The sequence below is a fragment of the Arachis stenosperma genome, chromosome 3, assembly GCF_014773155.1.
Source record: "Arachis stenosperma cultivar V10309 chromosome 3, arast.V10309.gnm1.PFL2, whole genome shotgun sequence".
Classification (NCBI taxonomy): Eukaryota; Viridiplantae; Streptophyta; class Magnoliopsida; order Fabales; family Fabaceae; genus Arachis; species Arachis stenosperma.
The window spans coordinates 134,545,210-134,617,298 of NC_080379.1; the positions used below are offsets into that span (position 1 = coordinate 134,545,210).

Sequence of the window (72,089 nt, forward strand, 5' to 3'; positions counted from 1 at the left end):
CAGTGCCCCTGCCCGAGTTCGTCCTTTTTGGGAGGTCGTGCTCGGGCATAGTAGTCTGTTTTTCAAAATTCAAAATGGTCGTTCCTGCATTTATTGCATTTTACCGTTTTTCCTCGATTTCCGTTCGGGCTCTGTGAAGGCTTTATTTATTGCTCCTTTCCTCCTTTCTGCGTTTTTGTTTTTCTTATGCTTTACAAGCGCCGCTTCTTCTTTCCCTTTGTTTTGCTTTCCGGAATCTTTCTTTGTGTGTCTTTCCGGGGTTTCCTCTGTGCCGTCGTTTCGTTCTCCTTGCTTCGGAGCTCTTCGTCTTCGCTTCTTCTTCCAGGTTTGTTTCCGTGTTTCTCTTTTCTTGTGATCGTATGCTTCTGTCCTTTGTGTGGCTCTTGCTTATTTCTTTTTCTTTATGCCTGGGTTGCCCCAAAAGAGGTGCCGCCATTGCTGTTGTTTTTATATGGGGGGGGCTCTTTTTTTTTTTTTTTTTTTTTGTTCCCTGGCGTTTTTGTTCTATGTTGCCCCACTTTTTTCGTGGGGTCTTTGCTTCTTGCCTTGCTGAATGGTTTTTCGTTGTCTTCTTTATGTGATTTTTTGCCTGCTGCTGTATTTCTTCTTTGTAGGTAAGAATTTTTATGTCTCGAAAGGTTCTTCAAGCGATGTCGACTAAAATTCCGTGTGGTCTTGATTGGGTAGACCTTCTTCCTCTAAGAGTTCCTACCGTGGTAGATTCTGAGTACTTAGTTAGGTTCCGTAGGCATTGTAGCATATGTGAAAATAGAGAGTCTGAGAGGGATTATGAACTAGTCGCCCCGGATTCCGAGGAGAGAGTGTGTTTCCCGCCCCTAGATAGTTCCGAGAAGCTTTTCTTTTACGCTTATGATTGTTTTTTCTCTAAGCTGGGCGTCCGACTTCCCTTTACTGATCTGGAGTCTGAGGTGTTATGGTCTTGTAATCTTGCTCCTACGCAGCTCCATCCAAATTCTTGGGCGTTTTTAAAGCTGTTTCAACTTTTGTGTCAGTTCTTGGGCGTTGCTCCCTCTATTTCTCTTTTTTCCTACTTGTTTGTGTTGACAAAGCCAGGGTCGGGTGGAGGGAAGGTATCTTGGGTTTCTTTTAGGGCTAACCAGGGAAGGAAGTTTTGCACCCTGTATGATGAGTCCTTTCATGATTTTAAGAACTTCTATTTCAAGGTCCGGGCTACTGGAGACGTCCGACCTTTCTTTTTAGATGAGAGTGGGGAGCCTTCTTTTCCTCTTTGTTGGCAGGAGAAAGTAGTGTCTACTAAGTATACCCTTGAGAGTCTAGATGAGGTGGAGCAGGCTTTTGTGGGTGTGGTAAGCAGTTTATGGGGTCGGGCACCTCACTTGGACACGAAGAAAATGTTGGGGGATCCAAGCCTTCTCCGTTCCGAGTTAGGTAGTTCCCGACCCTCCGAGATTATCTTTTTAGTATTTTTGCTTGTTTTTGTTTTGGTGGAATTTCTGTTTTGGTGATTCTTTTCTTTTATTTTTGCAGAGATGTCTTCTCAGGCGGATTCTATGAAGTACCTTCGTCGGACGAAGAAGTCCGTGGCTGCTCGAAATATTGAGGCTGGGGAGCCTTCTGCCCGATCTTCTCCGAAGAAGACTACTGTGGGTGTCACTACTCGGTCGAAGACTATTCCGACTCCCCAGTTTCGACCTATAAATCAGGATCCTCCAACCTCTGGACCCGGTAACTCATCTCCTCCTTCGTCCTCGGGTCCTCCTCCCAAGAAGCAGAAGACCTCTCAAGAGTTTGCGGGTTTTAATGATAAGGATTTTGATGCTCTCGGTTGGGTTGAACAGCATATTCTCCCTCAGACTTTTATTTCTACTGATGATGTGTCTATGGAGCACCATTTTCAGTATATGGCGCGGAGCTGTGTCCGGATGGCTAGTCTTCATGCCGCTATTGCCCGAGAGTTCAAGAAATCTCCCATTGGTGTGACCAGTTCCCGACTTGAGAAGGCTCAGTCTGAGTTCGAGAGGATTAGTGAACTGAAGGCTGCTAGGATTGCTGAGCTGGAGGCATCTTTGGAGAAGGAGAAAGCTAAAGCTACTGCGGCTGTGGCGGCGGCGAGTTCATCCGAGGAGATGGTGAAGGCGAGTTATACTCGGACATATGCTGAGCTTGTGGAGACAAAGGAGAGGTTGCAATCCGCTCAGGATGATTTTTTCGAGCTAGAAGGACATGTGGCTAAGGGTATGGATGCTATGTTTGAAAATTTGAAGGCTCAGGTCCGGGTTCTTGCTCCTGACCTGGATCTGAGTTTATTCAGTACGGATAATGTTGTCGTGGAAGGAAAGATTGTTCCTGCTCCCAACGAGGACGAGGTTCCGGTGTCTGACCCCAAAGTTCCGGTTGCGAACCCGACTTCACCTTTGGCCGGGGAGGAATCTGGTGTGGAGGTTTCAAACCGAGATGACGGTGCTGTCAAGGCTGTCCCGATTTCTATGGTTCTTCCTCCGCAGCCTTCTACCGATGTGGAGTCCGGAAAGGATCTTGATTCCCTGTAATCCTTTGTCTTTGGTTTTTTGCCCGGCCTGTGGGCTCTTTTTTGGATGGTTTTTTACTACCTGTTTAATGCTTTGAACACCTTTTTGCTATTAGCTACTTGTAGTAACTTTTTAGCTTATTATGTGGTGTTTGTTCGCGTTTTGACTTTTAGTTCCGCTTTATGCTTTTTAGTTGTTTTTGTATAACAACTTTTTAGCTAGCGCTTTTTGAAACTTTGTTTTATCCTTTCCCTTCGATTTTGTTTCTTCGCTTGTACTTTTTAGTTGTTTTTGTATAGCAACTTTTTAGTAAGCGTTTTTTGAAACTTTGCTTTATCCTTTCCCTTCGATTTCGTTTCTTCGCTTGTACTTTTTAGTTGTTTTTGTATAGCAACTTTTTAGTAAGCGTTTTCGAAATCTTTGTTTTCGCCGTTTTAAGGCTTTTTTTCTCGGATCCGGGCTGGACCTCGGGGGGGCGGTTGAGTACTTCCCTTCGTTGGGTCCGGCCTTATTGTTGGTCGGCCTTTTAAGTTATTTTTGTAACCTCTTTTATTTGGCTTTTTGAGCCTTTTCAGAGTTGCTTTATAACTTCTCACATTAATCTGAACCTCGTCGCTTTATCTTTGCCGACCTTGTGTGGTCTCTTGGCAATGATTTTTTGCGTTTTGCCGAGCATAAATTAATGCGCCTTGGCGGGGTACTTTTCAGGATTTGTTTCATCATGAAGAAGAAGGAGAAGGAAAAGAGAAAAATTCGATTAGTATTTAAAAAAGAAAGAATATTTACAGAGTGTTTACCCTTGGCTAGGTCGGGTGCTTTTCTTGTCCGGGTGTCTCATTAAAAAACCCTTGTAGGGAAAAAGAGTACACCTCGGGTTAGGTTTTTCTAGCTGTAGTATCGTTTTAGATTACAGGCGTGCCAGGCCCTGGGCAACTCATTGCCTTCTAGGTCGGATATTTTGTAATAGCCTGTTCCTAAGACTTCTGTTACCTTGTAAGGTCCTTTCCAATTTGCAGCTAGCTTCCCTTCTCCCGACTTTTGTGTTCCGATGTCGTTTCGGATCAGAATCAGGTCGTGAATTGAGAAGCTTCGTATTATTACTTTCTGATTGTATCTGAGGGCCGTTCGCCGTTTTAAGGCTTCCTCTCGGATCCGGGCTTTTTCTCGGACCTCGGGGAGGAGGTCGAGTTCTTCCCTTTGTGCCTGTGGGTTACCTTCTTCGTTGTAGAAGATGACTCGGGGTGACCCTTCATCTATTTCGATAGGAATCATTGCCTCCATCCCGTAAGCTAGTCGGAATGGTGATTCTCCCGTTGTAGAGTGTGGGGTTGTCCGATATGCCCATAGCACCTGGGGGAGCTCCTCGGCCCATGCCCCTTTGGCTTCTTGGAGTCTTCATTTTAACCCGGCCAAGATGACTTTATTTGCGGCCTCCGCTTGTCCATTGGCTTGTGGGTGCTCGACTGAGGTGAATTGCTGTTTGATTTTTAGCTCGGCCGCCAAGTTCTGAAAACTTGTGTCTGTGAACTGTGTTCCATTGTCTGTGGTGATGGAGTAGGGGACTCCGAACCTTGTGACGATGTTTTTGTATAGGAATTTGCGGCTTTTCTGAGCCGTGATGGTGGCTAAGGGTTCAGCTTTGATCCACTTTGTGAAGTAGTCGACCCCTACTATGAGGTATTTGACTTGCCCCGGTCCTTGGGGAAACGGGCCGAGTAGGTCAAGTCCCCACTTTGCGAAGGGCCATGGTGCGGTGATGCTGATGAGGTCTTCAGGTGGTGCTTTGTGAAAATTGGCGTGCTTTTGGCAGGGGGGCATATTTTCACAAATTCCGTTGCGTCTCTTTGCAAGGTCGGCCAGTAGAATCCGGCTCGGACTACTTTCTTGGATAATGTTCGAGCTCCGAGGTGGTTCCCACACATGCCTCCGTGGACTTCTTCGAGGACGCTCTTTGTTTCTGAGGTCGGGACACACCTAAGGAGGGGGTTTGAGAATCCTCTTCTGTATAATATGTCGTGAATTAGTGTATAATTCTGGGCGTCTTTCGTGAGTCTTCTAGCTTCCTTTCTTTCGGCGGGGAGAGTTCCCGACTTCAGGTAGTTGAGTATGGGGGTCATCCATCCTTGCTGTTGGTTGGATATATTTAGCGCTTCTTCCTCTCTTAGCACGGAGGGAGATTGTAAGGTTTCCTGGAGGAGACTTCTGTTGTTGCCTCCGGGCTTGGTGCTGGCAAGCTTTGAGAGGGCGTCTGCCCGGGCGTTTTGTTCCCGAGGTATGTGCTGAATCTGTATCTCTGAAAAGTGGCGTAGTTGTGCCTGTGTTTGGTCCAGGTATTTTTTCATAGTGGGGTCTTTGGCCTGGTAGCTTCCATTTACTTGTGATGTGACGACCTGGGAGTCGCTGAAGATCGTGATTTTTTGGGCTCCGACCTCTCCGGCTAGCTTTAGACCTGCTAGTAGGGCCTCGTATTCGGCTTGGTTGTTCGAAGCCTGGAACTCGAATTTTAGGGATAGTTCTATCCGCGTTCCTTGGTCGCTTTCGAGTATAACCCCTGCTCCGCTTCCTGTTTTGTTTGAGGACCCGTCGACATACAGGTTCCACGAGAGTGGGGCTCCAGGGGTCTCAGTGTATTCTGCGATGAAGTCGGCTAGATACTGGGATTTTATGGCAGTCCGGGTTTCATAGTGGAGGTCGAACTCGGACAGTTCCACCGCCCATTGCAGTATTCGTCCTGCCAGATCTGTTTTTTGGAGGATGTGTCTCATTGGTTGGTTTGTCCGGACTTTGATGGTGTGGGCTTGAAAGTAGGGACGGAGCCTCCGAGCTGTGAACACTAGGGCGTAGGCGAATTTTTCTATTTTCTGATAGTTTAATTCGGCCCCTTGTAGTGCCTTGCTTACAAAGTATATGGGGTGTTGTCCTTGGTCATTTTCTCGTATTAACGCTGAAGCGACTGCTCGATTTCCAACCGAGAGGTATAGTACGAGTTCTTCTCCCTTTAGAGGTCGGGTTAGGATTGGTGGCTGCCCGAGGAATTCCTTGAAGTCTTGAAAGGCTTTTTCGCACTCCGGGGTCCATGAGAAGGGTTTCCCTTTCTTTAGGAGTGAGTAGAGAGGTAGTGACTTTATCGCTGATCCCGCCAAGAATCTTGATAGGGCGGCTAGCCTTCCATTTAGTTGTTGTACTTCTTTGACACACGTTGGGCTCTTCATATTGAGTATCGCTTGGCATTTGTCCGGGTTTGCTTCGATGCCCCTTTGAGTCAGCATGAAGCCTAAGAACTTTCCGGCTTCTGCGGCGAAGGTGCACTTTGTCGGGTTAAGTCTCATGTTGTGTTTTCTGAGGGTGCCGAAAACACTGGCGAGGTCGGTCAGCAAGTTTCTGTCTTCTTGTGTCTTTACCAGCATGTCATCGACGTACACCTCCAGCTGTAGTCCGATGTGCTATGAGAACACTTTTTTCATTAGCCTCTGGTAGGTTGCCCCTGCGTTCTTTAGCCCGAAGGGCATTACTACGTAGCAGTAGTTTGCCCTTGGGGTTATGAACGAGGTCTTTTCTTGGTCGGGTCCGTACATTGGGATTTGATTGTATCCCGAGTATGCGTCCATGAAGGAGAGATATCTATAGCCTGAGGCTGCGTCTACTAATGCGTCGATGTTTGGTAGTGGATATGGGTCTTTGGGGCAGGCTTTGTTGAGATCTGTGTAATCGACGCACATCCTCCATTTTCCGTTGGGCTTTTTTACCAGGACCATGTTTGCGAGCCATAGGGGGTATTTTACTTCCCTAATGAACCCTGCATCTAGCAGTGCTTGTACTTGTTCTTCAATTGCTTGCATGCGCTCGGGTCCGAGCTTCCGGCGTCTTTGTTGGACAGGCCGGGATCCCGGGTAAACCGATAGCTTATGGCACATCAGGTCGGGACTTATGCCCGGCATGTCGGAGGCTTTCCAGGCGAAGAGGTCGGAATTCTCCCTTAAGAGGGTTATGAGTTCCTCTTTTAGGCCTGTGTCGAGGTTTACTCCTATGCTTGTTATTTTTTCAGGTGTGTTCCCAATCTGGACTTTTTCGGTTTCTCCCTCTGGCTGTGGCCGGAGATCTTCTCGGGATTGAACTCGTCCGAGTTCTATCGTGTTGACCTCTTTCCCTTATAGGCTCAGGCTTTCGTTGTAGCATCGCCGTGCTAGTTTTTGGTCGCCTTTTAGGGTAGCGATTCCCTTTGCGGTAGGGAACTTCATACAGAGGTGTGGGGTCGAGACTATAGCTGCCAGTCTGTTTAGGGTTGGTCGCCCAATGAGGGCATTGTATGCTGAAGTGATGTCGACTATAATGTAGTCGATGCTTAATGTTTTAGATTGCTCGCCTCTTCCAAAGGTAGTGTGTAGCGAGATGTATCCTAAGGGATGGATCGGAGTATCCCCTAGTCCAAATAGGTCGGTGGGGTAGGCCTTTAGTTCTTTTTCTTCAAGCCCGAGTTTGTCGAAGGCCGTTTTGAACAGGATATCTGCTGAGCTTCCCTGGTCAATCAGGGTTCGATGTAAGTTGGCGTTTGCTAGGATAATGGTGATTACCATTGGATCGTCGTGTCCGGGAATTATCCCTTGAGCATCTTCTCGGGTGAATGAAATAGTAGGTAATTCGGGCAGGGGACTGTCTTCTCGGATGTGATAGACTTCTTTGAGGTGTCTTTTTCGTGAGGATTTGGATGTTCCTCCACCTGCAAAACCTCCATTTATCATGTGAACATGTCTTTCAGGTGTTCGTGGGGTTTGTTCGGCCCGATCTTCATTGTCCCCCCGCCTTCTCTTCCTGGTCTCTTCTCCTTTCTCTGCTATGTATCTGTCGAGTTTTCCTTCTCTGGCTAGCTTTTCTATAACATTTTTTAGGTCGTAGCAGTCGTTAGTAGAATGACCGTAGAGCTTGTGATATTCACAGTATTCGGACCGATCTCTCCCTGCTTTCTTGTGTTTTAGCGGTCGGGGCGGTGGGATCTTTTCGGTGTGGCACACTTCTCTGTAGACGTCTACCAAGGAGACTCGGAGGGGGGTGTAGCTGTGGTACTTCCGTGGTTTGTCCGAGTTGGGTTCTTCTTTCTTTTTCTGTTCCCGATCCCGATCTCGGAGTGGGTAGGTTGATTCCTTCCTAGAAGAGTCTCTTAGCTGGGAGGTTTCCTCCATGTTGATATATTTTTCCGCCCGCTCCTGCACCTCGTATATGGAGGTCGGGTATCGTTTGGATAGGGATTGGCTAAACGGTCCTTCTTTTAGGCCGTTTGCTAGTCCCATGATGGCTGCTTCAGTGGGCAAGTGTTGTATGTCCAGGCAGGCTTTGTTGAATCGTTCCATGTATTTTCGGAGAGTTTCTTGGTCACCTTGTTTGATCCCGAGTAGACTGGGGGCATGTTTTGTCTTGTCCTTTTGAATAGAGAATATTGTTAGGAATTTTTTGGTTAGGTCTTCGAAGCTGGTGATTGATCTTGGTGGCAGGTTGTCGAACCACTTCATGGCTGACTTGGTGAGAGTGGTGGGGAAGGCTTTGCACCGAATCGCGTCGGAGGCGTCGACTAGGTACATTCTGCTTCTGAAGTTGCTGAGGTGATGACTTGGATCGGTGGTGCCGTCGTAGAGGTCCATATCGGGTGGTTTGAAGTTTCGCGGTACCTTCTCCTTCATGATCTCTTGCGTGAAGGGATCGTGGTTGCCCTCGGTGGTGGTGCCGCGTTCTGTTCGGTCTTTCAGGTTGGCCTCTATTTTCCGCAGTTTTTCTTCTAATTCTCTGCGCTTTCAAGTTTCTCTTCTCAGATCTTGTTCAGTTTCTTTCTGCTTCTTTATGTCCTCTTCGAGTTGTTTTAGTCGGTCTTGTTGTGCCCGGACTGCTTCTAGAATTTCCGAGCTCTTCGCTCTTTCGGAATTTTGTGGATCCTTGTTTGGGAGTGACGTTTTGGGCGATTCTGTTTGTTTCCTCCTGGAGTACGTGGTGATAGAGGGCTGTCCGGTCGTTCTCCGGTGTCAATTTCGTCCTCTTGTTCGGATGCAGCGTGCTCATCGTTGAGAGGGTCGTCCGCCATGGTAGAGGGATGACTTCCAGGTCCCCGGCAACGGCGCCAATGTTCCGAGGGTTTGCCTAAAACGTGCAGCTCGGTCGTCTGGAGAGGCCCGTGGTGGGGGTTCGGTGACCCGAGCTTGGTATGCAGAATGGTTGGTGGTTGTACCTGCAATGACACTCCGATGCTTAAGTTAGCATGGGTCCAAGCAGATATGTGTAGATTTGGAATGAATGCCATACCTGGGTGCTCCAGTGTATTTATAGTAGTTGGCAGTGATCTTCCCTGGATAAGATATTCTTATCTTATCTTATCTTTTGGGAGTTTTATCTTTATCTTTGTGGAACGCCTTTTCCAGGCCTTTTCGGCCTTTAGGTTTGGGCTGCGTTCCTTTTGATGGGCCTTCCTTGCTCTTTGTCCGAGGTCCGACCTTTAGGTGTGAGCTTTAGGATAAGGTCGGACCTCTTGCGAATTTGCCGAGTTGGAGGACCCCGGTCAGGGTATGAACAGGGTTGTTGTAATTGAAGTTCCTTGATTCGTGATTTTGGTTTTCAGTCCTTCTCCAGTTGGAGTGAGTCTGGCAGTGTGTGTTTTGTGAGTATTGGCTTTGATTGGCATTGGTGGATAAGTGATGTTGGTTGTTTATGGTCATGGATTTGCCCTGGTTGAAACTTCTTTGTTCTTGGTATCGGGCCTCCCCCATTCTTAGATAAGAATGAGGTCTCCATGGTGGAAATTTGGCATTCACTGCAGTGGACTGCAGGCCATCAATTTTTCCATCCCTTCGCCCCATGTGTTGCTGTGTTTGATTGTTCAGGTTCGTGGATGCCTTCATTCCTTCAAGTTTCATTACTTCTTTTTCCGAAATTGCATTCTGTGGTTTCTCGCATGAGAGTTGGGTGATGACTCCTTTGTCATTGAAATTTGCAATTCCTTGGGCAGTTGTTGTTGCTTTGAGTAAGCCATCTGAGAAGTAATCCACTGTTTTTCTTGTTTCTGGGGTTAGTCCTTCATAAAAAGCTCGGAAGCCCACCTTATCAATTGCTTTCTTGTATCTTTCCCAGGCCTTGAAAAGTGGTTCTTCCTCCCCTTGTGTGAATAGATGTTCTTCCTCTTTCAGCTGGATGATCTGTCTAGATGAGGTGAATTTGGCCAAAAATTTGGTAACCAAATCATCCCAACTAGTAATACTTCCTTGAGGAAAAGTTTCAAACCATTGTGCAGCTTCACCCTTTAATGAGAAGGGGAATAACAGGATCTTATAAGTGTCATGATCTGAACCATCGGTTTTGACCGCATTACAAGTCTTCAGAAAAGTGGATATGTGCTGCTGAGGATCTTCCGATGGATTTCCGTCATAAGAACAATTGTTCTTGATGAGTGTAATAAGTGGTGGCTTCATGTCATGATACCCCTTTGTCTATAGAAACTCGATTTCCTGTGGTACGCAAACAATCAGGATGACCAAACAACAGCGCGCTTGAGAATTGAGTGCAGTTAATTGAGATAAATTGTTAGCGAGTTAATAGAGGCAATTTCTCAAACAGTTAGTATGTTAGTAAAAAAAAATAAAGAAAAAGTGCTTGATCTAGACCTCCACTTCACTTAATCATTGTCAATCTATTTCAATCCCCGGCAACGGCACCAAAAACTTGATGTGCGGAAAACGATTCGACACAAAACTCACCGGCAAGTGTACCGGGTCGCATCAAGTAATAATAACTCACATGAGTGAGGTCAATCCCACAGGGATTGAAGGATTGAGCAATTTTAGTTTAGTGGTTGATTTAGTCAAGCGAATTAAGTTTTAGTTGAGTGGTCTGTGTTTAACAGAAGCTAAATTGCTTGGAATGTAAAGGGAGAGGGGAGAATTGCAGTAAATTAAAGAGCAGGAAAGTAAACTTGTAGAATCTTAAAGAACAAGAAATTAAATGACTGAAACTTAAAGTGCAAGAAATGTAAATTGCAGTAACTTAAAATGCAAGGAATATAAATTGCTTGAATGTAAAAGGGATTTGAGGAATGGGATCTCAGAATCTAAGCAAAGAGGAACTGAATTGCAACAATTAATAAAGCAGAGATTAAATTAAAAGCAATTAGAGCTCAAACAGTAAGAAAATTAATTGCAGCAGAGGTTCTCAGAAGAACCAAAAGGAAATTTGGATCTCAGGACTCCAGAGACTAGGTAGCAAAGCCTAGATCTCAATTGCCTTCCCAGATCCAAGCTCTCAAAGCAATTGACAAGAAATTGAAGAAGAAGCAGTAAAGGGAATGTAAATGGATTCAATTATGCAGAAGAGAAATTAAAGAGCTCTTGAGTGGAGATTGAGACAGAATTTCCTCAATTCTTAACACCCAAGACTCAAACAAGAGAAATAGAGATGCCCAAGCAAGAACGAGGAAGAAGAGAGATCAATTCTCCTCCCCAATTCTCAGAAATCTCCGTGAAGTCTCTCAAAGAAAAGTTGCAAAATTCAAAGCTCTAAACCAAAAGTGCCAAATTCAAAAGTCAAGTTAAAGGTCCTAATTACATCAAACTAGCTCCTATTTATACACTTTCTATTCTTGGATCTTGGGATTTGAATGGGCTTTTGATTTGGTGAATAAATGAATTAAATTGGATTTTTAATTCAATTTTTGGCCCAAGATCAATTGCTTCCAGGAGGCTGCCCTGCCCTTGCGGAGGGCAGGGCAGAAAATTGATGCGGCTAGCCCATGGTGCGTGCGCGTGGTGCGAGCTTGGTGCGCAGGATGCTGCCCTGCCCTCGCGGAGGGCAGGGCAGAAATTTCTGGTGCGTCATTCTTGATGCCTGTGCGCCAGATTGATGCTGCCGAAGCCTCCTTGGTGTGCCAGAATGGTGCCTTGGTGCGCCACAACAAAATGCTGCCCTGCCCTCGCGGAGGGCAGGGCAGTGTTTCCAAATTGAAGCCCCGTGTTCGATCCTTGAGTAAGCAATGGTGGCTTTTTCTTTGAATTTTTCCTTTTGGAGAGCCCGATACTGCCCTTGTGGAGGGCAGGGCAAGGTTTTTCCTTTCTTTGATCCAAGGCACCATTTTGTGCTCTGCCCTTGTCGTGGGCAGGGCAGAGTTGCCTCTTCTTGGCTTGCTCCCTTATGTTGCCCTCCTAGAGGGCAGTGTGCCCTTGTGGAGGGCAATGCTTGCTTCTTCCATTATGCGCCACACTTCTCCTTCCTTTGACCACGTTTTCTTCTCCTTGGGCCACGCTTTCTTAGTCCACGCTTTTCTCTTTTCTTCTTTTCTTCACCTACAATAAACCAAAACAACCACTCCAAGTATCACTAAATTCACAAGGCTTATAAATCAATTAAAAATCAATTAAATTTAGCTTAAACCTCATGAGTTAACATTAATTTCATGGTGGTTGTTTGATTTAAAGAAGTTATGCATTTTCACTCCAAATCAATTACTTAGGATGCAAGAAAGTGCATAAAGACTAACAAAACAAGTAAAATTAGCTTGAAAATGGGTATATGATGACTTGTCATCACCTAACTTGATTGGGAGTTGATTAAGAGGAGAACCTTGAGTTGGAATACTTAAGTGTTAATCCTAATTGGGAGTTGTTGGCTGACTCTCTAGTCTCCGACTCTAATCCTTTCTTAGGAAAGGATTAGGACGGGAGCGATAGGGTTAGTTGGTTAGCTACTTGACTTTCCCTTATTATATAAGGGATAACCTAGTCGAATAATAACCTTTTATTATTACACTTAGGAAAATTCAACAAGGATAGAACTTCCAATTAATCTCCTCCCGGTCAAGACTTTTAATTGAATTATATAAATTCTCTCGCTAATTTCCGATGATTAAATTCACTATTATTTATTTTTCTGTTTCTCAAACTCAAAAATTTCTTGGAAGACCTCTGACCAATAAGCTGCACCCTTTTGTCAACTCGTTGGGAGACGACCTGGGACTCATACTCCCAGTATTTTTATTCTAAAATTGTGACACCCCTTTTCTAAATTGATGCGCGGAATCTTCATTGGTTAAGAGCTATACTTGCAACACTGTTTTCTCTATAAACTCTTAATCGATAATTTTCCACACGTCAGGCAGTAAAGCTAATTTGACGATGTTCTTAAAAGTGATAAGATTCGAACGTAAGAACTCCTAGTGGCTATGGATTTAAGGGATTCAAAAAAAAGAGTTAAAAAACCCAGATTCAAAAATTTGAATGATAGTTTAGTGATAATATATAGTTCTTTCTGAACTAAAGGAGGGCAATGATATCAGATTTTATGAAAATATATCTAAATTCTTCCGCTCTCTTTCCAGACGCCTTTTCTTTTCTTCTCCGTCTTCCTCCTCCACCTCTCCAATCCATTCTTCCTCCAATCCCCTTACTGAGAAAGTTGCTCGTCCTGAAGAACTTTCTCCTAAACACAATATCTTTGAAGAAGAAGTCTACTTCGAAGATATTAATCAAGCCATTGACAATTGGGAAATACCCAAAATCCCTCAAGATGAGTTATATGTCCCTAATGACAACAAAAGAAAATCAGACTATATCATCAAAATAGCTGAAAACAACATTCCTCTAGGACCGGATTCCGGTGAGGAATTCCATCTTTTGACCAAGCAATCTGTCAGAGGACATGCCCGTCACTACAGATATCTTCACATAGGGTGTGTCCAAGTTGCCGTCAAACCTCTCATCCGAGAAGGATTGAATGCCTCCATCCTCATGTGTCTTAGAGATATCAGACACAATGACTTCCAAGACTCCCTAATTGGAATGGTTGAAACAAGTCTAGGACACGGTCCAGCTTACTTCAACTATTTCCCAAACAAAACTGTCAGCTTGTTAGACGTTAACATTCTTGACTCTCTTTTTTTTTGCAGCTTCCAGCATAGCTCAACGAGGTGCCTCATGTCCTACATATGAAAACCACAAAATATGTATGGGGTGAGAACCGGTGGTTTTTAGCATGGTAATGGTACCCACATAACTAACATATAATCTCCCAGGAAAGCCAAAGGCGATCCTAGAACTTCTGGCAATAAATTCAAACTTAAAACTAAAAGTGAAAATCATAAACAGGGTAGGCTATCTAAGGTTTTCATTTCTGATTTCTTTATAACTTAAGCCCTAATTTTCACCTTCCTCCAATCCTCCAAAGCTTCGGTGCACAGAGAAGCAGTACTGACAAAGAAAACACAAGTAAGATACAAATACAGCAAACAAGACATATAGTAGTGAAGCATGAATATTAATTACGCAAACCCAATAATGCAAAACCAAACAAGACACATAAATGCATATAATGCATGCCTTTCCTACTAGCTGTGAGCTCACGTGTCGGTTACTTTGCCAGAATTTGACACTTCCGGTTGCTAATCCAGATATCGTCCTCTTGAAAACCAGTGGACAGTACACCACCATGAACCCCATCATTGTGAGTGGTACACCACCACAAACCTCGCAAGATCCTCAATTGGAAAAACAACATACACGTGGGCGGTAAACAACCACGATCCTCACAAACATTTCGACACTGGACAAGCGGTAAACCACCACGATCCTTGCCAGGTCAAAGCCCAAGACAATTTCATTTTCAAATTCATTATAAATCATTCATAATAATTCATTATGGTCATATTCATCATATACATATCACATTTCTGTTCTTCTCATTCATAAGTCATTATGTCTGAAGCTTTCTTCACTTCCAAGTTACCCCCTTTTTTTTAGGGTCTAAAGGAGTAAAAGTAGAGATTTAGAGGTTTAAAATCATGTTAAAATCATAAAAATACAGTTTTGCTAAAAACAGGGTCGCGTACGCATGTATATGTCCACGTACGTGCCCCGCATTTTTTTCTCAAAAGCTGTTAAATTATAAAAATCAATTTTATACACCTAACTCTCGACGTTCATAACTTTCTCTACAAAACTTTGATTTTCACAATCTTTAAGCCGTTTTGAAGCTTTTGAAATTATCTTTAATTTGAAATAAACTTTATTCAAATCCAATATCTGAAGCTCTAGTTTTGATCCGTCGATGTTGGTCAAAAGTTCACTCTTTAACAAAAAACACCAAACCTCCTTCTTTTCAAAGTCTCACTTCCAAACCAATATTTCACTCTTTTAAACAACTCAAAGGTATTCCAAATAATTTTATAACTATTCTATCTCTTCTACAACATCCCAAGAGTTAATTTTCATCAATTGCAACCACTCAATTCAAAAATAAAACAACATAACTCATATATATACATACATATTCATCAACGTCACAATTCACAATCTTCATCATCCTCTTCACTCATTATCACAAGCTCATATCAAATTCAATATTCCACCAAACTACTCACATTAACAAGTTCACAACATTCAATATAATCATTATTAATCATGGCACAATATTATCATCATTTACCCATCTCATATACAAGATTAAACATCACAATCATAATGGTATCAACCACAACCTCAAAGTTACTAACCCTCATACATATCAACCAATCTTAATCATCAACATTATTAATAATTCAATCTTATACTTATGGTTAACTAACCTAAGTTTTCACGATACGTTATATTTACAAGAAATCGAAAGCATACCTGGGCCAATTTCTCCTAATACTCGGAACACCTTACAATTCAGTGTTTTCCAAGCTTTCAAGACTCCAAAACCTTACTAAACAGCCCTCTAGCCACCAAAGTTCAATCAAAGCTCCATGTTCTCAATCTGATCCCTACCAAATAACCAATTTCAATCTAACATCACAATTATCACTATAATCAATATGGAGTTCACTATTTCAACATTACACAAAGGGTTTGAGGGTGCTTACCTGACCCTCAGCTCAAGTGAGCTAGATCCAACAATACCCGCAAGTTAATTCGAACCTAAACATCAAAATTACACAAAATTTAACATAATTGTTCATTGAATTTCAAAATTTAAGGGATGAGCAGCTGGGAAAGAGAATGAGACTTACCTATGAAATTGTTCTAATGAATTCATAGAGCTCGATGCGATGGCTGTGTGGCCGCAAATGATGCGGCAATCAAAGCTCGAGTTTAAAAGTTATTTGGATTTGATTGAAGGGTTAGGGTTTATGTCTCACATTCTTTTCCTTCTCAAAGTTTCCAGCGAGTTTGTTGTAATGAGGGAAGAAGATGAGCTGATGCTCATATAAGTTAGTGAATCGGTTAGGCCCTTGGGCCCATTTTGGGTCTGGTTCCAGTTTGGTCTGTTCAGTCCAATTTTAGCCCAAATCTTTTAAAATTAGCGTTAAAATTTATATTTTAATTATTTCTTCCATTCTAAATTATAAAATTTAATTTTATAATTTCTTTAAATAATAATCAATTTATTAGTTAATTATTTACTAATTACTCGGGGTTTACATCCTACCCCCTAACAAAATTTTTCGCCCTAAAATGTTTTGGTTACTAAAGAAAACGGGTGGAAGCACTCTCCTTGGCCTTAACTCCTAGTTTGATCCCAAGTTCCTCACTATGCCTGATGTTTCCAATCCTAAACTTTCAAGTATATAATGCAACCTAGATGAATGTGAAGTTCCTGCTTCAAGCAGAACAAATCCAACTTACATGTCCAGTACCTATGGCTCTCCCTCTCGAACAATTCCTGAACATATGCCCCGGTGCCCCACATCAAAAACATAAACCTATTCCGGCCCTGTACGGCTCATCTGGAGTAGTCTCACCACAGCCTTCCAGTTGCAGCGCCCACTTCATGGAGCAATCTTCCGTGAACGGCTCTTGTTAACCAACTCAGTGAAATTCCTTATCATTTGTGGATATATATAATTGAAGACCTCTCTTCTAAGTCATCTCTCATACTGAGCGCAAACCCACTCTTCAAAACAGCTGGATTTCCTTGGCAAGTCTTTGAGAAATAGCACAAGTCGTTGAATTCCTGGGTATACTCAGCAACGGACCTAACATATCCTTCTACTTCAATTGCGTTAGCTCCAACTCCTTTGCAGTATGAATTACGTGCGAGAAATATTTTCTGTAAAACTCTGTCTCGAACCTGATGCGTGAGCATCTTGTACCCTTTTTCTTATTATTTTCCAACTGTTTTTAGTTAGAGTTTATTTAGTTTTACTTAATTTTAGTGTGAAAATCTTCTTTGGATGCTACTTTGAGTTATTTTAGTATTTTTATGATTTCAGGTAAAATTCGGAGCAATTTAACAGAGTTTGGAGCAAAAAAGAACAAAGCTGGCAGCTCCCCCTTGGGCGCTAAACACCCAAATGGTGTTTAGCGCCAACAAGGGACTTAAGGCCAGAATGCATTAATCCCCTTAAGACGTTAAACGCCCAATATGGCGTTTAACGCTAGCAGTAATCTGAATTCACTCTCTTTGGCATCTCAAGTGGATTTAGCATTTATTAGTTTTATTTTATTTTCTTTTTGTAATTTTATTTACAAACAATATCTTTTAGGTTTAGGATTTATTATTTTAATTTTATTTTTGTATCAAATCAGGTTAGTATAAAAGGGAAAGGATATTTTGTATCTAGGATCTTCTTCTTTAGGCACATTTTTTCAGAACCCTAGTTTTTCTCTGTAAGTCATGAGCAACTAAACCACTTGGTTAAGGTTAAGAGCTCTGTTTAATTCTATATATTAAGATTATTATTCTCCTATTTTAATTAATGTATGGATTTAATTTCAAGGATCATTTTCGTTCTTAATTTTATGAATTTGAGTGGAACGAGAGTATGACCCTAATTCTACTTGAGTTTTTGTGATTCTCGAGTGAGTTATCTCGCTTGAACTACAGCTTGAAAACAAATTTCTCCTAAATTGCTAATTACATAAAGTAATTGGGATATGTGGCATGTAATCCTGTTAGCTTTGAGTAATTAGGGTTTTTATGGCCATAAACTAGTTTTTGAACTTAACCCTCTAATCGGAATAAAGTGGCCACGAGAGTGGTGGTTAATGAAGGTTAGAGGAGGCTAAATCACTAAGAGATTAGGGTTTAGACGATTACAGTTTTCCATGGAATGAATCATACATTTTTAAAATAGTTGGTAAGAACTTTTAATCCGGAAAAGTAAACATCTTCGAAGCCCTAACTATTTTCTCTCACTGTTTTACACCAAATTCATTTATTTGCTTTCTTTACTTACTTGTTTACTGTTTTATGCGTTTCAACCATCAAAATCCCCCTTTTGATTCGCCTAACTAAGTTCAACTGTATAACCATTATTGCTCAGTCCGACAATCCTCGTGGGATCGACCCTCGCTCACCTGAGGTATTACCTGGATGACCTGATGCACTTGTCAGTTAAGCTGTGCGAAATCTTAATTCGTGCACCAAGTTTTTGGCACCGTACCGGGGATTATTTGTGATTGACAACTACTAGTTGTCTGGTTGCTTAGATTTGGTATTTCTTTTAGTTTTGTTTAATTACTTTTCGTTTTAATTTTCAACTTTTAGTTTTGTTTACTTTTCTTTAATTTCTCATTTTAAGTTTGGTGTTCCTTTATATGTTTCTTAATTTCATTTATTTATTCAACCTTTAATTTTCGAATTGATTTTTATTTAGTTGTATTAATTTCAGAAATTAAGTTTGGTGTCCTCTTAGTGATTTTTCCTTTAAAATTTTTGAAAACATTAGCCTTAGTCTTTGCTTAATTTGCAAATTAGTAACCTAATTTCTCTTAATTATTTTCAAAAACTTATGGTTCATTTCCCGTTTTTCTTTATTCTAATTCTGTTACACAGGATACTTCACAGGGAATCCTCTACACTCTGACGTAGAGATTCCCATTTCTCTTTGTTCTCTATTTGTGTGTGCAGAAATAGCGAGAGTTCACTATGGATCCAAATGGTAATGTACAACTTAGAAGAACCCTGGTCCCCTACACGGCTCCCACTCCTGATTTCTATGGAAGGAGTATTAGTGTGCCTCCTGTTACAGTAGATGATTTTGAGCTCAACCCATAGCTGATCATTCTAGTGCAACAAATCTGCCAGTTTCATAGACTTTCGCAAGAAGATCCTAACATGTTCATCTCTAACTTTCTGAGGATTTGTGATACTGTAAAGACCAATAGAGAGTAGACCAAAAGGTTTATAAGATAATGCTCTTCCTATTTGCTGTGAGGGATTGAGCAAGGGAGTGGCTTGATGTTCAACCCAAGGAGAGCTTGAACACTTGGAATAAAGTAGTCAACAGGTTCTTTGCCCTGCAGAGATTGACTAAGTTGAGGACAGCTTTTCATACCTTTAGACAAGGAGAGAGCGAATCCCTATATAATGCTTGGGAGAGGTATAAGCCGATGCTCAGGAAGTTCCCTCCTATATGTTCTCAAATTGAATCAGGGTACATATTTTTTATGAAGGACTCTCTGATATGGCCAGAATGTCTCTGGACAATTCTGCGGGTTATTCGTTGCACATGAAGAAGACACCTGAGGAGGCCAATGAGATCATTGAGATTGTTGTTAATAACCAATACTTATACTCATCTGAGAGGACTCCGGTAAGGAAGGGAGCTCTGTAAGTGGATATCGTAAATACAATTCTTGCTCAGAACAAGCTTCTAGTTCAACAGAGGAGTCTTGTCACTCAACACTTGAGTGGCGTGCAGAGTCTAGTTTCAAAGATTCAGAGCGCTGATGAGTGGATATTTTATACGCTTTTTTATATCATTTCATATAGTTTTCATTATATTTTATTTAAGTTTTATTATATTTTCATAGGTTTGAGTGCAAAATTCATATTTTTGGATTCTACTTTGAATTTGTGTGTTTTATGATAATTTCAGGTATTTTCTGGCTGAAATTGAGGACCTTTGGAAAAAGTTTGATTCAAAAACAGAGAAAAGACTGCAGATGTTGTCAGGATCTGACCTCTATGCACTCGAAGGAGCATTTCTGGAGGTAGAGAAGTCCAAATGGCACACTCTTCATGGCATTGGAAAGCTAATATCCATGGCTTTCCAGAAATATATAATAGTTTATACTTTGCTTTGGAAATGAATGCCCAAAACTGGCATTCAACGCCAGCCACCAGCCCCATTCCTAGCATCCAACGTCCAGAAGGGAGTAGCTGGCGTCCAACGCCCATTCAGGAGTCCAAAGCTGGTGTTGGACACCCAAAAGGGAGCATTAGCTCGTGGCTTCACTCAAGATCAGCCCAAACACTCAGTAAGTGGGCACGTAAAATGGATTTTTGCACTACAAGACTAGTTTATCTTATTTCTGTAATTCTTAGTTACCATATTAGTATATATAGACAATAGTCCACCCTTGTTAAGGACTCTTGCCCACTTTTAAATTCGAACATTACCTTTTGTAAGCTATGAGTCACTAACCTCCTAAGGTTAAGGTTAGAAGCTCTACTGATTCTTATGGATTAATAATATCACTATTCTATTTCAATCTATGCTTGATTCTATTCTAATATGTATCTTTGTATTCATCCTAATGGATTGGGAGTATAACTTGACCGTCATCCCTATTCACATGGGTTCTTACGAGTCCTTGACGGGATAGTACTGAACCACAAGCTTGATTATACATCTCTTAGATGGCTAATCCACAGCTTCGTTGGGTACTTGGAGACATAAGTGCAGCCGAGATGTGAGGCGATTAGGGCCTTTGTGGTATAGGCTAGAACTAAAGGAGTAGCATTCTCTTATCTAAAAGATTCAATCTTGTTTGTGGAGTTTTAAGTAGGATCACCAAGGGAATGGACTGCTAGAGCTTCACCCCTGTTCAGATTGGATGATCACTGACCCGGTATTTGATCTGTAGTAGAGGAGATTAATAACTGCTGACCCGACATTAATCATATACAGTGTGCCATGGAATGAATCAATCAGAAGTTGGAGTAAATGGTGAAAAAAGTTCATCCATAAGAAAGAAGCGTCTTCGAAGCCTCAACCATTCTTATACTATTGATTTCACACCTATCTAGTAACGTTTTATTTATTTATCTGTTTTATGCGTTTTCTCGTGACAACTATATTTTCTATCTGCCTGACTAAGATCGGCAAGGTATCTGGTGCACGAAATTGTGATCACACTTTTCACAACTCCGCCCAACTAACCAGCAAGTGCACTGGGTCATCCAAGTAATACCTTACGTGAGTAAGGGTCGATCCCACAGAGATTGTCGGCTTGAAGCAAGCTATGGTCATCTTGTAAATCTCAGTCAAGCAAATTCAAATGGTTATAAGGTATTGATAATTAAAAGATAAATAAAATGTAAAATAAGATAGGGATACTTATGTAATTCATTGGTGGGAATTTTAGATAAGCGTTTGGAGATGCTTTATTGCTCCTGAACCTCTGCTTTCCTATTGTCTTCATCCAATCATGTGTGCTCTCTTCCATGGCAAGTTGTATGATCCTCTCAGTGAAAATGGACCGGCTACAGTCTCTGTACGACTAATCAACTGTCAGATTTTTCGTCTCGGATGAACAATACCAGGCACAGCTACCGCAGGGCTAATCATCTGTCGATTCTCACTAGCGTCGGAATAAGAACCATTGATCCTTTTGCACACTGTCACTGCATCCAACATTTGCAAGTTTGAAGCTCCTCGCTGTCATCCCTTCCCAGATCCTACTCAGAATACCAAAGACAAGGTTTAGACTTTTCGGATCTCAGGAATGCTGTCTAGTGTTCTAGCCTATACCACGAAGATCCTAATCTCAGATTCAGATGCTCTGTTGTCAGGAGAGACAATGTGAATCGTTGATTAGAGACCCAAGTGAATATACTCCGGCTGTCATCCAATGACTACGTTTAACATCATGTAGACCGCTTTATGGTTGTCAAGCACGCAGATCTTGGCTAAGCGAGTACTGAAGATAGTGGGTGATTGTCACAGGTCACCCCTTCAGTCTGACTTAACTAAATTAAGTACAAGAGTATATCTTGGAGAAGAAGTAGGCATGAATTGAATGAAAAACTATAGTACTTGCATTAATTCATGAGGAACAGCAGAGCTCCTCACCTTAATCTGTGAGGTGTAGAAACTCTACAGTTGAAAATACATAAGAACAAAATGGTCTGGGCATGGCCAAATGGCCAGCCTCCAAAAAAAGTTTGAAGAACTCCCAAAAGGTCAAAGACTCAAATACAATAGTAAAAAGTGCTATTTATACTAAACTAGTAAACTAGGTCTACAGAAGATGAGTAGATAGTGCAAAAATCCACTTTCAGGGCCCACTTGGTGTGTGTTTGGGCTGAGCCTTGAAGCTTTCACGTGCATAGACCATCCTTGGAGTTAAACGCCAGCTTGGGTGCCAGTTTGGGCGTTTAACTCCAGCTTTGGTGCCAGTTCTGGCATTTTATGCCAGAAAAGGGTCTCTGGTGGGCGTTTGGACACCAGTTTGGGCCATCAAATCTAGGGCAAAGTAAAGACTATTATACATTGCTGGAAATCCCAAGATGTCTACTTTCCAACACAATTGAGAGCGCGCCAATTGGGTATTTGCTGCTCCAGAAAATCTACTTCGAGTGTAGGAGGGTCAGAATCCAACAGCATCTGCAGTCCTTTCTCAACCTCTGAATCATATTTTTGCTCAGGTCCCTTAATTTCAGCCAGAAAATATCTGAAATCACAGAAAAACACACAAACTCATAGTAAAGTCCAGAAATGTGATTTTTGCATAAAAACTAATAAAAATATACTAAAAAGTAACTAAAACATACTAAAAACTACCTAAAATCAATGCCAAAAAGCGTATAAATTATCCGCTCATCACAACACCAAACTTAAATTGTTGCTTGTCCCCAAGCAACTAGAAACAAAATAGGATAAAAAGAAGAGAATATACAATAATTCCCAAAATATTAATGAAGCTTAGTTCTAATTAGATGAGCGGGACTTGTAGCTTTTTGCTTCTGAACAGTTTTGGCTTCTCACTTTATCCCTTGAAGTTCAAAATGATTGGCATCCATAGGAACTCAGAATTCAGATAGTGTTATTGATTCTCCTAGTTCAGTATGTTGATTCTTGAACATAGCTACTTATGAGTCTTGGCCGTGACCCTAAGCATCTTGTTTTCCAGTATTACCACCGGATACATAAATGCCACAAACACATAACTGGGTGAACCTTTTCAGATTGTGACTCAGCTTTGCTAGAGTCCCCAGTTAGAGGTGTCCAGAGTTCTTAGGCATACTCTTGCTTTGGATCACGACTTTAACCACTCAGTCTCAAGCTTTTCACTTGGACCTTCATGACACAAACACATGGTTAGGGACAGCTTGAATTAGCCGCTTAGGCCAGGATTTTATTACTTTGGGCCCTCCTATCCACTGATGCTCAAAGCCTTGGATTCTTTTCACCCTTGCCTTTTAGTTTAAAGGGTTACTGGCTTTTTTCTCTTGCCTTTTGGTTTAAAGAGCTATTGGCTTTTTCTGCTTGCTTTTTCTTTTTCTTTTTTTTTCTTTATTTTTTTCGCCCTTTTTTTCGCAAGCTTTGTATTTTTCACTGCTTTTTCTTGCTTCAAGAATCAATTTTATGATTTTTTAGATTATCAATAATATTTCTCTTTTTCATTATTCTTTCAAGAGCCAACAATTTTAACATTCATAAACTTCACTATAAAAAATATGCACTGTTCAAGTATTCATTCAGAAAACAAAAAGTATTGCCACCACATCAAAATAATTAAACTAATTTCAAGATAGAATTCAAAATTCATGTATTTCTTGTTCTTTTGCAATTAGAAACATTTTCCATTTAAGAAGGGTGAAGGATTTATGGGATATTCATAACTTCAAGGCATAGACACTAGACACTAATAATCATGTAATAAAGACACAAACATAGACAAAACATAAAGCATAAAAATCGAAAAACAGAAAAATAAGAACAAGGAAATTAAAGAACGGGTCCACCTTAGTGATGGCGACTAGTTCTTCTTCTTGAAGATCCTATGGAGTGCTTGAGCTCCTCAATATCTCTTTCTTGCCTTTGTTGTTCCTCCCTCATGGCTCTTTGGTCCTCTCTAATTTCATGGAGGATAATGGAGTGCTCTTGGTGCTCCATCCTTAGTTGCTCCATAACTCAAATCTCCTAAAGAGGTGTTAAGTTGCTCCCAATAGTTGTGTGGAGAAAAATGCATCCTTTGAGGCATCTCAAGGATTTCTTAGTGAGGAATCTCCTCATGCTTTTGTTGAGGTCCATGAGTGGGCTCTCTTGTTTGCTCTATCCTCTTTTAAGTGATGGGCTTTTGAGATAAATCTCTCCATCTCCCATGACTCAGAGTTGGAAGCAACTGCCTTTCCTTTCCTTTTTCTAGAGGTTTCTCCGGCCTTAGGTTCCATTAATGGTTATGGAAAAACAAAAAGCAACTCTTTTTTCCACATCAAACTTAAAAGGTTTGCTCGTCCTCAAGCAAAAGAAGAAAGAAAAGAGGAGGAGAAGAAGAAATGGAGGAGATGTAGGTGTATTTATAGGGTAATAGAGAGAGAGGGGATCCGTGTGAGAATGGGTGGGTTTGGGAGGGAGATGGTTTGAATTTAAATGGGTGGGGGTAGGTGAGTTGTAAGATGGAAATAGTTGATGGATGTGAGTAGTGAAGAGATTATGGAAAGGTGTGAAGATGAGTGAGAGTGAGTTGGGGTAGGTAGGGATTCTGTGCCATCCACAGATCCGGAGGTGTCAAGGATTTCTCATCCCTGCACCTTTCTGGCATTTAAACACCCTCTGTGTGGCATTTCTGGCATTAAACGCCAGGCTGATGCCCCTTTCTGGCGTTAAACGCCAGTCTAACTGCCAGTTCTGGCGTTTAACGCCCAGAATGCTGCCAAACTAGGCGTTAAACACCCAATCTACTACCTTTACTGGCGTTTAACGCCAGCCAGACACCAGACACCCTTTTTTAGCATTAAACGCCAGTCTGTGTGCCATTTCTAGCGTTTAACGCCCAGAATGGTGCTAGACTGGGCGTTAAACGCCCAATTTGCTATCCTTACTGGCGTTTAAATGCCAGTAAGCTCGTCCTCCAGGGTGTGCTATTTTTTATGCTATTTTTGATTTTGCTTTAATTCTGCAGCTATTTTTGTGACTCTACAAGATCATCAACTTAAAGAAAACATAGACTAATACTAGAAAATAAAAATGAGAAAGTGATTAATACAGATAAATAAGATTGGGTTGCCTCCCAATAAGCGCTTCTTTAATGTCAATAGCTTGACAGAAAACTCTTACAGAGCTTCACAGGTGCTCAAAGTATGATTGTGGCCTCCCAACACCAAACTTAGAAGTTGAGTGTGGGGGCTTTGTCTGAATCTGTATTGAGAGAAGCTTTTCATGCTTCTTCTCCATGTCTACAAAAGAAGATCCTTGAGTCTTGAACACAAGGTAGTCCACATTCAATTGAAGGACTAACTCTCCTCTGTCTACATCAATCACAGCCCTTGTTGTGGCTAGGAAGGGTCTTCCAAGGATGATGGATTCATCCTCATCCTTCTCAGTGTCTAGGATTATAAGTCAGCAGGGACGTAAAGGCCTTCAACTTTTACTAAGACATCCTCTACAAGTTCATATGCCTATTTTATTGATTTGTCTGCCATCTCTAGTGAGATTCTTGCAGCTTGTACCTCAAAGATCCCTAGTTTCTCCTTTACAGAGAGTGGCATGAGGTTGATACTTGACTCCAAGTCACACAGAGCCTTTTCAAAGGTCATAGTGCCTATGGTGCAAGGTATTAAGAACTTTCCGAGATCCAGTTTCTTTTGAGGTAATGTCTGCTGAATCCATATATTCAGTTCATTGATGAGCAATGGAGATTCATCCTCCCAAGTCTCATTACCAAATAACTTGGCATTCAGCTTCATGATTGCTCCTGGATACTGAGCAACTTGCTCTTCAACAATGTCTTCACCCTCTTCAGAGGAAGAATATTTATCAGAGCTCATGAATGGCAACAGTAAGTTCAGTGGAATCTCTATGGTCTCTGTATGAGCCTCAAATTCCTTTGGTTCCTCAATAGGGAACTCCTTATTGATCAGTAGACGTCCCTTGAGGTCTTCCTCACTGGGAATCACTACCTTTTCACTCTCTCCAGGTTCGGCCATTTTGGTTATAGTTATGGCCTTGCACTCTCTTTTGGGATTCTCTTCTGTATTGCTTGGGAGAGTACTAGGAGGAGTTTCAGTAACTCTTTTACTCAGCTGACCCACTTGTGCCTCCAAATTTCTGATGGAAGACCTTGTTTCATTCATGAAACTGAGGGTGGTTTTAAATAGATCAGAGACTATGTTTGCTAAGCCAGAGAGGCTCTACTCAGAATTCTCTGTCTGTTGTTGAAAAGATGATGGAAAAGACTTGCTATTGCCAAACCTATTTCTCCCACCATTATTATTATTGAAGCCTTGTTGAGGCTTCTGTTGATCCTTCCATGAGAAATTTGGATGATTCCTCCATAAAGGATTATAGGTGTTTCTATAGGATTCTTCCATGTAATTCACCTATTCCATTGCAGGATTTTCAAGGTCATAAGTTTCTCCTTCAGATGAGGCTTCTTTAGCACTACTAGATGCAGCTTGCAATCCAATTAGATTCTGACAAATCATATTGACTTGCTGAGTCAATATTTTGTTCTGAGCCAATATGACATTCAGAGTATCAATCTCAAAAACTCATTTCTTATGAGTCATCCCATTATTCACAGGATTTCTTTTAGAAGTGTTCATGAACTAGTTATTTGTAACCATCTCAATGAGTTCTTGGGCTTCTACAGGGGTTTTCAAATGATGGGATCCACCAGCGGAATGGTCCAATGACATCTTAGACAACTCAGACAGACCATCATAGAATATGCATACGATGATCCATTCTGGAAGCATGTCAGAAGGACACCTTTTGGTTAATTGCTTGTATCTTTCCCAAGCTTCATAGAGGGATTCACCTTCCTTCTGTTTGAAGGTTTGGACTTCCACTCTAAGCTTGCTCATATTTTGAGGTGGAAAGAATTTGGTCAAGAAAGCATTGACTAACTTGTCCCAAGAGTTCAGGCTTTCTCTAGGTTGTGAGTCCAACCATGTTCTAGCTCTGTCTCTTACAACAAAGGGGAAAAGCATAAGTCTATAGACCTTAGGATCAACCCCATTGGTCTTAACAGTATCACAGATTTGCAAGAATTCAGCTAAGAACTAATGAGGATCTTCTGATGGAAGTCCATGAAACTTGCAATTCTGCTGCATTAGAGAAACTAATTGAGGCTTAAGCTCAAAGTTGTTTGCTCCAATGGCAGGAATTGAGATGCTTCTTCCATAAAAGTTGGAAGTTGGTGCAGTATAGTCACCAAGCATCTTCCTTGCATCTCTAGCATTGTTGTTGGGTTTGGCTGCCATGTCTGCTTCTTTTTCGAAATTCTCTGTAAGGTCCTCTCCGGAGTGTTGTACTTTAGCTTCTCTTAGCTTATTTTTCAGAGTCCTTTCAGGTTCAGGATCAGCTTCAACAAAAATGTTCTATCTCTGTTTCTGCTCATATGAAAAAGAAGAGAACAAAAGGGAGTAGTGGAATCCTCTATGTCACAGTATAGAGATTCCTTGATGTGTCAGAGGAAAAGGAGTAGAAGAATGAGAAGAGAGAGGAGGTGAGTTCGAAAATTTTTTTAGATGAGTAGAGGAGAAATGTTAGCAATTAAATAAAATAAATAGAAAGAGATGAGAGAGAAAGAGTTTTCAAAAATTTAAAAGAAATAACATAAAATTAGAATTTAAAATAATTAGTTAATTAAAAAGATTTTTTGAAAAAGGGGTTAGTGATTTTCGAAAATTGGAAGTGAAAAAGTGGTTAGGTGGTTTTGAAAAAGATAAGGAATAGTAATTAGTTGAAAAAGATTTGAAAATAATTTTGAAAAGATAAGAAGTTAGAAAAAGATTTTGAAATCAAAATTTTAAAAAGATATGATTGAAAAAGATTAGATTTTAAAAAGATATGATTGAAAAGATATGATTGAAAAATATTTGATTTTTAAAAAGATATGATTGAAATGATACGGTTGAAAAAGATTTGAATTTTTTTAAATATGGTTGAAAAGAAAATTAAAAAGGGAATTAAAAAGATTTGATTTTTAAAATTGATGACTTGACTAACAAGAAACTAAAAGATATGATTCTAGAATTCAAAGATTGAACCTTTCTTAACAAGAAAGTAACAAACTTGCAATTTTTTTGAATCAAAACATTAATTGTTAGCAAGGATTTTTTAAAATGTGGAAAGATAAGATTTAAAATTATGAATTAATACATGAAAATTTGAAAAAAAATTGAATTTGAAACGAAATTACCTTCCCTGTGTTATCCTGGCGTTAAACGCCCAGGATGCTATCCATTCTGTCGTTTAACGCACAGAATGCTGCCTCTTTGGGCGTTTAACACCCAAGCAGATACCCTGGCTGGTGTTTAACACCAGAATTCCTTCCTTACTGGGCATTTTTCTAAATGCCCAGCTTTTTCTCTGTGATTCCTCTGCTGTATGTTTTGAATCTTTATTTCTCTATATTATTTACTTGAAAAGAGATATTTTTGATTTTTTGAATTTTTAATGAAGAGAGAGAAAAACAACAAAATGAAATAAAACATAAAAATGCAAGATCAAAACAAGTAATGCATGCAAGGACACTTTGAATATCAAGATGAACACCAAGAACACTTTGAAGATCATGATGAACATCAAGGACATATTTTTGAAAATTTTTAAGAAAAGAAAGATATGCAAGACACCAAACTTAGAAATTTTTAATGTTTAGACACTATGGATTTGAAAATGCATATGAAAAACAAGAAAAGACACAAAACAGGAGAAGTTAAAGATCAGAACAAGGAAAATCATCAAGAACAACTTGAAGATCAATGAAGAACACAATGCATGAAATTTTTTTATCAAAAATAAAACTAAAATTACCCAATCTAAGTAATAAGATGAACTGTCAGTTGTCCAAACTCGAACAATCCCCGGCAACAGTGCCAAAAACTTGGTGCACGAAATTGTGATCACACTTTTCACAACTCCGCACAACTAACCAGCAAGTGCAATGGGTCGTCCAAGTAACACCTTACGTGAGTAAAGGTCGATCCCATGGAGATTTCCAGCTTGAAGCAAGCTATGGTCATCTTGTAAATCTCAGTCAGGCGGATTCAAATGGTTATAAGGTATTGATAATTAAAAGATAAATAAAATGTAAAATAAGATAGGGATACTTATGTAATTCATTGGTGGGAATTTCAGATAAGCGTTTGGAGATGCTTTGTTGCTCCTGAACCTCTGCTTTTCTATTGTCTTCATCCAATCATGCGTGCTCCCTTCCATGGCAAGCTGTATGATCCTCTCAGTGAAAATGGTCCGGCTACGGTCTCTATACAGCTAATCAACTGTCGGATTTCTCATCTAGGATGAAAAATACCAGGCACAGCTACCGCAGGGCTAATCATCTGTCGGTTCTCACTAGCGTCGGAATAAGATCCATTGATCCTTTTGCATACTGTCACTGCACCCAACATTCGCGAGTTTGAATCTCCTCGCAATCATCCCTTCCCAGATCCTACTTGGAATACCACAAACAAGGTTTAGACTTTTCGGATCTCAAGAATGCTATCTAGTGTTCTAGCCTATACCACAAAGATCCTAATCTCAGATTCAGATGCTCTGTTGTCAGGAGAGACGATGTGAATCATTGATTAGAGACCCAAGAGAATATACTCCGACTGTCGTCCAATGACTACGTTGAACATCATGTAGACCGCTTTATCGTTGTCAGGCACGCGGATCTTGGCTAAGCGAGTACTGAAGATAGTGGGTGATTGTCACAGGTCACCCATTCAGTCTGACTTAACTGAATTAAGTGCAAGAGTATATCTTGGAGAAGAAGTAGGCGTGAATTGAATGAAAAACCATAGTACTTGCATTAATTCATGAGGAACAACAGAGCTCCTCACCTTACTCTTTGAGGTGTAGAAACTCCACCATTGAAAATACATAAGAACAAAATGGTCTGGGCATGGCCAAAATGGCCAGCCTCCAAAAAGGGTTCGAAGAACTCCCAAAAGTTAGAAGACTCGAATACAATAGTAAAAAATGCTATTTATACTAAACTAGTAAACTAGGTTTACAGAAGATGAGTAGATAGTGCAGAAATCCACTTTCGGGGCCCACTTGGTGTGTGTTTGGGCTGAGCCTTGAAGCTTTCACGTGCATAGGCCATCCTTGGAGTTAAACACCAGCTTGGGTGCCAGTTTGGGCGTTTAACTCCAGCTTTGGTGCCAGTTCTGGCGTTTTATGCTTGAAAAGGGTCTCTGGTGGGCATTTCGACACCAGTTTGGGCCATCAAATCTCAAGCAAAGTATGGACTATTATACATTTCTGGAAAGCCCAAGATATCTACTTTCCAACGCAATTGAGACCGCGCCAATTGGGCTTCTATAACTCCAGAAAATACACTTCGAGTGTAGGAGGGTCAGAATCCAATAGCATCTGCAGTCCTTTCTCAGCCTCTGAATCAGATTTTTGCTCAGGTCCCTCAATTTCAGCCAGAAAATACCTGAAATCATAGAAAAATGCACAAACTCATAGTAAAGTCTAAAAATGTGATTTTTGCATAAAAACTAATAAAAATATACTAAAAAGTAACTAAAACATACTAAAAACTACCTAAAAACAATGCCAAAAAGCGTATAAATTATCCGCTCATCAGTGTCCATTGCTTGCTCAAATCAACAATCTCCATGGGATCGACCCTAACTCACTTGAGGTATTACTTGGATGACCCGGAGCGCTTGCCGGTCTATCTGTGCAAAATTTGCAGAGTCGGTTTCGTGCACCAAGTGCCTCCCCAGATGTTCCATATGAGATGCGTGGTAGCTCCTCTCATGGTGAAACTTGCAACTATGATCACTATACCCATGAGGAGGTTAATTACATGGGAAGTTTCTCCAGACGTACTGATAGTATTTCTTTTTCTCAGAATTTTAACTAAGGAGGGAAGAATCAGCAACTGGCTTATGCCAGCAGCTCTCAGAGTACCCCTGACCTAGCGTCCATGTTTGCAAAACTTGCAAAGAGCCAACAAAGCTTTATATAGGAAATCCGAGCCTCCCTCAAGGACCTCCAGATGCAAATAAACTAGAAAGACCAACAAACACCTGAACAAAACCCATCTAGCATTATGGCCCCCGAATACAGATAGGAATGTCAGGCAATTCGATTGAGGAGTGGCAAGATATTAGTCACTCAACATCAGAGCAATAAGGAACGGGGTGAAAAAGAGACACTAGAGAGCGAAATTGCAAAAACCAAGGATGCTACCAAGGGCGCTAAATGCCCAGCAGGGAGCACCATGGGCGCTAAACGCACAGAGAAGGGGGCACTAGACACCATTGAAGATTCAAAGAATGTTCCTCCTAGGCACCTTGATAATCTCTTTCTGGTCAGTCTTGACACTCATCCTACACTACCCAAGGCCCCAGAGTACAAGGCCAAATTACCATACCCTCAGAAATTTCAGAAAGCAGAAAAGGACAAGAAATTCTCCAAGTTTTTAGAAGTCTTTCGAAAGCTTGAAATCAATATCCCCTTTGCAGAAGCCCTTGAACAAATGCCTCTATACGCCAAGTTCATGAAGGAGATGTTGAGCAACAAAAGGGATTAGAAGGAAGTAGAGACAGTGGTACTCACTAAGGAATGTAGTGCAATCATCCAGAGGAATATTCCTGAGAAACTGCAGGATCTCGGGAGTTTTGTGATTCATTGTACCATTGGAAACACCCTTATTCGGAAAGCCTTATGTGATCTTGGAGCAAACATCAACCTCATGCTACTATCATTCATGAGGAAGCTCCAAATTGAGGAAGTGAAGCCTACCCATATTTATCTTCAGCTGGTTGACCGTTCTATCAAATTCCCCTTTGAAGTGGTGGAAAATCTACTTGTGAAAGTCGGGTCTTTTATCTTCCCTGCTATCTTTGTGATATTGGATATAGAAGAGGACAAGAATGCATCCATTATTCTTGGAAGACTCTTCTTAGTCACAAGAAGAGCTATTATAGATGTACAGAAGGGTGATGTAACTCTGAGAGTCAATGAAGAGTAGATTGTGCTAAACGTTTTAGAGGTTTTACAACATCTGGATGATTCTGAAGGATGCATGAGGGTTGACATCATTGAACCTTTGATTGAAGAAGTGTTCGAAGCTGGAAAACCTGAAGATGATCTGGACGCTTCCCTTGAAGACACTTTGCTTGAAGTTGATGAGCCAGTACCTCAGAGGGATAAGCTTTGCACGCCTAATACTGAGGAAGGACCTCCTAAACTTGAGTTAAAGCCTTTGCCTCCATCCTTGAAATATACATTCCTAGATGACAAGGACACTTATCCAGTGATCATAAGTTCTTCCCTAAGATAGGAGGAAGAGGAGGCGCTAATTCAGGTGCTCAAGAGTCACAAAATAGCTCTTAGATGGACCATTAGTGATTTAAAAAGGATCCCTCTAACCTAGTGTATGCACAACATCTTGCTTAAGGATGATGCTAAACATGTTGTGAAACCACAGAGGCGACTGAATCCAACCATGAAAGAGGTGGTTTCGAAGGAAGTTATGAAGGGAGGCATGACAGTAATTCAAAATGAAAGGAATGAGCTTATCCCCACAAGAACTGTCACAGGATGGCTCATGTGTATTGACTACAGGAGGCTCAATAATGCTACAAGGAAAGACCACTTCCCCTTACCTTTCGTTGATCAGATGCTTGAGAGGCTAACCGGCCATGCCTTCTATTGCTTTTTAGATAGATACTCTGGCTATAATCAGATTGTAGTAGACCCTCAAGACTAGGAGAAGACGGCGTTCACTTGTCCCTTTGGAGTATTTGCCTACCAGAGGATGCCGTTTGAACTCTGTAATACCCTAGCAACTTTTCAAAGGTGTATGCTTGGTGCACGAAATTGTGATCAATACTTTTCAAAACATAAACAATCCCCCGTAATGGCTCCAAAGACTTGGTGCTCACTACCATGGCATAAACACAACTTCGCACAACTAACCAGCAAGTGCACTGGGTCGTCCAAGTAATAAACCTTACGCGAGTAAGGGTCGATCCCACGGAGATTGGTGGTATGAAGCAAGCTATGGTCATCTTGTAAATCTCAGTCAGGCAGACTCAAATGGGTATGGTGATGAACGAAAATAACATAAAAGATAAAGATAGAGATACTTATGTATATCATTGGTGAGAGCTTCAGATAAGCGAATGAAGATGCCTTCCCTTCCGTCTCTCTGCTTTCCTAATGTCTTCATCCAATCCTTCTTACTCCTTTCCATGGCAAGCTTGTGTAGGGTTTCACCGTTGTCAATGGCTACCTCCCATCCTCTCAGTGAAAACTAATGCTCACGCACTCTGTCACAGTACGGCTAATCACCGGTTGGTTCCCTCCCCTACTGGAATAGAATCCCTCTTTTGCATCTGTCACTAACGCCCAGCAGGTTACAAGTTTGAAGCACGTCACAGTCATTCAATCATTGAATCCTACTCAGAATACCACAGACAAGGTTAGACCTTCCGGATTCTCTTGAATGCCGCCATTAGTTCTTGCCTATACCACGAAGACACCGATTAAAGAATCCAAGAGATATTCACTAAGCCTCAAATGCTTGTAGAACAAGAATGGTTGTCAGTCACCTTGTTCATGAGTGAGAATGATGATGAGTGTCACAGATCATCACATTCATCAAGTTGAAGAACAAGTGATATCTTGGTAAAAGAACAAGCGGAATTGAATGGAAGAACAATAGTAATTGCATTAATACTCGAGGTACAGCAGAGCTCCACACCTTAATCTATGGTGTGTAGAAACTCCACCGTTGAAAATACATAAGAACAAGGTCTAGGCATGGCCGAATGGCCAGCCTCCCAAAGTGAGTTCAATCATCAAAACATGATCAAAAGACTCTCTATGATCTAAGAACTAGATGTCCAAAGATTTCAAAAAATACAATAGTAAAAGGTCCTACTTATAGAAAACTAGTAGCCTAAGGTGTACAAAGATGAGTAAATGACATAAAAATCCACTTTCGGGCCCACTTGGTGTGTGCTTGGGCTGAGCAATGAAGCATTTTCGTGTAGAGACTCTTCTTGGAGTTAAACGCCAGCTTTTATGCCAGTTTGGGCGTTTAACTCCCATTTAGGTGCCAGTTCCGGCGTTTAACGCTGGAATTTCTTGAGGTGACTTTGAACGCCGGTTTGGGCCATCAAATCTTGGGCAAAGTATGGACTATCATATATTGCTGGAAAGCCCAGGATGTCTACTTTTCAACGCCGTTGAGAGCGCGCCAATTGGGCTTCTGTAGCTCCAGAAAATCCACTTCGAGGGCAGGGAGGTCAGAATCCAACAGCATCTGCAGTCCTTTTCAGTCTCTGAATCAGATTTTTGCTCAGGTCCCTCAATTTCAGCCAGAAAATACCTGAAATCACAGAAAAACACACAAACTCATAGTAAAGTCCAGAAAAGTGAATTTTAACTAAAAACTAATAAAAATATACTAAGAACTCAACTAAAACTACTAAAAACATACTAAAAACAATGCCAAAAAGCGTACAAATTATCCGCTCATCACAACACCAAACTTAAATTGTTGCTTGTCCCCAAGCAACTAAAGATCAAATAAGATAAAAAGAAGAGAATATGCAATGAACTCCAAAAACATCTATGAAGATCAGTATTAATTAGATGAGCGGGGCTTTTAGCTTTTTGCCTCTGAATAGTTTTGGCATCTCACTTTATCCCTTGGAACTCAGAATGATTGGCTTCTTTAGGAACTCAGAATCCAGATAGTGTTATTGATTCTCTTAGTTAAGTATGATGATTCTTGAACACAGCTACTTTATTGAGTCTTGGCTGTGGCCCAAAGCACTCTGTCTTCCAGTATTACCACCGGATACATACATGCCACAGACACATAATTGGGTGAACCTTTTCAGATTGTGACTCAGCTTTGCTAAAGTCCCCAACTAGAGGTGTCCAGGGTTCTTAAGCACACTCTTATTGCCTTGGATCACAACTCTTTTTCTTTCTTTTTCTTTCTTTTTCTATATTTTTTTCGGTTTTTTTTTTTTTTTTTTGCTTCTCCTCTTTTTTTTTTTCACTGCTTTTTCTTGCTTCAAGAATCATTTTTATGATTTTTCAGATCCTCAGTAACATGTCTCCTTTTTCATCATTCTTTCAAGAGCCAACATTCATGAACCACAAATTCAAAAGACATATGCACTGTTCAAGCATACATTTAGAGAACAAAAGTGTTGCCACCACATCAAAATAATTAAACTGTTATAAAATTCAAAATTCATGCAATTCTTTTCCTTTTCAATTAAGCACGTTTTTATTTAAGAAAGGTGATGGATTCATAGGACATTCATAACTTTAAGGCATAGACACTAAGACACTAATGATCATAAGACACAAACATGGATAAACATAAGCACTAAAATTCGAAAAACAGAAGAATAAAGAACAAGGAAATCAAGGAACGGGTCCACCTTAGTGATGGCGGCTCTTCCTTCCTCTTGAAGGTCCTATGGAGTGCTTGAGCTCCTCAATGTCTCTTCCTTGCCTTTGTTGCTCCTCTCTCATGATTCTTTGATCTTCTCTTATTTCATGGAGGAGAATGGAGTGTTCTTGGTGCTCCACCCTTAGTTGTCCCATGTTGGAACTCAATTCTCCTAGGGAGGTGTTTAGTTGCTCCCAATAGTTTTGTGGAGGAAAGTTCATCCCTTGAGGCATCTCAGGGATCTCATGATGAGAGGGGTCTCTTGTGTGCTCCATCCTTTTCTTGGTAATGGGCTTATCCTCATCAATGGTGAAGTCTCCCTCTATGTCAACTCCAACTGAATAACAGAGGTGACAAATGAGGTGAGGGAAGGCTAACCTTCCTAAGGTAGAGGACTTATCCGCTACCTTGTAGAGTTCTTGGGCTATAACCTCATGAACTTCCACTTCTTCTCCAATCATGATGCTATGGATCATGATGGCCCGGTCTAAAGTAACTTCGGACCGGTTGCTAGTGGGAATGATTGAGCGTTGGATAAACTCCAACCATCCTCTAGCCACTGGTTTGAGGTCATGCCTTCTCAATTGAACCGGCTTGCCTCTTGAATCTCTCTTCCATTGTGCGCCCTCTTCACATATGATTGTGAGGACTTGGTCCAACCTTTGATCAAAGTTGACCCTTCTTGTGTAAGGATGTTCATCTCCTTGCATCATAGGCAAGTTGAACGCCACCCTCACACTTTCCGGACTAAAATCCAAGTATTTCCCCCGAACCATAGTAAGATAATTCTTTGGATCCGGGTTCATACTTTGATCATGGCTCTTGGTGATCCATGCATTGGCATAGAACTCTTGAACCATCAAGATTCCAACTTGTTGAATGGGGTTGGTAAGTACTTCCCAACCTCTTCTTTGGATCTCATGGCGGATCTCCGGATATTCACCCTTTTTGAGTGAAAAGGGGACCTCGGGGATCACCTTCTTCAAGGCCACAACTTCATAAAAGTGGTCTTGATGCACCCTTGAGATGAACCTATCCATCTCCCATGACTCGGAGGTGGAAGCTTTTGCCTTCCCTTTCCTCTTTCTAGAGGTTTCTCCGGCCTTGGATGCCATAATGGTTATGGAAAAACAAAAAGCAATGCTTTTACCACACCAAACTTAAAATGTTTGCTCGTCCTCGAGCAAAAGAAGAAAGAAGAGAGTAGATGAAGAAGAAATGAGGAAGAGGGAGATGGTGGTGTTATGGTTGTGGGAAAATGAAGGGTTTAAGAAGGGTTTATATAGGAGAGAGGGGAGAAGAGGTTCGGCCATTATGGGTGGGTTTGGGAGGGAAAGTGGTTTGAATTTGAAGGGTGAGGTTGGTGGGGTTTTATGAAGGATGGATGTGAGTGGTGAAGAGAAAGATGGGATTTGATAGGTGAAGGGTGTTTGGGGAAGAGGTGTTGAGGTGATTGGTGAATGGGGGAAGAAGAGAGAGAGTGGTGGTGGGGTCCTGTGGGGTCCACAGATCCTGTGGTGTCAAGGAAAAGTCATCCCTGCACCAAATGTTGCTCAAAATCACGTTTTGAGGCATTTCTGGCGTTAAACGCCGGGCTGATGCCCATTCCTGGCGTTTAACGCCAGGTTATTACCCTTTTCTGGCGTTTAACGCCAGTCTGGTGCCCCTTTCTGGCGTTAAACGCCCAGAATGGTGCCAGACTGGGCGTTAAACGCCCAACTGCTAGGTTTACTGGCGTTTGAACGCCAGCAACATCTTCCTCCAGGGTGTGCTGTTTTTCTTCCTGTTTTTCATTTTGTTTTTGCTTTTTTAATGGATTTTGTGACTTCTTATGATCATCAACCTACAAAAAACGTAATATAACAAAAGAAACTATATAAATTATAATCATTGGGTTGCCTCCCAACAAGCGCTTCTTTAATGTCAGTAGCTTGACAGAGAGCTCTCATGGAGCCTCACAGATACTCAGAGCAATGTTGGAACCTCCCAACACCAAACTTAGAGTTTGAATGTGGGGGTTCAACACCAAACTTAGAGTTTGGTTGTGGCCTCCCAACACCAAACTTAGAGTTTGACTGTGGGGGCTCTTCTTGACTCTGATTTGAGAGAAGCTCTTCATGCTTCATCTCTATGGTGACAGAGGGATATCCTTGAGCCTTAAACACAAAGGATTCTCCATTCACTTGAATGATCAGTTCACCTCCATCAACATCAATCACAGCCTTTGCTGTGGCTAGGAAGGGTCTGCCAAGGATGATGGTTTCATCCATGCACTTCCCAGTCTCTAGGACTATGAAATTAGTAGGGATGTAATGGTCTTCAATCTTAACCAAAACATTCTCTACAAGTCCATAAGCTTGTTTTCTTGAGTTGTCTGCCATCTCTAGTGAGATTTTTGCAGCTTGTACCTCAAAGATCCTTAGCTTCTCCATTACTGAGAGAGGCATGAGGTTTACACTTGACCCTAAGTCACACAGAGCCTTCTTGAAGGTCATGGTGCCTATGGTACAGGGTATTGAAAACTTCCCAGGATCTTGTTTCTTTTGAGGTAATTTCTGCCTAGACAAGTCATCCAGTTCTTTGGTGAGCAAAGGGGGTTCATCCCAAGTCTCATTTCCAAATAACTTGTCATTTAGCTTCATGATTGCTCCAAGGTATTTAGCAACTTGCTCTTCAGTGACATACTCATCCTCTTCAGAGGAAGAATACTCATCAGAGCTCATGAAAAGGCAGAAGTAAGTCCAATGGAATCTCTATGGTCTCATGTTGAGTCTCAGATTCCCATGGTTCCTCATTGGGGAACTCATTGGAGTCTAGTGCACGCCCATTGAGGTCTTCCTCAGTGGCGTTCACTTCCTCCCTTTCCTCTCCAAATTCGGCCATATTGATGGCTTTGCACTCTCCTTTTGGATTTTCTTCTGTGTTGCTTGGAAGAGTACTTGGAGGGAGTTCAGTAACTTTCTTGCTCAGCTGTCCCACTTGTCCTTCCAAATTCCTAATGGAAGACCTTGTTTCAGTCATGAAACTTTGAGTGGTTTTGATTAGATCAGAGACCATGGTTGCTAAGTCAGAGGGGTTCTGCTTAGAATTCTCTGTCTGTTGCTGAGAAGATGATGGAAAAGGTTTGCCATTGTTAAACCTGTTTCTTCCACCATTATTATTGAAACCTTGTTGAGGTCTCTCTTGATTCTTCCATGAGAGATTTGGGTGATTTCTTCATGAAGAATTATAGGTGTTTCCATAGGGTTCTCCTAGGTAATTCACCTCTTCCATTGAAGGGTTCTCAGGATCATAAGCTTCTTCCTCAGATGAAGCCTCCTTAGTACTGCTTGGTGCATTTTGCATTCCAGACAAATTTTGAGAAATCAAATTGACTTGTTGAGTCAATATCTTGTTCTGAGCCAATATGGCATTCAGAGCATCAATCTCAAGAACTCCTTTCTTCTGACTTGTCCCATTGTTCACAGGATTCCTTTCAGAAGTGTACATGAATTGGTTATTTGCAACCATTTCAATGAGCTCTTGAGCCTCTGTAGGCGTCTTCTTCAGATGAAGAGATCCTCCAGCAGAGCTATCCAAAGACATCTTGGATAGTTCAGAGAGACCATCATAGAAAATACCTATGATGCTCCATTCAGAAAGCATGTCAGAAGGACATTTTCTGATTAATTGTTTGTATCTTTCCCAAGCTTCATAGAGGGATTCTCCATCCTTCTGTCTGAAAGTTTGGACTTCCACTCTAAGCTTGCTCCATCTTTGAGGTGGAAAGAACTTTGCCAAGAAGGCATTGACTAGCTTTTCCCAAGAGTCCAGGCTTTCTTTAGGTTGAGAGTCCAACCATATCCTAGCTCTGTCTCTTACAGCAAAAGGGAATAGCATCAGTCTATAGACCTCAGGGTCTACCCCATTAGTCTTGACTGTGTCACAGATTTGCAAGAATTCAGCTAAGAACTGATGAGGATCTTCCATTGGAAGTCCATGGAACTTGCAATTCTGTTGCATTAGAGAAACTAATTGAGGCTTAAGCTCAAAGGTGTTTGCTCCAATGGCAGGGATAGAGATGCTTCTCCCATAAAAATCAGGAGTAGGTGCAGTAAAGTCATCCAGCACCTTCCTTGCAGTATTTGCATTATTGTTGTTTTCGGCTGCCATGTCTTCTTCTTCTTTGAAGAATTCGGTCAGGTCCTCTAAAGAGAGTTGTGCTTTGGCTTCTCTTAGTTTTCTCTTCAAGGTCCTTTCGGGTTCAGGGTCAGCTTCAACAAGAATGCCTTTGTCTCTGCTCCTGCTCATATGAAAGAGAAGAGAACAAGAAAATGTGGAGTCCTCTATGTCACAGTATAGAGATTCCTTGAGGTGTCAGAGGAAAAGAGAAATAGAAAGAAGAAGGAGAAGAAGAATTCGAACTTTACTTAGATAAGGTTCGAATTGTGCATTAAGAAGGAGTGGTACTCCATAAATAGAAGGATGTAAGGAGGAGGGGAGTAATTTTTTTAATTAAAAATATTTTGAAAACATTTTTGAAAAACACTAATTGATTTTCAAAAACAAAAGTGGGAAAGAAGTAAAGTGATTTTTGAAAAAGATTTTGAAATTAGAAATTAAAAAGATTTGATTGAAAACTATTTTGAAAAAGATGTAGTTAAGAAGATATGATTGGTTTTAAAAAGATGTGATTGAAAAGATATGATTTGAAAGCAATTTTAAAAAAGATTTGATTTGAAAACAATTTTAAAAGATTTGATTTTGAAAGTTAATGACTTGCCTAACAAGAAAAGATATGATTCAAACATTTAAACCTTTCTCAACAGAAAAGGCAATATACTAGAGATGTTCAATCAAATCATTAATTGTTAGTAAGTATCTTTGAAAAAGGAAAGAAATTGATTTTGAAAACATTTGATTGAAAAGATATGATTTGAAAAAGATTTGATTTTGAAAAACTTTGAAAAAAATTGATTTGAAAGCAAAATCTTCCCCCTAGCACCATCCTGGCGTTAAACGCCCAGAATGGTATCCATTCTGGCGTTTAACGCCCAAAATGCACCCTTTTTGGGCGTTAAACGCCCAACCAGGTACCCTGGCTGGCGTTTAAACGCCAGTCTGCCTTCTTCACTGGGCATTTTTGAATGCCCAGCTTTTTCTGTATAATTCCTCTGCAGTATGTTCTGAATCTTTAATTCTCTGTATTATTGACTTAAAAAGACACAAAATAAAAAATATTTTTGGATTTTTAATAATCAAAATGCAACAAGAATCAAATAACAATGCATGCAAGACACTAAACTTAGCAGTTTGTATACTACTGACACTATATGAGACACATAAACACTCAAGTCAAAAGAATTCAAAGATCAGAGTAAGAAATCATCAAGAATTACTTGAAGATCCTTAAAACATATGAATGAATGCATGCAATTGACACCAAACTTAAAATGAGACACTAGACTCAAGCAAGAAATATTTTTGGTTTTTATGATTTTCTAATTTTTTTTTGTGTTTTTCGAAAATTAAGTGAAAACATCAAAATTCTTAATGAGAATTTCAGAATTCAGTGCAATGCTAGTCTAAGACTCCGGTCCAGGAATTAGACATGGCTTCACAGCCAGCCAAGCTTTCAAAGAAAGCTTCGGTCCAAAACACTAGACATGGCCAAAGGCCAGCCAAGCCTTAGCAGATCACTGCTCCAAAAGCAAGGTCAACAAGCTCTTGTGATGATAAGTTGAAACCTCGGTCCAATGAAATTAGACATGGCTTTACAGCCAGCCAGATTTCAACAAATCATCATGAAACTCTAGAATTCATCTTCAAGAATTTCGAAAAAAAATAAATGCCTAATCTAAGCAACAAGATGAACCGTCAGTTGTCCATACACAAGAACAATCCCCGGCAACGGCGCCAAAAACTTGGTGCACGAAATTGTGATCAATACTTTTCAAAACATAAACAATCCCCGGTAATGGCTCCAAAGACTTGGTGCTCACTACCATGGCATAAACACAACTTCGCACAACTAACCAGCAAGTGCACTGGGTCGTCCAAGTAATAAACCTTACGCGAGTAAGGGTCGATCCCACGGAGATTGGTGGTATGAAGCAAGCTATGGTCATCTTGTAAATCTCAGTCAGGCAGACTCAAATGGGTATGGTGATGAACGAAAATAACATAAAAGATAAAGATAGAGATACTTATGTATATCATTGGTGAGAGCTTCAGATAAGCGAATGAAGATGCCTTCCCTTCCGTCTCTCTGCTTTCCTAATGTCTTCATCCAATCCTTCTTACTCCTTTCCATGGCAAGCTTGTGTAGGGTTTCACTGTTGTCAATGGCTACCTCCCATCCTCTCAGTGAAAACTAATGCTCACGCACTCTGTCACAGTACGGCTAATCACCGGTTGGTTCCCTCCCCTACTGGAATAGAATCCCTCTTTTGCGTCTGTCACTAACGCCCAGCAGGTTACAAGTTTGAAGCACGTCACAGTCATTCAATCATTGAATCCTACTCAGAATACCACAGACAAGGTTAGACCTTCCGGATTCTCTTGAATGCCGCCATCAGTTTTTGCCTATACCACGAAGACTCCGATTAAAGAATCCAAGAGATATTCACTAAGCCTCAAATGCTTGTAGAACAAGAATGGTTGTCAGTCACCTTGTTCATGAGTGAGAATGATGATGAGTGTCACAGATCATCACATTCATCAAGTTGAAGAACAAGTGATATCTTGGTAAAAGAACAAGCGGAATTGAATGGAAGAACAATAGTAATTGCATTAATACTCGAGGTACAGCAGAGCTCCACACCTTAATCTATGGTGTGTAGAAACTCCACCGTTGAAAATACATAAGAACAAGGTCTAGGCATGGCCGAATGGCCAGCCTCCCAAAGTGAGTTCAATCATCAAAACATGATCAAAAGACTCTCTATGATCTAAGAACTAGATGTCCAAAGATTTCAAAAAATACAATAGTAAAAGGTCCTACTTATAGAAAACTAGTAGCCTAAGGTGTACAAAGATGAGTAAATGACATAAAAATCCACTTTCGGGCCCACTTGGTGTGTGCTTGGGCTGAGCAATGAAGCATTTTCGTGTAGAGACTCTTCTTGGAGTTAAACGCCAGCTTTTATGCCAGTTTGGGCGTTTAACTCCCATTTAGGTGCCAGTTCCGGCGTTTAACGCTGGAATTTCTTGAGGTGACTTTGAACGCCGGTTTGGGCCATCAAATCTTGGGCAAAGTATGGACTATCATATATTGCTGGAAAGCCCAGGATGTCTACTTTCCAACGCCGTTGAGAGCGCGCCAATTGGGCTTCTGTAGCTCCAGAAAATCCACTTCGAGTGCAGGGAGGTCAGAATCCAACAGCATCTGCAGTCCTTTTCAGTCTCTGAATCAGATTTTTGCTCAGGTCCCTCAATTTCAGCCAGAAAATACCTGAAATCACAGAAAAACACACAAACTCATAGTAAAGTCCAGAAAAGTGAATTTTAACTAAAAACTAATAAAAATATACTAAGAACTCAACTAAAACTACTAAAAATATACTAAAAACAATGCCAAAAAGCGTACAAATTATCCGCTCATCAATGCTTTCTATTTTTTCAGACATGGTTGAAAATTTCATTGAGGTATTTATGGATGACTTCTCTAATTTTGGTGATTCTTTTAATTCTTGCCTTAAGCATCTAGCTTTGGTCTTGAAACGGTGTCAAGAAACAAAGGACAAGAAAACTTGATGATGCTCTCTGGATATACAGGATAGCTTTCAAGACCCCTATTGAAATATCTCTATACTAGTTAGTCTATGGTAAGGCTTGTCATTTGCCTCTAGAGTTGGATCACAAAGCATATTGGGCAATAAAGTTTCTGAATTTTGATGCCAAAGTTACAGAAGAGAAAAAGTTGATTTAGCTGAATGAGCTTGATGAGTTCCGGTGCTCTACCTATGAGAGTGCCAAGCTCTACAAGGAGAAGGCCAAAAAGTGGCATGATAGAAAGATAGCTTCAAGAGTTTTTGATCCTGGCCAAAAAGTTTTACTATTTAACTCTCGGTTCAAACTCTTTCCTAGGAAGCTCAAGTCTAGATGGTCAGGACCCTTTGTGGTCACTGAAGTGTCACCCTATGGTCATGTGGAACTTCAAGATCGGAATTCAGACAGCAAATTCATAGTCAATGGCCAGCGAGTAAAACATTATCTTGGAGATGAGATTGATTGCCGAGGATTCACCCATCTGCTGACATAGCAGATGTGAATGTCAAGCTAATGACAGTAAAGAAGCGCTTGTTGGGAGGTAACCTAACCACAAGTATCCTTTAGTTTATTTCAGTTTTATTTTGGTTTGATTTCATTTCATTTTATTTTTCATTGATTCTCATAGTTTTCCTAGGTTTTCTAATGTTTGTGGTCATGTACAACACTTAGAACAGGGACAGAAAGATTCAGACAGAAGAATAGAACACCTTGGAGATGACATGCTGGGAGCACTAAATGCCAGGGAGGGCGTTTAGCGCCAAAAGGGGTGCAAAGGCTTGGCGCTAAATGCCAGTAAGGGCGTTTAGCGCCAGCAGAGGAGTTTTGGATGGGGCATTTGACGCCCCAAATGGGCGTTCCAACTCAAACATTACCCCCTTGGGGCGTTTCACGTACAAAATGAGCGTTTAACGCCACCAAGGATAAAAAAAGGGGGTTGCGGGCGTTTAATGCCAGAAGGGGGCAGAGCCATCCCCACTTGGGCGCTAAATGCCAGGGAAGGCGTTTAGCGTCACCAAGGGGGTCAATTTCCTATCAAAATCTTCTAAATCCCACGCATATCTGTTCATATCAAATCTTTTTTTATCTCCCTTCTTTCCTCCTTTCTCACTACTTACCTTCATCCATCAAATTCTTTTTGTCCCAACCAATTCCATAACATATCTCACCATATATTAATCATATCTTTTCATATCATATCTCCCACTCTCAAAATTCAGTCCAACTTTTCCCACCCCCACCATGACCGAAATCACATTCCCCCACCCCTATAAATACCACCTCAGTTCTCACCTCTCCTCACCCCCTTTATTCCACTCTCCATTCTTTCTTTCGTCTCTCCTTGTTTCTTCCTATTTTCCCTTCTATTGCTCGAGGATGAGTAAAAATTTTAAGTTTGGTGTTGGAACACTCCGCTTTTCACTCCCCTCACACTCTCCATAGCACCAAAAGTTGGAGAATCCTCTTCAAGAAAAATGAAGAAAAAAGCTCCCTCCACAATCCCACATGAGCTCCACCGGTTCTACACTAAGATTCACGAGGAGCACTATTATAAGATTGTGAGCAAAAAAAGGTGATACCAGAGGTGAAGTTCGAATTAAAAGCTTATGAGTATCCAAAAATTTAGGAACAGATTCGAAACACGGGTTAGAAAATTCTATCCAACCTTGTAACTGAAGTCAGAGTTCTGAAGGTTAGAGACTTCTATGCAAATCTGTGGATGACGGACAAGCACAAGAATGAGCATCCTGAATTTAAGACTTAGTGCACCATGGTCCGAGAGAAGACCCTACAGTTTGGAACAGGAAGAGTGAGGAAGATACTTCAGCTGCGTCCATCTAGAGATGACCCTCACTCCTACAATAGGAGAGTCAGAGCTAATCCGAGGTTAGATAAAGTTCTCAAGGATATATGTCTCTCCGGAGCACAGTGGAGGAAGGATGCCAAGGGCCGGCCATACCAGCTAAGAAGAAATAATCTGAAGCCAGTTGCTAGAGGATGGTTGGATTTTATTCAACACTTCATCCTCCCCCACTAGTAACTGGTCCGAGGTTACTGTGAGGTGAGCTGTGATGATTCACTGAATTATGCTTGGCAATGAGGTGGAAGTTCATCAAGTGATACCTCTGGAGATATACAGCATCACAGCTAAGACCTATACCCTCACTAGAATTGCCTTCCTGTTCATACCCTGGGTCGAGCTGTCTGACCCGGGAAGTTCTACCGGCAAAGCGACCGACCTCTTCAGGTCAGGACAATCCGACCTCTTCTCAAAGAGCTCGGCCAAACTACCAGGAAAGCCCAGTAAAGGGCCCAAACAGAGGAACACGACCCGAATCCAAGGGCAACTCAAGCTTATAGAGATAAAGGCAGTTTTCTTAAAGATAAGATGACCTCGCTCGAAGATAAAGATAAGATAAGATAACTAACTTATCTTATCTAAGAAAGGTCTCTCTACACCATTATAAATACACTGGAGCACCCAAGTATAACTCACTCTCTGATTCTACAAAAAACATGTCTAATACCCTTGCTAACTTAAACATCGGAGTCCCTTGCAGGTACCACCACCCTCCAGTGACGAAGGATCAGCACTGATGACATGCCATCATGTCATGTTTTTCTATGCTTTTTCATACAAGAAATTGATGATTTGTGCTTAAATATTAAATGCTTTTGTACTTAATTGGTATATTTCTTTGATCTTTTAATTTTATAAATCATGTAGGAAATAAGAAGAAAAAGAAGCAAAGAAGCACAAAATAAGCTAAAAAGGAGAAAAAAAGAGCTTTGGGGCACACTTTGAAGTTGGAGCACACTTTGAAGCCTTAGGCCACGCTTTTAAAAGCGTGGCCCATGACCAAATCAAGGAAACAAGGGGGAATGCTCCGCTCTTGCCAAGAGCAGAGCATTATCGTGATGCAAAAATGAGCGTGGAAGCAAAATTTTCGCTAAGTTAAGCTTGGGCGCTCACAGCATGACTATGCCTTCTTCAAAGGACCATAACTTGAGCTACAGATGTCCGATTGATGTGCTTCTAGTTGTGTTGGAAAGCTGACATTCAGAGCTTTCCAACGATATATGGAAATCCATATTTGGCATGAAATTGAGGCACGAGTGAAAGACATCTTTAAGGACCAAAAACAAGCAAAAATGAATCAAAGTGGCTTCACCAGGATTCGAAGAGGGAGCCTCACTCCAAAGCAAAGTAGCGCTCACTTGGAGAGCACAGCGCTCTCTTGGAGAGCATTGTCGTGCTCTCTCCCAAAGAAAATGCAAGGAAATTGGGCAAGAATGCAACCCCCAAGTCTTGAACACGAGTACCTCACCAAGGAAGCAAGGATGCTATGCTCTCAAGGAGAGCAGAGCGCTACCCTGATGTACACTAGCTTGTCACGCATATTGCAAGGCCAAAGCAAGGCTTGGATGCTGCGCTCTTGGGGAGAGCTGAGCATTGCCCTGGGAGCAACACCCATGGGCCAAAATTCAATTAAAATTCCCTTTAAACCCAATTCTTCACCAATTGAACAAAGGCCATCCAGACCTACTCTTCCTCAAATTCAAAGCAAGCTAAGCCCATTATCATCACTCAAAGTCACAAGGATCAATTAGATTAGAATTTTCATTTTAATTGTAATTTGTTTTAACTTTCACTTTGTAAAGCCTATATAAGGCATCATTTTCATCTTTGTAAAGGGGAAGCTCCATTAGGGAAGGCTGACTGCACTAGGGAGCATTAGGAGTAGTAGAGAGCTCTCTCTTTAGTTTTTCTTTTCTGAGTTTGAATTTTGGATCAAGAATTGAAGGAATTCTGTTTCACTTGATCTGAAATCTCTTGTTCTTCTTCTGCATAATTTCAGAAAATTGAGAATTGAATCTGAGTTTTCATTTATTGCTTTCATCTTCTTTTTCTTCTGCAAATTGTTCTCTGATTTGATCAAGGAAGGGCTTGAGATCTAGACTTGTTCTCTAGTCTCATTGATTCCCTGATGATCTTCATTTGTCTCTTTAAACTTCAAAATTGAGTGGAATTACATTTTGTGTTGCTTCTTCAAGCATTTCTGTTTACTGCTGCATTTGATTTCATATTCTGGTTCTCGGATTGATTACTTTCTATTTTCATTGTTCCCAATTTACTTTCCTGCACTTTTGTTCCTCTGCACTTTACATTTGAGCCATTGTGATCTGAATTTACTTTTTGTTCATACCCTGGGTCGAGTTACCCGACCCGGGATGATTGGCGATAAAAGCGACCGACCTCCTTAGGTCGGACTAGCCGACCTCTTCTCAAAGAGCTCGGCCAAATCGACAGGAGAGCCTAGTAAAGGGCCCAAACAGAGGAACACGACCCAAATCCTAGGGCAACTCAAGCCTATAGAGATAAAGGCGGTTCCATTGAAGATACGCTGACCTCAACTCAAAGATAAAGATAAGATAAGATAACTAGAACCAAAAGACTTCAAACTCCCGGATATGACCCTGTATGATGGCACCACGGACCCCAACCACCACCTCAGCAACTTCAGAAGCAGAATGTACCATACCGACACCTCAGATGCTGTTCACTGTAAAGCCTTTCCAACAACTCTCACAAAGACAGCAATCCGATGGTTCGACAACCTACCCCCAAAGTCCATCTCAAGCTTTGATGACCTAGCTAAAAAATTCCTAGCCAGATTCTCCATTCAGAAAGATAAGGCCAAGCACGCCCCCAGCTTACTAGGGATCAAACAAGGAGATTGGGAGAGCCTCCGCAACTACATGGAGAGATTCAACAAAACGTGCATGGACATACAAAGTTTACCAACAGAGGCCGTCATCATGGGACTCATCAACGGCCTACGAGAGGGACCGTTTAGCCAGTCTATATAAAAAAACTACCCGACCTCCTTAGACGAAGTACAGGAACGAGCAGAAAAATATATCAACATGGAAGAAAACGCTCGGTTAGGAGAGACCTCAAAATCGGGGGCCTCCTACCGATACAAAGACAAGGAATCCAAGAGAAAAGAAGATCGACAAGGGGAGAAAATAAAAAAATACCATAATTACACTCCTCTCAGGGCATCCCTGGTCGAGATATACAAAGAAGTCTGCCATACAGAAAAAATCCCCCCAGCACAGCCACTCAAAAGACAAAAGGGGAGGAGGAAACCGGAAGGAATATTGTGAATACCATCGAGTCCGAGGACACTCCACAAACGAATGCTTCGACTTAAAAAATATCATAGAAAAATTGGAGAGAGAAGGAAAATTAGATCGATTTTTGGCCACCCGAGATGATGATCAAAGAAAGAGACGAAGGGATGAAGATACTGAACGAACCAAACGATCACCTCGGACACCAGAGAGACATGTCCACATGATACATGGCGGATTGGCAGGAGGTGGGATCTCCAAATCATCTCGCAAAAGATATCTCAAAGAAGTATATTATGTCAAGGGAAAGAAGGAAGCACTCAATATCCCGGCAATAACATTCACTAAAGAGGACGCCTCCGGCATCATCTCAGAACACGACGATCCCATGGTCATCACCATCATATTGGCAAACGCCAATCTACACCGCACCTTAATAGACCAAGGGAGTTCCGCCGACATCTTATTCAAAACAGCCTTCGATAAACTCGGCTTAGAAGAAAAAGAACTTAAAGCATATCCAAACAGTCTGTTCAGACTAGGTGATGACAAGTCATCATATACCCATTTTTCAAGCTAATTTCACTTGTTTCACTAGTTTTTATGCACTTTTTTGCATCCTAAGTAAGTAATTTGGAATGAAAATGCATAACTTCTTTAAATCAAATAACCACCATTAAATTGATGCTAACTCATGAGGTTTAAGCTAAATTTAATTGATTTATAATTGATTTATAAGCCTTGTGAATTTAGTGATACTTTGATTGGTTGTTTTGATTATTTGAAGGTGAAGAAAAGAAGAAAAGAGGAAGCGTGGCTTAAGAAGTGTGACCATGGGAGGAGAAGTGTGGTGCAACATAGAAGGAGGAAGCAAACACTGCCCTCCACAAGGGCACACTGCCCTCTAGGAGAGCAGCATAGTGAACCAAGCTTCCAAAGAAATTCTGCCCTGCCCTCTTCAAGAGCAATATCGGGCTCATCAAAGAAATAAATTCAAGGAAAAAGCTTACCAATGCTTGCCACAAGGTTCGAACTCATGAGCAAGGGGAAGTGGGGGAGCACTACTCACAAAGGAAAATAAGCCAAAAATCGGCCGAAATGCTCCCAGGAAGTCTCGAACACGGAGGCTTCACTAAGAAAGCAAGGAAGCTGCACCACTTGAGCGCTACCCTGATGATGTCCAAGACTTGGCACGCAAAATATTTCAAACGCACCATGACGCACACTTCCCTGCCCTCCACAAGGGCAGGGCAGCATTTCATGGTGCATGGTGCAGCATTTTGGCTCGGCCAGCAAGCACGCACGCACAGGCAGCTTGGCGCACCATGAAAACTCTGCCCTCAAGGGCAGGGCAGCATCCTGCAGCATCTTGAACGCACCAAGCACGCACGCAATGAGCCGCACACACCATTTCCTGCTCTGCCCTCCACAAGGGCAGGGCAGCCTCCTGGAAGCCACTTTCTCATGGGCTGAAAATTGGATTAAAAATCCAATTTAATTCATTTCTTCACCAAATCAAAAGCCCATCCAAATTCCAAAATCCAAGAATAGAAAGTGTATAAATAGGAGATAGTTTGATGTAATTAGGGACCTTTCTTTTCACTTTTGAATTGAGAGCTTCTTTTGATTTTGAAATTTTGAGACTTCATTGAGAGCTAGGAACTGAGATTTCAGAGAATTGGGGAGGAGAATTGATCTCTCTTCTTCCTCATTCTTGCTTGAGCATTTTTACTTTTCTTGTTTGAGTCTTGGGTGTGAAGAATTGAGGAATTTCTGTCTCAATCTCCATTCAAGATCTCTTTAATTAATCTTCTGCATAATTGAGTTCAATTACATTTCCTTTACTGCTTCCTCTTTAATTTCTTGTTAATTGCTTTGTGAATTTGGATCTGGGAAGGCAATTGAGATCTAGACTTTGCTATCTAGTCTCTGGAGTCCTGAGATTCCATTTTCCTTTTGGTTCTTCTGTGAACCCCTGCTGCAATTTAATTTCCTTTTCTGTTGAGATCTAACAGAATTCAAATCATCTTTTACTTTGATAATTGTTGCAATTTAATTTCCCTTGCTTGAATTCTGAAATCCCAGTCCTCAAATCCTTTTTCATTACTGCAATTTATATTTCTTGCACTTTAAGTTACTGCAATTTACATTTCTTGCACTTTAAGTTTCAGTCATTTAATTTCTTACTCTTTAAGATTCAGCTCTTTTACTTTCAGTTTTCTTTAATTTCTGCAATTCTTCCCTTCCTCTTTACATTTTCTGTCATTTACTTACTGTTGGATACAAAATCACTCAACCAATACTTGATTCGCTTGACTAAATCAACCACTGAACTAAAATTGCTCAATCCTTCAATCCCTGTGGGATCGACCTCACTCCCGTAAGTTTTATTACTTGATGCGACCCGGTACACTTGCCGGTGAGTTTTGTGTTGGAAATTCGTTTTTCCATAAAAACACCATCACTAGGAGATACCCCGGTTCAACCACTGGGATACATACACTACATACAACCTTCAGAAAAGGGAACCAATCCAGGACCCTCAAAATAGACTACATCGTGGTCGATGTAAGTTCAGCTTACAATGCTCTCATAGGTCGGACAACACTCAACCAACTTGGCGCAATAGTCTCGACCCCACATCTATGTATGAAATTCCCCACTACGAAAGGAACAACCACAATAAAAGCAGATCAAAAGATGGCACATCGCTGTTATAACGAAAGTCTAAACCTCAGAAGCGGAGGAGAAGAGTTCCACACAATCGAGCTGGGCAGAGTCCAATGACGAGAAGAGCTTCGTCCATAGCCAGAAGGTGAGATAGAAAAGATTCAGATCGGGGATACTTCGGAAAAAATAACTAATATTGGCACAATCCTAAGAGAAGATTCAAAAGAATTACTAATACAATTCTTACAAGATAATGTTGATCTCTTCACGTGGAAAGCCGCAGACATGCCAGGAAGAGACCCTAAGCTAATGAGTCATAAGTTGGCGGTCTACCCAGGATCTCGGCTGGTACAACAGAGACGAAAAAAACTTGGGCCAGAGCGATCCCAGGCTGTGGAAGAACAAGTACAAACACTACTGGAAGCAGGACTCATAAGAGAAGTCAAATACCCACTATGGCTAGCCAACGTCGTCTTGGTGAAAAAATCAAATGGGAAGTGGCGAATGTGCACCGATTACACCGATCTCAACAAAGCTTGTCCAAAAGATCCATACCCACTCCCAAGTATTGACGCTCTGGTAGATGCTTCCTCCGGATATAGATATCTCTCATTTATGGACGCATACTCAGGGTACAAACAAATCCCCATGTATCCACCAGATCAAGAAAAGACCTCGTTATTAACACCGAAAGCAAACTACTGCTACATTGTGATGCCTTTCGGTCTCAAGAACGCAGGAGCTACTTATCAAAGGCTAATGAATAAAGTCTTCTCGGATCACATCGGAAAGGTCATGGAAGTCTACGTGGACGACATGCTAATAAAAACACAAAGCGAAGAGACATTATTGTTCGACCTGGCCCAAATGTTCGACACCATAAGAAAGCATGACATGCGACTCAATCCCGCAAAATGCACCGTTGCAGTAGAAGCGGGTAAATTCTTAGGTTTCATGCTCACACAAAGAGGAATTGAAGCAAATCCAGACAAATGTCAGGCCATACTCAACATGAAGAGCCCAACCTGTGTCAAAGAAGTACAACAACTCAATGGGAGATTGGCCGCTCTATCCCGATTCTTAGTAGGAGCTGCGATAAGATCTCTCCCCTTCTATGCTACTTTAAGAAAGGGAAAACAGTTCGAATGGAAAACAGAATGTGAGCAAGCCTTCCAAGACTTTAAGAAGTTCTTAGGACGGCCACCTATCCTATCTCGACCACGAGAAGGAGAACCACTCATATTATATCTCGTAGTAGGAAGCCGGGCAATAGCCTCAGCACTAGTCAGAGAAGACGAGAATGGACAACAACCCGTCTACTTCATTAGCAAAGCACTATAGGGATCCGAGCTGAACTACCAAAAAATAGAAAAATTTGCCTATACTCTCACTTTAACATCCCGACGACTCCCCCTTTACTTCCAGGCTCACACCATTAAGGTTCGAACTAACAAGCCCTTAAAAGGAATATTGCAGAAAACATATTTAGCAGGCAGAATTCTACAATGGGCAATCAAGCTGTCAGTGTTTGACCTCCAATATGAAGCTCGGACGGCCATCAAAACACAGTATCTGGTCGACTTTATCGCAGAATTCACAGATGCCCTGGAAACCCTCACAGAATGGAATCTCTATGTGGACGGTTCTTCAAATAAAACTGGAAGCGGCGCAGGCATAATAATAGAAAGCAACCAAGGAACCCAAGTTGAGCTCTCCCTCAAGTTCGGGTTCCCGGCCTCAAATAACCAGGCAGAATATGAAGCATTGTTAGCTGGTTTGAAGCTGACTGAAGAGGTGGGAGCTCAAAAACTCAACATTTACAGCGATTCACAAGTGGTCACATCATAAATAATAGGGAGCTACCAAGCCAAAGATCCCACCATGAAAAAGTATTTGGATAAGACCAAGGAACAGCTCGGACAAATTGGGAAATATAAGATCCGCCACATACCCCGCGAACAAAATGCCCGAGCTGACGCACTCTCGAAACTAGCCAGCACCAAACCAGGGGGCAACAATAGAAGCCTCATCCAGGAAATGTTACAGAACCTGTCAATCTTGGAAGAGGAAAAAGTCCTAGCCATAGTAAACCAGGACCAAGGATGGATGACCCCCATAATCAACTACCTCAAAACAGGAACACTCTCCACAGAAGAAAAGGAGGCAAAGAGACTAAAAAGGGAGGCACAGTACTACACCATCATAAATAACATCCTGTACAAAAGAGGGATCTCAGTACCATTATTAAAATACGTGCCGACCTCCCACACAAAGGAAGTGTTAGAAGAAGTACACAGCGGCATTTGTGGCAATCATCTCGGAGCACAGGCCCTCGCCAAAAAAGTACTCCGGGCAGGGTTCTATTGGCCAACATTACAGAAAGAAGCCACAGAATTTGTAAAGACATGTCCCCCATGTCAGAAACATGCCAACTTTCACATTGCCCCGCCAGAAGAGCTCATCAGCGTGACTTCACCTTGGCCGTTTGCAAAATGGGGACTCGATCTTCTCGGCCCCTTTCCCCAGTGATCAGGACAAGTTAAATTTCTCATAGTAGGGGTAGATTACTTTATAAAGTGGATCGAGGCAGAACCCCTAACCAACGCCACCGCCCAAAGAAGCCGGAAACTCCTATATAGAAACATTGTCACAAGGTTCGGAGTTCCATATTCAATAACCACAGACAATGGCACTCAATTCACAGATGCAGGCTTCAGAAAAATAGTAGCCGACTTGAATATAAAGCACCAGTACACCTCCGTCGAACATCCACAGGCCAATGGACAGGCCGAAGCCGCCAACAAAGTCATATTGGCTGGGTTAAAATGGAGATTACAAGATGCAAAGGAAGCCTGGGCAGAAGAGCTTCCACAGGTCCTATGGGCATATCGAACGACGCCACATTCCACCAGAAATGAATCCCCCTTCCGGTTAGCATACGGAATAAAGGCAATGATTCCAGTTGAGATTGAGGAAAGATCGCCTAGAGTAGTTCATTACAATGAGGGAGCAAACTCCCAACTTCAGAGGGAAGAGCTCGACCTACTACCTGAAATCCAAGAAAGAGCTCGGATCAGGGAGGAAGCTCTAAAGCGCCGAATGGCTTCCAGATATAATCAAAGGGTAGTACCGAGAAGTTTTGCAGAGAATGATCTTATCCTAATCCGAAATGATATTGGAACAACTCGACCAGGAGAAGGAAAGCTGGCAACAAATTGGAAAGGACCCTACCGAGTTATAGAAGTACTTGGGAAGGGCTACTACAGACTGTCCGAACTCGATGGACGAGAGCTTCCCAGATCATGGCACGCCTGCAACCTAAGAAGGTACTATAGTTAGAAAAGGTAAAGGATCTCATTATTGGATGCACTCTTTTTCCTGAAAAGGTTTTTTAATGAGGCACCAGGTTGAGACCTAGACACTATCCGACTTAAAAGGATGAAAAAATTCCCACATGTATATATTAGCACTTTTCTTTGAATAAAATTTATTTAGATATTCTACAAGATTTTAAGACGCATTAATCTGAAGTATTCATCGTCTGATTATAAAGCAACAGATCGGCAGAAAGTGATAAACAATTTCACTGCACGATCACGATAAAGATAACCGTCCGATAAAGGTGAAAATGCGATTCACCCAAAAGACGATCTAAAGATGCGAACCACTTTCTATAAATCAGCAAAGATGAACACAGAATAATGTAAGAAGTTATCAAAAGCAATCCAAAAAAGAACCTGACGAGGTCTTACGGATAGCTAAAATAATAACTTAAAGACTGGCCGACGTTCAGAAGTCGGACCAAGTCAACCCAAGTTATAAGTAAACCCTGGAAAGAGGTCTGGCCAACCCTATTAAGGAGGATTACTTTAACTTAGAAAGAGATCGACCTAACGAAGTCGGTTTCCTACAAAATAAAGTTATAAAATTAATCCCTGAAAGAGACCTGACAAAGGTCCAAGAAAGAGGATTACAAAAATAACTTAGAAAGAGATCGACCTAACGAAGTCGGTTTCCTACAAAACAAAGTTATAAAAGTAATCCCTGAAAGAGACCTGACAAAGGTCCAAGAAAGAGGATTACAAAAATAACTTAGAAAGAGATCGACCTAACGAAGTCGATCTCCTACAAAATAAGTTATAAAAGTAATCCCCGAAAGAAACCTGATAAAGGTCCAAGAAAAGGGATTACAGAAATAACTTAGAAGGGGACCAACGCAAAGGAATCGGTTACGGAGCGCCAAAAACACGTACAAAAGCGAGAAAATCGAGAAACAAGTCGGACCCACACAAACACAACCTCAAAGGATCCAAGCTATAAACAATACGTACAAAGCAATCCAAAGAGGTCGAGCTGCAAGGTTCCAACATTCTCAGAAAACAGAAGAGATAACAAGTCAAAAACCTTGATATAATCTACAAATTTATAAAGCCTCGGAGGCCATCAAAACCTACCTTAAAAGGATAGCGAGCTACTCTTTGTTTTTCAAAATAAAAGTTGCTAAAACAAGCAACTAGAAAACGTCAGCAAATAAACAAAAAGTTTTAAGAGCCCACAAGCCGGGCCAACTACATAAATATCCAGAAAGAGATCAGCAAGCATCAGGAGACTTCTTGGCAGCATCAGGACAAGGAGAAGGAGGACGAGTCTGAATAGGCACAACGTCTATAGTTCCATCCTCCCGGTTCAGAACCTGGCAATTCGAATCAGGTGCAACCGGATGAGCAGAAGAGGTCGACACTTTGGCAGAGGACACAGGGGGAGGATCAGCATCATCATCACCCTCGTCATTAGGGACAATTTTGCCATCCCTGACAACGTTGTCCAGGCTGAAAGGGGTGAGATTGGCCTCGGGAGCAATGACCCGAACTTGCTCCTTCATGTTCTCGTAAGCAGCAGTCACGCTGCCAACGAGATGACCTTAGAGCTCAGAATAATCTTCCCAGGCATTGTCCAACTCCCCCCTCAGGCGCATCACCTCCCGATAAGACGTAACGTAACTCTCCTTATGCATCATGGCTGTGTCCTCAGCCAACCTCAAAGAAGCTGCCAGTGAAAGGGAACTCACCTTCTCGTTCTCTAGATCCTTCTCCAACTTGGTCACCTTTACTTCAAGTTCCTCCTTCAGCTCCCTCGTCCGGTCAAACTCATGCTTTGCCTCCTCCATAAATGCTTTGGTGGCATGGAGAGGAAGATTCTGAGCAGTCCGGTATATGGCAGCCGCCATATACGCCATCTTTACATTATTTCAAGCCATAAATTCCAAATGATGGAGGATGGACACATCGTCCATGGAGAGGGTACCATAGGGACCGATTTGCTGATCCACAAATTCAATGGCATTAAAATCAGGAGCATTGAGGTCGAAAGGCTCAGCTGTTTTTGTTTTTTATTGGGAGGAGCAACAGAAGGAGCAGCAGAAGTAGGATGAGGATCCACCAGACGAACTCGGGGAGTAGGGATCACCTTTTTCACCCCAGGGGAACTCGGCACAGACGGCTTCACGCGCACTTGGGAGGATCCTTCCCCAGCCGCCTTGGCCGAGATGTTTCAAGCAGCATTCGCCCTCTACGCTCTTTTAAAAGCTTTCATAGATTCATTATTCTTCATTGCCTCTGCAAATAAAACAAAAATTAAGCTACAAGTCGGAAAAGAAAGTCACAAGCAATATAAACAGATAAAAAAGGAAACACAAAATACCCAACTCAGTTTGAAGAAGAGAGGGATTGGTTAGAAATTTCTTTGTGTCGAGATGAGGAGGTTGACCCCAGTGTTCTTCCAAGACAGTCACAAAGGCTCGCTCAGCCTCATCCAACATTTCTGGTGCACGAAATTGTGATCACTACAACTCAAATAATCCCTAGTAATGGCTCCAAAGACTTGGTGCTCAATACCATGGCATAAACACAACTTCGCACAACTAACCAGCAAGTGCACTGGGTCGTCCAAGTAATAAACCTTACGCGAGTAAGGGTCGATCCCACGGATATTGTTGGTATGGAGCAAGCTATGGTCACCTTGTAAATCTTAGTCAGGCAGACTCAAATGGGTATAGATGATGAATAAAACATAAAGATAGAGATAGAGATACTTATGTATATCATTGGTGAGAGCTTCAGATAAGCGTATGAAGATGCTTGGTCCCTTTCGTCTCTCTGCTTTCCTACTGTCTTCATCCAATCCTTCTTACTCCTTTCCATGGCAAGGTTATGCAAGGGTTTCACCGTTGTCAGTGGCTACCTCCCATCCTCTCAGTGGAAATGTTCAACGCACCCTGTCACGGCACGGCTATCCATCTGTCGGTTCTCAATCAGGCCAAAATAGAATCCAGTGATTCTTTTGCGTCTGTCACTAACGCCCCGCCCTCAGGAGTTTGAAGCACATCACAGTAATTCAATCATTGAATCCTACTAAGAATACCACAGACAAGGTTAGACCTTCCGGATTCTCTTAAATGCCGCCATCAGTTCTTGCCTATACTACGAAGACTCTGATCTCACGGAATGGCTGGCTCGTTTGTCAGGCAAGCACTCGGTTGTCAGGCGATCAACCATGCGTCGTGTATCAGGAATTCAAGAGATATTCACCCAATCTAAGGTAGAACGGAGGTGGTTGTCAGTCACACGTTCATAGGTGAGAATGATGATGAGTGTCACGGATCATCACATTCATCAAGTTGAAGAACAAGTGATATCTTGGAACAAGAACAAGCGGAATTGAATAGAAGAACAATAGTAATTGCATTAATACTCGAGGTACAGCAGAGCTCCACACCTTAATCTATGGTGTGTAGAAACTCCACCGTTGAAAATACATAAGAACAAGAGTGATCATTGGCTTTGGTCCCAAAGAGGGAACCAGAAGAACCAAGATGAAAATACAATAGTAAAAGGTCCTATTTATAGGGAACTAGTAGCTTAAGAATTACAAAGATGAGTAAATGACATAAAAATCCACTTCCGGGCCCACTTGGTGTGTGCTTGGGCTGAGTAATGAAGAATTTTCGTGTAGAGACTCTTCTTGGAGTTAAACGCCAGCTTTTGTGCCAGTTTGGGCGTTTAACTCCTACTTTGGTGCCAGTTCCGGCGTTTAACGCTGGGAATTCTGAAGGTGACTTTGAACGCCGGTTTGGGCCATCAAATCTTGGGCAAAGTATGGACTATCATATATTGGTGGAAAGCCCAGGATGTCTACTTTCCAACGCCGTTGAAAGCGCGCCAATTGGGTTTCTGTAGCTCCAGAAAATCCACTTCGAGTGCAGGGAGGTCAGAATCCAACAGCATCTGCAGTCCTTTTCAGTCTCTGAATCAGATTTTTTGCTCAGGTCCCTCAATTTCAGCCAGAAAATACCTGAAATCACAGAAAAACACACAAACTCATAGTAAAGTCCAAAAAAGTGAATTTTAACTAAAAACTAATAAAAATATACTAAAAACTAACTAGATCATACTAAAAACATACTAAAAACAATGCCAAAAAGCGTACAAATTATCCGCTCATCACAACACCATACTTAAATTGTTGCTTGTCTTCAAGCAACTGAAAATCAAATAAGATAAAAGAAGAGAATATGCAATGAATTCCAAAAACATCTATGAAGATCAGTATTAATTAGATGAGCAGGGCTTTTAGCTTTTTGCCTCTGAATAGTTTTGTCATCTCACTCTATCCTTTGAAATTCAGAATGATTGGCTTCTTTAGGAACTCAGAATCCAGATAGTGTTATTGATTCTCCTAGCTAAGTATGATGATTCTTGAACACAGCTACTTATTGAGTCTTGGCTGTGGCCCAAAGCACTCTGTCTTCCAGTATTACCACCGGATACATACATGCCACAGACACATAATTGGGTGAAACTTTTCAGATTGTGACTCAGCTTTGCTAGAGTCCCCAACTAGAGGTGTCCAGGGTTCTTAAGCACACTCTTATTGTCTTGGATCACAACTTTATTTTTTCTTTTCTCATTTTTTTTTGTTTTTCTCCTTCTCTTTTTTTTTTGTATTCACTGCTTTTTCTTGCTTCAAGAATCATTTTTATGATTTTTTAGATCCTCAGTAACATGTCTCCTTTTTCATCATTCTTTCAAGAGCCAACATTCATGAACCACAAATTCAAAAGACATATGCACTGTTTAAGCATACATTCAGAAAACAAAAGTGTTGCCACCACATCAAAATAATTAAACTGTTATAAAATTCAAAATTCATGCAATTCTTATCTTTTTCAATTAAGAACATTTTTCATTTAAGAGAGGTGATGGATTCATAGGATATTCATAACTTTAAGGCATAGACACTAAGACACTAATGATCATAAGACACAAACATAGACAAACATAAGCATGAAAATTTCAAAAAACAGGAAAATAAAGAACAAGGAGATTAAAGAACGGGTCCACCTCAGTGATGGCGGCTTGTTCTTCCTCTTGAAGGTCTTATGGAGTGCTTGAGCTCCTCAATGTCTCTTCCTTGTCTTTGTTGCTCCTCTCTCATGATTCTTTGATCTTCTCTAATTTCATGGAGGAGGATGGAATGTTCTTGGTGCTCCACCCTTAGTTGTCCCATGTTGGAACTCAATTCTCCTAGGGAGGTGTTCAGTTGCTCCCAATAGTCTTGTGGAGGAAAGTGCATCCCTTGAGGCATCTCAGGGATCTCATGATGAGAGGGGTCTCTTGTTTGCTCCATCCTCTTCTTAGTAATGGGCTTGTCCTCATCAATGGGGATGTCTCCCTCTATGTCAACTCCAACTGAATAACAGAGGTGACAAATGAGGTGAGGAAAGGCTAACCTTGCCAAGGTAGAGGACTTGTCCGCCACCTTATAAAGTTCTTGGGCTATAACCTCATGAACTTCCACTTCTTCTCCAATCATGATGCTATGGATCATGATGGCTCGGTCTAGAGTAACTTCGGACCGGTTGCTAGTGGGAATGATTGAGCGTTGGATAAACTCCAACCATCCTCTAGCCACGGGCTTGAGGTCATGCCTTCTCAATTGAACCGGCTTCCCTCTTGAATCTCTCTTCCATTGGGCGCCCTCTTCACAAATGTCAGTGAGGACTTGGTCCAACCTTTGATCAAAGTTTACCCTTCTTGTGTAAGGATGTTCATCTCCTTACATCATAGGCAAGTTGAATGCCAACCTTACATTTTCCGGACTAAAATCCAAGTATTTCCCCCGAACCATAGTAAGCCAATTCTTTGGATCCGGGTTCACAGTTTGATCATGGTTCTTGGTGATCCATGCATTGGCATAGAACTCTTGAACCATTGAGATTCCGACTTGTTGAATGGGGTTGGTAAGAACTTCCCAACCTCTTCTTCGGATCTCATGTCGGATCTCCGGATATTCACTCTTTTTGAGTGAAAAAGGGACCTCGGGGATCACCTTCTTCAAGGCCACAACTTCATAGAAGTGGTCTTGATGCACCCTTCAGATGAATCTCTCCATCTTCCATGACTCGGAGGTGGAAGCTTTTGCCTTCCCTTTCCTCTTTCTAGAGGTTTCTCCGGCCTTGGATGCCATAAATGGTTATGGAAAAACAAAAAGCAATGCTTTTACCACACCAAACTTAAAAGGTTTGCTCGTCCTCGAGCAAAAGAAGAAAGAAGAGAGTAGAAGAAGAAGAAATGAGGAAGAAGGGAATGGCTTTGTGTTTGGCCAAAGAGGGAGAGAAGTGGTGTTTAGGTTGTGTGAAAATGAAGGGGTGAAGAAGGGTTTATATAGGAGAGGGAGGCTCATGGTTCGGTCATGTATGGGTGGGTTTGGGAGGGAAAGTGGTTTGAATTTGAAGGGTGAGGTAGGTGGGGTTTTATGAAGGATGGATGTGAGTGGTGAAGAGAAAGATGGGATTTGATAGGTGAAGGGTTTTTGGGGAAGAGGTGTTGAGGTGATTGGTGAATGGGTGAAGAAGAGAGAGAGTGGTGGGGTTGGTGGGGATCCTGTGGGGTCCACAGATCCTGAGGTGTCAAGGAAAAGTCATCCCTGCACCAAATGGCATGCAAAAACGCGTTTTGAGCCAATTCTGGCGTTAAATGCCGGGCTGGTGCCCATTTCTGGCGTTTAACGCCAGGTTCTTGCCCTTTCCTGGCGTTTAACGCCAGTCTGGTGCCCCCTTTCTGGCGTTAAACGCCCAGAATGGTGCCAGACTGGGCGTTAAACGCCCATCTGCTAGCCTTACTGGCGTTTAAACGCCAGTAGGTTCTTCCTCCAGGGTGTGCTGTTTTTCTTCCTGTTTTTCATTCTGTTTTTGCTTTTTCAATTGATTTTGTGACTTCTCATGATCATCAACCTACAGAAAACATAAAATAACAAAGGAAAATAGATAAAATATGACATTGGGTTGCCTCCCAACAAGCGCTTCTTTAATGTCAGTAGCTTGACAGAGGGCTCTCATGGAGCCTCACAAATGCTCAGAGCAATGTTGGAACCTCCCAACACCAAACTTAGAGTTTGAATGTGGGGGTTCAACACCAAACTTAGAGTTTGGTTGTGGCCTCCCAACACCAAACTTAGAGTTTGACTGTGGGGGCTCTGTTTGGCTCTGATTTGAGAGAAGCTCTTCATGCTTCCTCTCCATGGTGACAGAGGGATATCCTTGAGCCTTAAACACAAAGGATTCTTCATTCACTTGAATAATCAGTTCACCTCCATCAACATCAATCACAGCCTTTGCTGTGGCTAGGAAGGGTCTGCCAAGGATGATAGATTCATCCATGCACTTCCCAGTCTCTAGGACTATGAAATCAGCAGGGATGTAATGGTCTTCAATCTTTACCAAAACATCTTCTACAAGTCCATGGGCTTGTTTTCTTGAGTTGTCTGCCATCTCTAGTGAGATTCTTGCAGCTTGCACCTCAAAGATCCCTAGCTTATCCATTACAGAGAGAGGCATGATATTTACACTTGACCCTAAGTCACACAGAGCCTTCTTGAAGGTCATGGTGCCTATGGTACAAGGTATTGAAAACTTCCCAGGATCTTGTCTCTTTTGAGGTAATTTCTGCCTAGACAAGTCATCCAATTCTTTGGTGAGCAAAGGAGGTTCATTCTCCCAAGTCTCATTACCAAATAACTTGTCACTTAGCTTCATGATTGCTCCAAGGTATTTAGCAACCTACTCTTCAGTGACATACTCATCCTCTTCAGAGGAAGAATACTCATCAGAGCTCATGAAAGGCAGAAGTAAGTCTAATGGAATCTCTATGGTCTCATTTTGAGCCTCAGACTCCCATGGTTCCTCATTAGGGAACTCATTGGAGGTCAGTGCACGCCCATTGAGGTCTTCCTCAGTGGCGTTCACTGCCTCTTCCTCCTCTCCAAATTCGGCCATGTTGATGGCCTTGCACTCTCCTTTTGGATTTTCTTCTGTATTGCTTGGAAGAGTACTAAGAGGGAGTTCAATAATTTTCTTGCTCAGCTGTCCCACTTGTGCCTCCAAATTCCTAATGGAGGACCTTGTTTCAGTCATAAAACTTTGAGTGGTTTTGATTAGATCAGAGACCATGGTTGCTAAGTCAGAGGGGTTCTGCTTAGAATTCTCTGTCTGTTGCTGAGAAGATGATGGAAAAGGCTTGCCATTGCTAAACCTGTTTCTTCCACCATTATTGTTGTTGAAACCTTATTGAGGTCTCTGTTGATCCTTCCATGAGAAATTTGGATGATTTCTCTATGAAGAATTATAGGTGTTTCCATAGGGTTCTCCTAGGTAATTCACCTCTTCCTTTGAAGGGTTCTCAGGATCATAGGCTTCTTCTTCAGATGAAGCATCCTTAGTACTGCTTGGTGCATTTTGCATTCCAGACAGACTTTGAGAAATCAAATTGACTTGTTGAGTCAATATTTTATTCTGAGCCAATATGGCATTCAGAGTATCAATCTCAAGAACTCCTTTCTTCTGATTAGTCCCATTGTTCACAGGATTCCTTTCAGAAGTGTACATGAATTGGTTATTTGCAACCATTTCAATTAGCTCTTGAGCTTCTGTAGGCGTCTTCTTCAGATGAAGAGATCCTCCAGCAGAGCTATCCAAAGACATCTTATATAGTTCAGAGAGACCATCATAGAAAATACCTATGATGCTCCATTCAGAAAGCATGTCAGAAGGACATTTTCTGATCAATTGTTTGTATCTTTCCCAAGCTTCATAGAGGGATTCTCCATTCTTCTGTCTGAAGGTTTGGACTTCCACTCTAAGCTTACTCAATTTTTGAGGTGGAAAGAACTTTGCCAAGAAGGCATTGACTAGCTTTTCCCATGAGTCCAGGCTTTCTTTAGGTTGTGAGTCCAACCATGTCCTAGCTCTGTCTCTTACAGCAAAAGGGAATAGCATAAGTCTGTAGACCTCAGGGTCAACCCCATTAGTCTTGACAGTGTCACAGATTTGCAAGAACTCAGCTAAGAACTGATGAGGATCTTCCAATGGAAGTCCATGGAACTTGCAATTCTGTTGCATTAGAGAAACTAATTGAGGCTTAAGCTCAAAGTTGTTTGCTCCAATAGCAGGGATAGAGATGCTTCTCCCATAGAAGTCGGGAGTAGGTGCAGTAAAGTCACCCAGCACCTTCCTTGCATTGTTTGCATTGTTGTTGTTTTCGGCTGCCATGTCTTCTTCTTTGAAGATTTCTGTTAGGTCCTCTACAGAGAGTTGTGCCTTAGCTTCTCTTAGCTTTCGCTTCAAGGTCCTTTCAGGTTTAGGGTCAGCTTCAACAAGAATGCTTTTGTCTTTGTTCCTGCTCATATGAAAGAGAAGAGAACAAGAAAATATGGAATCCTCTATGTCACAGTATAGAGATTCCTTGAGGTGTCAGAAAAGAAGAAAAATAGAAGGAAGAATGAGAAGAATTCAAACTTAGTCAGATAGAGTTCGAATTGTGCATTGAGGAGGAGTGGTACTCCATAATTAGAAGGATGTGAGAAGAGGGGAAGAGATTTTTTCGAAAATTAATTAAAAAGATTTTAAAAACATTTTGAAAAACTTTAATTTGATTTTCGAAAATCAAGAGTGAGAAAGAGATCAAGTAATTTTTGAAAAAGATTTTGAAATTAGAAATCAAAAAGATATGATTAAAAACTGTTTTGAAAAAGATGTGATTAAAAAGATATGATAAAAAAAATTATGCTTTTAAAAAGATATGATTTGAAAACAATTTAAAAAGATTTGATTTTTAAAAATTAATGACTTGCCTAACAAGAAAAGATATGATTCAAACATTAAACCTTTCTCAAAAGAAAAGGCAACATACTTGAAATGTTGAATCAAATCATTAATTGATAGCAAGTATCTTTGAAAAAGGAAAGAAATTGATTTTGAAAGAGGTTTGATTGAAAAGATATGATTTGAAAAAGATTTGATTTTGAAAAACTTTGAAAACTTGAAAAAAATTGAATTAAAACAGAATCTTCCCTCTTGTGCTATCCTGGCGTTAAACGCCAAGAATGGTGCACATTCTGGCGTTTAACGCCCAATGCACTACCTTTTTGGGCGTTAAACGCCCAACCAGGCACCCTGGCTGGCGTTTAAACGCCAGTCTGTCCTTCTTCACTGGGCGTTTTGAACGCCCAGCTTTTTCTATGTAATTCCTCTGCTGCATGTTCTGAATCTTCAGTTCCCTGTACTATTGACTTGAAAATAGAACCAAGATCAAATAAACAATGCATGCAAGACACCAAACTTAAAATTAGACACTAGACTCAAACAAGAAACATAAAATATTTTTGGTTTTTATGATTTTGAAATTTTTTTGGATTTTTCGAAAATTATATGGAAATAGAAAATAAAGGTTTCAGAATTCTCAATTTGGATTCCAGGAATCATTGCAATGCTAGTCTAAGACTTCGGTCCAGGAATTAGACATGGCTTCACAGCCAGCCAAGCTTTCAAAGAAAGCTTCGGTCTAAAACACTAGACATGGCCAATGGCCAGCCAAGCCTTAGCAGATCATTGCTCCAATAGCAAGATTGATAGAGATCAATAAGCTCTTGTGATGATCAGTTGAAACCTCGGTCCAATAAGATTAGACATGGCTTCTCAGCCAGCCAGATTCCAACAAATCATCATGAAACTCTAGAACTCATTCTTAAGAATTCTGAAAAATACCTAATCTAAGCAACAAGATGAACCGTCAGTTGTCCATACACGAAATAATCCCCGGCAACGGTGCCAAAAACTTGGTGCACGAAATTGTGATCACTACAACTCAAATAATCCCTAGTAATGGCTCCAAAGACTTGGTGCTCAATACCATGGCATAAACACAACTTCGCACAACTAACCAGCAAGTGCACTGGGTCGTCCAAGTAATAAACCTTACGTGAGTAAGGGTCGATCCCACGGAGATTGTTGGTATGGAGCAAGCTATGGTCACCTTGTAAATCTTAGTCAGGCAGACTCAAATGGGTATAGATGATGAATAAAACATAAAGATAGAGATAGAGATACTTATGTATATCATTGGTGAGAGCTTCAGATAAGCGTATGAAGATGCTTGGTCCCTTTCGTCTCTCTGCTTTCCTACTGTCTTCATCCAATCCTTCTTACTCCTTTCCATGGCAAGCTTATGCAAGGGTTTCACCGTTGTCAGTGGCTACCTCCCATCCTCTCAGTGGAAATGTTCAACGCACCCTGTCATGGCACGGCTATCCATCTGTCGGTTCTTAATCAGGCCGGAATAGAATCCAGCGATTCTTTTGCGTCTGTCACTAACGCCCCGCCCTCAGGAGTTTGAAGCACGTCACAGTCATTCAATCATTGAATCCTACTCAGAATACCACAGACAAGGTTAGACCTTCCGGATTCTCTTGAATGCCACCATCAGTTCTTGCCTATACCACGAAGACTCTGATCTCACGGAATGGCTGGCTCGTTTGTTAGGCGAGCACTCGGTTGTCAGGCGATCAACCATGCGTCGTGTATCAGGAATCCAAGAGATATTCACCCAATCTAAGGTAGAACGGAGGTAGTTGTCAGTCACACGTTCATAGGTGAAAATGATGATGAGTGTCACGGATCATCACATTCATCAAGTTGAAGAACAAGTGATATCTTGGAACAAGAACAAGCGGAATTGAATAGAAGAACAATAGTAATTGCATTAATACTCGAGGTACAGCAGAGCTCCACACCTTAATCTATGGTGTGTAGAAACTCCACCGTTGAAAATACATAAGAACAAGAGTGATCATTGGCTTTGGTCCCAAAGAGGGAACCAGAAGAACCAAGATGAAAATACAATAGTAAAAGGTCCTATTTATAGGGAACTAGTAGCTTAAGAATTACAAAGATGAGTAAATGACATAAAAATCCACTTCCGGGCCCACTTGGTGTGTGCTTGGGCTGAGTAATGAAGCATTTTCGTGTAGAGACTCTTCTTGGAGTTAAACGCCAGCTTTTGTGCCAGTTTGGGCGTTTAACTCCCACTTTGGTGCCAGTTCCGGCGTTTAACACTGGGAATTCTGAAGGTGACTTTGAACGCCGGTTTGGGCCATCAAATCTTGGGCAAAGTATGGACTATCATATATTGCTGGAAAGCCCAGAATGTCTACTTTCCAACGCCGTTGAGAGCGCGCCAATTGGGTTTTTGTAGCTCCAGAAAATCCACTTCGAGTGCAGGGAGGTCAGAATCCAACAGCATCTGCAGTCCTTTTCAGTCTCTGAATCAGATTTTTTGCTCAGGTCCCTCAATTTCAGCCAGAAAATACCTGAAATCACAGAAAAACACACAAACTCATAGTAAAGTCCAGAAAAGTGAATTTTAACTAAAAACTAATAAAAATATACTAAAAACTAACTAGATCATACTAAAAACATACTAAAAACAATGCCAAAAAGCGTACAAATTATCCGCTCATCAATTTCCCACGTATATCGGGACACCCTCACATCTTTTTGCCATTCCAAGGGAAAAACAGGCTCGTCATTTTCATCCAGAAAGAAAGGCCGAGCTCCTTCAACAGCTCGGACCTTGAAAAAGTAGATTTTAAAATCGCGGAATGACTCGTCAAACATGGAAAAGACCTTCTTTCCCTGGGTAGAGCGAAAGGAGACCCAAGCTACATTCTTTTTTACCACTCCGGGCTTAGTCAAGACAAACAGATAGAAAAAGAGAGATTGGGAAGCAGGGATACCAAAACCATTGCACAACAATTGAAAAATCTTTATGAAACCCCAGGAATTAGGGTGAAGTTGAGAGGGGGCGACATTACAGGACTATAACAGGTAGGCTTCAAATTTAGTAAAAGGAAAGGTGATACCCAGCTGACCAAAGAAAAAGTCATAAACATAGAAGAAAGGGTGATCGTCAACAACCCTAGTAGAGAAGTAGACTCTCTCGTCAGAAGAGGGAGGGACAAGTTCATAGTTCTTCTCATCACCAGGATTACTACATACACTATGAAACTGCCTAAGCTGCGCGCAAAACTTAGAATCAACCAGAGAGACACACATAAGAACCATCGAGTCCACCCAATCGGCCATGCCCTCAGGGACCTGGGAAGGCATCTCTACAACGTTATTTCGGGAAGACATGAGGCCAACTAAATCCTACAAAAAGAAAAGAAGAGCGGATTACTTAAAAAATATCTCGAATGAGGAGCAAAACAACTCGACGGATGGACAAACAGAAAAGGAAAACCCCAAGACTCAAGCCAAAAGTCCTGGGGCATCCTTTGGAGGCAGTAACAAAGCAAGGTTTTTTAAGAAATCTCTACAGCTCACGTCCTGACACTCATCAAAAAGAAAATAAAGTCTCAAAGGATACAAAGGAAGTAAAAACACAAAGTCGCTACCCTTCTACAGTTTATCAGCAAAAGCATTGTCAAAAACACCAAAAAATGCCAAGCAGAAAAACAGCAAAGACGCAAACTTTTTCGGAATCAAGCAAAAAATCATCAGCGAAGGCACAAGCAGAAATGGCGACAACATAAAGAAAAAGATTCAAGCAACAAGAAAAATAATTCGCACCAAAAATGAAGAAATTCCAGAGCATGCAACAATCAGGCATGATAAAAGCAGAAAGACCCAAACTTCCTCTAAACAAAATGCAAACTTTCCACATATAAGTAAACAGAAGAAAGAAAAAAAACCTGGAAAAAAGTAGAAGAAAACCTCGAAAGCCAAAAGAACAGAAGCCACAAAGCCACCCCTCGAAAGCGGAAAAATGCGGAGGAAAAAAACGTGAAAATCACTCCTCTTCCACAGAAAGCAGCGACAGAATAGACGGAAGAAGCTACGAAAGAAACAGAAAATGAGAGAGTAAAGGGAGAAGTTACGAAGAAGAAGTGAAGAAGAAAAACCATTTTTTGATTGAGAAATTCAAAATAAAAGACCAAGAGAAAATGGGGCAATTAATGCCAATTAAATGCAGATATTAAAACCTTCTCGCGTTCCCAAAAAAGCGCTGATATGAAAGCGCGCACTTTTAGAGAAAAACGTTCTACATTCAAAAGATTCTACATAAGGAAGAAATCGACGAAATGCTTGAGTTCGGCTTCATCATAGAAGGACCGAAGTCCAAAAAACTCGACCTCGACAAAAAGACCGAGCTCAGCAGGGGCACTGTTCATACCCTGGGTCGAGTTACCCGACCCAGGATGATTGGCGATAAAAGCGACCGACCTCCTTAGGTCCAACTAGCCGACCTCTTCTCAAAGAGCTCGGCCAAATCGACAAGAGAGCCTAGTAAAGGGCCCAAACAGATGAACACGACCCAAATTCTAGGGCAACCCAAGCCTATAGAGATAAAGGCAGTTCCATTGAAGATACGCTGACCTCAACTCAAAGATAAAGATAAGATAAGATAACTAACTTATCTTATCCAAAAGGTCACATCTCATCATTATAAATACGCTGGAGCACCCAGGTATAACTCATACTCTGATTCTACATAAAACCTGCTTAACACCCTTGCTAACTTAAGCATCGGAGTCCCTTGCAAGTACCCCGCACCCTTCGGTGACAGAGGGTCAGCAGCACCATCAGTCCAACAAGTCAGACGTACCAGCTCCGGCTGTCATCCACCTGCTGGACACACCAGCTACGACCACTATGGAAGATCTCGTCCGAGATCGACCTCCAGTTTCAGGTAACCCTCGGAACACTTTTCATGCAATTTTAATTTCCCTGCTACAGTTCTAAGCATTGATCTACTGCTTCTATTTAAATTCCCTGCACTCAATTCCCTTTACATTTGATGCAATTTACATTTCTTGTCATTTAAGTTTCTACTATTTACATTGCTTGCTCTTTAAGATTCTGTCCATTTTACTTTCTACAATTTAATTTTTCTTGTCATTTACTTTCTGTTAATCAACTTCACACATTTCACTCAATGTTAGCTTGACTAAACTAATCGCCCACTAAAGTTGCTTGATCCATCAATCCCTGTGGGATCGACCTCACTCTTGTGAGTTATTATTACTTGATGTGACCCGGTACACTTGCCGGTTAGATTTGTGTGTTGGAAATTCATTTTCCACAAAAACACCCATCAAGTTTTTGGCGCCGTTGCTGGGGATTGATTAGATCAACAATGATTAAGTGGGTGAGAAGTCTAGATCAAGTATTTTCTTTGTTTTTGTTCTTTGTTTTATGTTTATAGCAAGGTGTTTGAGTTATTGCCTCACTAAGAAATTCTTTCTCTGTGACATGAATTTTAATTTTCATTGATGTTGCATTTTACAAAATATAAATGGAGTTCAACTCATCTTATGGTCAAACAAAATGGGATATCACCCACCATCACCAATCTCTAATGGTGGCTGGGAATATCACCAAGAAAATACAAATTCTAAGCACTCCAATCCATCGAAGGAATTACTTCAGAAACACAAGATGAGAAAGAAAATCATATGGGATATTTCCCTCCACCACAAAATGATGCAAGTCATGACTCTAATGGTGGCTGGAGTATTACCAGGAAACTGTAAATTCTGAGCAGTCAAGTCACATGAGAGATTGTCCAATAGCCAAAGACTCACAACCAAAACAAACTTCCAATAGCCAAAGACTCTCAAAGCTTGAGTCCATGCTCAAAAGATTTGTAGAGAAGACAAAAAAGTACCAGGAAAAACAAGAAAAGTCCCTCAAAAACATGGAAGTAAGATTAGCTCAGTTGTTGAGTGTAACGAAGAAAGAGGAAGGGCTTATGGAACAACCAATTCAAAAGGCTTTTAATGAAGAAAACACTCCAAAAATCACACAGCAACCATATCTTGACATCCAAGAAGTGAAGGCAATTAACAAAAGCACTAAGAAGAGGATTGTGACCAAGATACCAAGGACAACATTCAAGAGAAGGTCAACCACAAGCAATCCAACCCCTGGACAACTAGCAAGCAAGCTCAATCAAGCCATGTACAAAAGGAGGCTTGCTGAGAGGAAACTAAGAAAGGGGACAATAGCTGAAACTTTCTTCCTCTTGAGGTCATTCCTCTTAACAAATTGGAAGAAGAGGAAGAAAGTGAAGAACAGGTAGACAGTAGGTACATTTCTTCTCCTTGCTTTGTTTAAATTTCAATAAATTGGCATATGATTACATTCTAAGTTTGGTGTTTCCATGCAACACTTTGTTTTCAAATCATTTGAATGATTGCATCAATTTTACATGGAAGTGACACACTAAAATTCTAAATTTGGTGTGCCACTTATTTTTTTATACAACTCATTCAGCAACACCACTTGTCTGGATAATCATAATGCCCTTTTGCAGTGATATTTTTCTTTTTAGTTGGACAATATTAGTCTTCTCTTTGTTTTATTCATTTACTTGTTTTTAATGCTTTCTTTTATTAACTGTGTTTGTTAATACATCACCAAGAGAGCCTTATTCATGACAGATTCTTATCTTGGTGATTGTATTTAACATATAACAGTTTCTTTTGTTTAAGTTTTAATTCAAATAAATTGACATATGGTTGCATTCTAAGTTTGGTGTTGCTATGCAACAAAATTTGCTTCCAATCTTTACTGGATACTTGCATTAATTCCAAGTGAGAATGTCACACTAAGTTTGGGATGCCACTCAATTTTTTTTATGCAATGTATCATGCACACCCTCTTATGTTTGCAATCACAATATCTCTGTTTATTGTGCCTTGATTGTTATCCTCAATTTTGCTTGCTTAGAACACATGTATCACTAACATTTCATTGTGTAAGACATTCATGATCCATCTTAGCCCCATAACCATGGTTCTAATAGTTGCTTGAGGATGAGCAAGCATTCTGAGTTGGTATGGGAAGGAGAAGAATGGGAGGAAAATGACAACAATAGAGAAGATGAACCACAAGGTTGTAAAGTTCCTTTTCCTTTCATTTGTTTCTAGCACTTTAAATTGCATGATTGTCTTCATCTTCTTTGTATGCATGTGTGTATGAATAAGCATAGTTTGATTTCTAAATGGAAACATGTTGCTGTGACATTATGACTATCAACTTGATTTTTGTGAATTCAAAAGCAATAAAGCATCATGATCATAAACAAACAAGGAATTAAAGAAGAGTTTAGCATGTGCATACAAGTATTGGAAAGCTAGTATGATTGATTATTGCTCAATTGCATTAGACTTTATTTAATTGAAGTTTTCATCTAGTACATTTTGTGAAATCTTTTGAAATCATGAAAACCTTGACAAAGTAAATGCAAAAAAAAGGGCAAGAAAAGAAAAAGGGAAAGAATGAGAAAGCTGAAGGCTCTGAGTACCAATGGCAATTTGTAACGACCCAACTCCCAGTATGCCATGGTCATACAAGAAGCTAAGTGTTACTAACTTATCCTTCCTAAATATTAACTATTATTTAATATATGAGCCTGTTTCTTGTTAGAACGATGCCAATTTTACGAGTAACTTTTTTTTTATTCGTTGCGGAGAAGAGATAAAATAATCAAGCATACATTGAGAGTAAAAGGAAGTAGCATAAAGAAACATAGAAATATAACTGATAATATACATCATATACACTATAACAAAACATGTAGCGTTTACACAAGATCAAGTCAGTTTACATCCTCATCATCCTACGTAGCTAATATATACACGACACTCCTAGGGCCTGGCCCATACAAAAAGAAGCTAAACTGGCGCCCAGGCTAGCCTAACCACTATATAGCTCCTAGCTCTCGGGTGTACTAACACAAGTGAGAGACTAACTAATAGATAATGTCAGACTAGAGTGTCATAAAAAAAATGCCCCTTCTGTTGTCAGACTATATCTACACGTGGCCATTCGGAGAATCGCCGTGAGGCTCGTCCATCTCCTCATCCTGCTCTATCTCTATATCAGGATCCTCCTTCTCCTCATCGTCCGCAGCTACAGCTAAACCCTCGGATCCACCAAAAACACTGCTGTCACTATGTACAAAACCATTCGCGAGCACAGGTCCGTTCGCGTATATAGGGGCTACCCCACCGTCTGGTAGTGCCGGCTCATCGGGCTATGGAAAAGCAGAGATCGGCTCAG

The 72,089-nt window shown here is 41.2% G+C and overlaps 3 non-coding genes across 3 annotated transcripts; all 3 read left to right on the forward strand.

Annotated features, from left to right (window-relative positions):
- Positions 1-26,372: 26,372 nt before the first annotated feature.
- On the forward strand, positions 26,373-26,480 carry LOC130972414 (small nucleolar RNA R71). The gene has a single exon (XR_009083584.1). It is a non-coding gene; the product is annotated as a small nucleolar RNA R71 (small nucleolar RNA).
- Positions 26,481-38,713: 12,233 nt separating this feature from the next.
- LOC130971856 (small nucleolar RNA R71) lies at positions 38,714-38,821 on the forward strand. Its single transcript, XR_009083061.1, has one exon. It is a non-coding gene; the product is annotated as a small nucleolar RNA R71 (small nucleolar RNA).
- Positions 38,822-62,723: 23,902 nt separating this feature from the next.
- LOC130971002 (small nucleolar RNA R71) lies at positions 62,724-62,831 on the forward strand. The gene has a single exon (XR_009082242.1). It is a non-coding gene; the product is annotated as a small nucleolar RNA R71 (small nucleolar RNA).
- The last annotated feature ends 9,258 nt before the right edge of the window (positions 62,832-72,089 follow it).